The 72,089-nt window shown below is 37.2% G+C and overlaps 3 protein-coding genes and 1 long non-coding RNA gene across 4 annotated transcripts in view; 2 read left to right on the plus strand and 2 right to left on the minus strand.

Moving 5' to 3' along the window:
• Positions 1-6,329, plus strand: part of LOC582507 — a 10,328-nt gene extending 3,999 nt beyond the window's left edge. The window contains exons 2-4 of the mRNA XM_030985511.1: positions 3,086-3,276; positions 3,833-3,904; positions 4,844-6,329. Of these exons, the coding sequence (XP_030841371.1) occupies positions 3,086-3,276; positions 3,833-3,904; positions 4,844-5,070 (490 nt within the window). The 3' untranslated portion in view covers positions 5,071-6,329. The remainder of the gene's footprint in view (positions 1-3,085; positions 3,277-3,832; positions 3,905-4,843) is intronic.
• Positions 6,330-12,036: 5,707 nt separating this feature from the next.
• LOC115924009 lies at positions 12,037-19,811 on the minus strand. Its single transcript, XM_030985512.1, has 6 exons — positions 19,691-19,811; positions 17,574-17,700; positions 16,610-16,778; positions 15,039-15,264; positions 14,112-14,479; positions 12,037-12,240 (listed from the first exon to the last, which is right to left on the minus strand). Exons 1-6 carry the CDS (start codon positions 19,707-19,709, stop codon positions 12,190-12,192), a joined length of 960 nt encoding a protein of 319 aa, XP_030841372.1. The 5' UTR covers positions 19,710-19,811; the 3' UTR covers positions 12,037-12,189.
• Positions 19,812-20,354: 543 nt separating this feature from the next.
• LOC100891153 lies at positions 20,355-29,720 on the plus strand. Its single transcript, XR_004064122.1, has 7 exons — positions 20,355-20,590; positions 22,453-22,561; positions 23,313-23,400; positions 24,144-24,207; positions 27,299-27,423; positions 27,770-27,940; positions 28,463-29,720. It is a non-coding gene; the product is annotated as a phospholipid phosphatase 5 (long non-coding RNA).
• Positions 29,721-34,235: 4,515 nt separating this feature from the next.
• LOC762658 (major facilitator superfamily domain-containing protein 10) lies at positions 34,236-57,180 on the minus strand. Its single transcript, XM_030985513.1, has 14 exons — positions 57,122-57,180; positions 55,642-55,900; positions 54,629-54,725; positions 53,824-53,927; positions 51,217-51,375; positions 45,570-45,764; positions 40,797-40,893; positions 39,883-39,994; positions 38,420-38,475; positions 37,476-37,528; positions 36,510-36,600; positions 36,132-36,179; positions 35,451-35,540; positions 34,236-35,052 (listed from the first exon to the last, which is right to left on the minus strand). Exons 2-14 carry the CDS (start codon positions 55,840-55,842, stop codon positions 34,949-34,951), a joined length of 1,407 nt encoding a protein of 468 aa, XP_030841373.1. The 5' UTR covers positions 55,843-55,900; positions 57,122-57,180; the 3' UTR covers positions 34,236-34,948.
• Positions 57,181-72,089: the final 14,909 nt, after the last annotated feature.

A 72,089-nucleotide genomic window follows, 5' to 3' on the forward strand; every position in this document is an offset into this window, starting at 1 on the left:
TTAACTATGAACTGCATGTAAATGGATCTATGCTTCTTCCGAACTGTTTAATTGACCTGGGGTCGATGGTTTCATTTCCGGCATTCAAGTTCATAGTAATTACAACCATCTGTGGGCGTCATGACAAACCCCGTTTTTATATTCTTTGTACTGTAGTAAACGTCAGCTTCTGACAAGTTCCCTTTAGTTCCCTTGTTGTAGAATTTCCTGTTCCTTGTTTAAGTTCGCGGAAGAAATTAAAGGCTTCACATTCAGAGTCATTCGCACAAAATACACGTAAATTTTACCTTTTTTTGGAGATGCCCCCCCCCCCCCTGGCGCACGATATTCAAATTTCAGCACACTAAATTTCAAATTGATTTCAAATTTGGCCCCCCTCCCTAAGACATCCTGGATCCGCACCAGGCGCGGATCCACGTGGCGATTTTCCCTACCTGCCCCCCATCTAGCCCCAAAAACTGTTTTTAAAAAATAGGATAATAACGTAAATTTAACCTTTTTTTTTAAACAAAAACAAAAGCGGCCCCCCCCCCCAAGAAGAACAACTAATTTTGTTTTCGCCCACACCAAAAAAAATATTAGTCGTTCTTCTTTCCATCACCCCCCCCCCCACCTCCAGTGTATTCACCTGCTGGATGAATCGCTGCTAAATGGGGGGGGGGGGGGGGGGGGGGGGGGGGGGGGGGGGGGGTAAGAGGACACTTTTTTTTTTTTTTTTTTGGTCTCGAAATTTGAAAATTTGACATTTTGCTCCGTTGGGGGGGGGGGGGTAAGGTCAGCTTTTTTAGGTCAGCCATGGGAATTTTTTTTTTTTTTTTTTTTTTTTTTTTAAATAAAAAAAAAAAAAAAATGCAAAGGGGGGGGGGGTTTACACACAGAAAAATACCAAAGGGGGAGGTTTAACCCCCCAACCCCCCCCCCCCCCTGTGTACGCGCCTGGGTACAACACAGTGTGGTACTTGAGACGAAGATGACTAATTGGAGGGTACAAAACAGTGTGGTACTTGTGACGAAGATTACTAATTTGAGGGTACAAAACAGTGTGGTACTTGAGACGAAGATGACTAATTGGAGGGTACAACACAATGAGGTACTTGTGACGAAGATGATTAATTGGAGGGTACAACACAGTGTTGTACTTGTGACGAAGATGACTAATAGGAGGGTACAAAACAGTGTGGTACTTGAGACGAAGATGACTAATTGGAGGGTACAAAACAGTGTGGTACTTGTGACGAAGATGACTAATTGGAGGGTAGAACACAGTGTGGTACTTGTGACGAAGATGACTAATTGGAGGGGACAAAACAGTGTGGTACTTGTGACGAAGATGACTAATTGGAGGGTACAACACAGTGTGGTACTTGTGACGAAGATGACTAATTGGAGGGTACAAAACAGTGTGGTACTTGAGACGAAGATGACTAATTGGAGGGTACAACACAGTGAGGTACTTGTGACGAAGATGATTAATTGGAGGGTACAACACAGTGTTGTACTTGTGACGAAGATGACTAATAGGAGGGTACAAAACAGTGTGGTACTTGAGACGAAGATGACTAATTGGAGGGTACAAAACAGTGTGGTACTTGTGACGAAGATGACTAATTGGAGGGTAGAACACAGTGTGGTACTTGTGACGAAGATGACTAATTGGAGGGGACAAAACAGTGTGGTACTTGTGACGAAGATGACTAATTGGAGGGTACAACACAGTGTGGTACTTGTGACGAAGATGACTAATTGGAGGGTACAAAACAGTGTGGTACTTGAGACGAAGATGACTAATTGGAGGGTACAACACAATGAGGTACTTGTGACGAAGATGATTAATTGGAGGGTACAACACAGTGTTGTACTTGTGACGAAGATGACTAATAGGAGGGTACAAAACAGTGTGGTACTTGAGACGAAGATGACTAATTGGAGGGTACAAAACAGTGTGGTACTTGTGACGAAGATGACTAATTGGAGGGTAGAACACAGTGTGGTACTTGTGACGAAGATGACTAATTGGAGGGGACAAAACAGTGTGGTACTTGTGACGAAGATGACTAATTGGAGGGTACAACACAGTGTGGTACTTGTGACGAAGATGACTAATTGGAGGGTACAAAACAGTGTGGTACTTGAGACGAAGATGACTAATTGGAGGGTACAACACAATGAGGTACTTGTGACGAAGATGATTAATTGGAGGGTACAACACAGTGTTGTACTTGTGACGAAGATGACTAATAGGAGGGTACAAAACAGTGTGGTACTTGAGACGAAGATGACTAATTGGAGGGTACAAAACAGTGTGGTACTTGTGACGAAGATGACTAATTGGAGGGTAGAACACAGTGTGGTACTTGTGACGAAGATGACTAATTGGAGGGGACAAAACAGTGTGGTACTTGTGACGAAGATGACTAATTGGAGGGTACAACACAGTGTGGTACTTGTGACGAAGATGACTAATTGGAGGGTACAAAACAGTGTGGTACTTGAGACGAAGATGACTAATTGGAGGGTACAACACAATGAGGTACTTGAGACGAAGATGACTAATGACTCACTTAGGTGGACAAACGCGCTGTAAAAACGTGATAACAGAGATATTAGTTTCTTCATTTGACACATATTCACATGTACAAAACTATGTGCGAAGTGTGACTATACAATTGGCGTCTTTTTAAAACCATTTAATTATAGGGTTTACAGAGAAGACATTCTCAAAGGTTATGACAGTTTTAAAAGCAATGACGTTCATGTATGGTGAGCTACGGAGATATAAACTCAACCAGAGTAAAAATAGTTGAACCAGAATTTTTTTTAAATGGTATTAATTGTCGTTTAAAAAACTAATTTATAATGACAATGATGACTAGATTGCGAGAGTGTTATTAGGTAGTATATAACTTTATTTCAAGAGCGTAAAACTTAATACACTGAAAAGAAAACTGCATGTACTACATTACTTCAAGAATTTCCTTTCTGATCATTCATGCAACAACAGAAGCATCCAATTTGCATTTATTGTGAACTCCCTTCGAATGGTCTATCTTATCTTTTTCATTTTTCTTTCTTTATCTTAATACAGCTACTACCACTGCCTGTTCTGTAGCCAGTGCCTCGATGGCGTTCGCACCCTGTCTAATTGTTCTAGAATGATAGATACTCAATGCACAACATCTTGTATTAAAGCAACCGATATCTTTGACAAGGGTAGAAAGGCCTGTGTCCCAGACCCGCGATTCAAGGAAGATACAACGAAATCGGCTGATCAAACAAGTAAGACACTTTCTTTTTCTTTTATATAAGTCGTAAGAAATCAATGAATAGATTAAAAGAGAATAAACGTAAGCGAAATGTTTTCCAGAAAGAACAAATCTAGCAAAACCATCCTCGTAACTCCCGATATTGGATTATTTGACAGCCACAAGGTAAATGAAGAAAAGTTGTAAGGAAACATAACCTCGTAGATCCTACCTTGCCTGATTTTATAGGCCTAGTTTTATCCTAATACTGCAAAGAAAGGTTACTTGATCTTGGATTTGTCACACACACACACACACACACACACACAAGTGACACAACAACAACAACAAAATCTTTGAAAAAATCCGGACCAAAATAAATAGTTTATTGTATTTCTTGTCATCCCAATTCATGAGGAAGAAAAAAAATCCACGTTGATGCCCGTTTTCAATTCCACTTTTTTAAAACCGTGGATGAATAATTAGCGGGGGCAATACAACCCAGTTTTACAGGTATACGAAAGGATATGATTAATTGACACTAATTTCAATGTGTTGTAATATGCGTTTTGCATTATTTCGTTTTCCAGATTTAGTGGATGAAGGTGGAGTACAGACAGAGGGAGAAAGGACGAATAAACCATCGTCGATGCAAAATTCAGGTAAGGATTACTATAAACACCAAGCTTGTGGATTTTTGGTTGATATGATCGTGTACTGGCCTACTTTAATACCAAATCCAATGAAAGATGAAGAAAACAGCTTTAAAAGTGGTAAAGAATTGGAGCAAGTATATGAAAATAGTTAAAGACAGAGAGAGAGAGAGAGAGAGAGAGAGAGTAGAGCGCCTGAACAACAAAATGGTCACCATTTCATGCAACTGTCACAAGTTTATGCCAACAAGTTCGCTTACATCCCGATGAAAGGAGTGATAATATTGAAAAATACGCTTTTTATTGAGATTTTGTCGAACTTCAGTTGGTTTCGTGAAAAAGTTTCCCATAAACAGTGTATTTATTTCAATGGTGTGGGTCCGTATCCCACTGCTGCCATCACGTCATTGGCAAATGATTGGAGCAGAAGCTGGGCATCGGATTTGGTTATCATTTTCACTGCTGTGTAATGACCAAAATTTAAACAAATTCCATCGTCTAAAGGTTGGCTTATTACATGTCAGGGCGGAAAAATGGCTAGGCAAAAAGAAGAAAAAGGGTAAAATGGAAAAGATAGAGGAGGGAGTTCGAATGTGGGAGGCGAGAGGAGAGTGAGAAGACAAAAAGGTAGAGCAAAATGGAGAAAGGGGATTTCAAAGGGGGTAGAAATAAAAGGAGAAGAGAGAAACAGAAACAAAAAGGACAGGAAGGTATAAAATTGGAAATACATAGAAAGGAAAAGTCGAAAAATGGAAGAAAAAGTGAAAGGATGGAGGGAGGGAAAATAACATGTACGTGTGTGATTAGACATTAGAGGTGTCTGTCTCGAGAGAAAAGTACTACATTCCATTGATTAATTATCATATCTGTATTTCAGACTACCCTGTGCATATAGACTGCAAAAACAATTGTATCTAAACCAAATAAACTTTTCCATTTTGTGCACAGACAATCACAATCCGAATGGTTCCTCCGGCAAATTGCTGTTCCTCGCTGACGACAAATACCTCCTGATCGTAGGCGGGGCCCTCGTCGTCGCCGTAGTCATTGTCCTGATTGTCAACATTTTCATCTGCAAGTACTTCTACCATAAAAAAAAGCGCGACCAGGAAAAAGATCAGGAAAAAGAGAAAATGCTGCCGTCGGCATCGAATAACCCTGTGATCGATGTGTGAAGGTAACGATGATCAGTCCTTGTTTTCACGAAGTGACGGTAGTGAGGAAAATCGTAACGCAAAGTGAATGCAATTTTTTTTCACTACCGTCACTTCGTGAAAACAGCGACGCTGTCGTCTTCACAAACCAACTTGATCTTGCCATTATCCTGCCTCTAGAGATGCTGCGATTGATAGGACCATTTCGGGACAGAATGAAACAGATACATGAAAAGGATGCTCCGACATCTGTTTTTTTTATATTTCGTAAAAAGTATAGTGTTAGGGTGACGGTTGCAACTAGGTTTTTAGTTTAGGATTAAGTTAGGGTTAGTTATAATCTTTGATTCAGGTTTAAAGTTAGAGTTGGGTTAGTGTTGGAAATCGCCGCGGGGCAATTGTTACAGGAGTCAGTGTCGTGGAAGCAGATAACCGAGAAGAGAGCGTTACACCATATAGTTTGGAGCGTACTTTTTAGTTTAGGATATAAAGATAATAAATGTATTTAACCTCTTGTTGGAGTCGATCTAGCAATGACACGGAAAGCAAGATAATTACAAAAGTAAGAGATGAAGACAAGGCCCAAATAGATATTTCTTAAAGGGTTGTCAAATTAAGGATTAATCTGTTTTCTACTTGATTTTCCCGTCTTAGAAATGTAAACAATAAAGACAATTTTATTCAAAACCCTCCTCATTAAATACCACAAAAATCTTTCTGATTTCTTATAGTAATCCTTATTGTATAGTTTAACTTACGCATGATTAGATTCATGCACCACTTCATTCAACACAAATCATTTGATCTAGAGATTTTAAGAGGTACCTTTAAACCAAATAGAAGTTGTCATTGAAAAGAAATGAAAGAACCCATTTATTGGGATGTGAGATATCATTCTCCATGTGGTTCACCCTGCTTGAACTATCGTCAAACTGACGTATTCAGTAACATGTTCGTTTTAAACCGTTTTTTTGTTGTTGTTATTGTTCCACATCCCACGTAACAAGATTGCATCATATTTAAGTTTCAACAAGAGAATGCAATAAGAAAACAACGATAGATATAAAACTTAGAGAAATAATAATGTGAATAATGTGAAATATGGGGAACATAATGGTTCCCGAATAAAATGCAAACAATATTGTAACTGAATTCGAAAGCAATAAAGAAAGACGTAAAGAACAAGTTTGAGTCACTGACACATAACAAGTAAACAAAAAAGTAATACATTTTTATAGGGTTTCATTAGGAATTATTTTCTTTTCCCGAACGAATTGATCTTTTTTTTGGACAAGCTGAAATATTTATGTTTTGCAAATTTATCCGAAATGATCAACAATGAGGTGTTTATTTCACATGTTGTGTTTTGGCTCGAAAACTATTTATCAAGACCGTCGCTAAGAGCCCTACAAAATATATCAGATGCATGGATATTAAGAGCAAAGAATTGGTGCACAATGCATTCACTTTTCTTGATGCCTGGAATTTTACAGAGGAAAATGTGCTTCAAATTCCCTAAAGCGGCAACACGTACATTTAGAGGTTCAAAATCATTATTTTCGATCAAAATGTGTTATTTTAACAACTTTTTTTTACTACGTTCCCACGCCTAGATATTGCGGCTTTGAGAGACATTGTATTTTATTAGACCAATGTAGTGAGAACTCAAAATTGTTATTGTTGCCAATTTGAAGAAAAACATGTGATCAATTCAGCCTTTAAAATAAATCCTGTCCTGAAATGGTTAAGGAAGGATGTAGATGGCGACTGTGTGCAATAAATATTTGTATCATAATACGAGTACTATATAGCTAATGATGAAATCATGAAAATGATGAAAATACTTCTAAAACTCATTTTATATATAAGTGGCTGGAATCCACCTACTTGATAATGCAATTTTCAATCTTTCAGCTCGGACTTTTGTCAATGCTACGTCGATCAGCAGCTAATCTGATTCTTGTACCCCAAACAATCAATCGGCATACAAAATTAAGATAATGAACAATTAAGTAGGTTTTATTTGCTTTAACAAATAATTTGATCTCATTTGTATAGGCCTGATTTTGTAAAACGCGACTAGAAACAGTAAAATATACTAACATGAATAAATCTTTATATCGTACTTGAATGCTCGACACAACAAATTGAGTCGCGGCGGATTATAAATGTAGCGGTTAATATTGTTAGGTCGTAAAGATACTATGCAAGGAAACCCGTTTACTTGCTAGACTTCACTGTCAGACACTATTGAGTGACTGACTGGCTTTTTTTCTTTTTTGGTAATAACATACATAAAATGAGCTGTAAAGCGTACATGAGCATTTGTACATCAATAACCCACTTCTTGTAATGGCCAAAATTAAACTTATTGAATATTTGCGCAGCATAAAACGTACGACCATTCGGTATAATATTCTGAAAATCAAGACTATTACTTATTGGCTCTATAGCTCCTAAGTCGATTCAACAACTAATAGTTATTATTTTCCCACTTAAAGACATTTTCAAGCCCCCCCCCCCTTTTTTTTTCAGGGAAGTCCTAATTTAAATGCCGTTGAAATTTAACCTTTTCATTTTTTTGGCCTGCAAATGGGACATAGTACCTTTAATGTAGCAAAATATAAAGAATTGCTAATACGCAAAGAGCTGGACTCAACGAATTTACATCATTAGTAGGCCTATTTAATAACTAGTAAAAGTCATACGAGTATTAATAACAAATATTGTAATATGGACATGCACAAAGGCATGTGTAATAGTTTCTACGTTATTTATAATTATTCTAAATACGATATTTATTGAATTAATTTTGCATCATAAAAATTCGTCATTCCACCATTGTGCTTCCAATATATTTAACTATGCGGTTACTATAACAGTAAGGTCGTTATTGTAAAGCGTATTCTGTTTTTGTTTAAATATTTTATATTACTTATATTTGATTTTTCTTCATGTCTGTATTTAAGGGCTGGCCCGATAAGCTTTTATTTATGTGAAGTGGATATGTATATTATATATATTAAATTGCTGGTCAGTTTTGCAATCTGGACAATAAGTGCGGCGTTGTATTTATATGTTTCATTGTGATTTCGTACATTTAGACTATAAATTCTCATTCATGATTTTGGTCCCAAATATGATAATAGATAGATGAATAAATTGGAACAATTTACCTCATGCATACTATCAATATGTTGTTGTTCTTTATAATGTCATTGGAAAGAACAAACAACCCTCCACCCCCCCCCCCCCCCACTTCCCTTTATTATACATTTCGATAAAAAAAAATCTTCAAGTTCTTTGCTCTCTCTCTCTTTCTCTCGCTCATTCCATCTCTCTCACCATGGATCTATACTATTTTCTCTCTTTCAACCCCCTCCTCTATCTTTCTCTCTCTCTCTCTCTCTCTCTCTCTCTCTCTACACCCCTTCATTCTCTAGATATATGTCAGTCTCTCCCCTTCATATTCTCCTACCTCCGAGTATGTGCTTATAAAAAGAGGCAAAAGGAAAGAGTGAAAGATAGAGAGAAGGGGGAGATGGGGAGCGACAGATATATATATCATAGAGAGAGAGAAAGAGAGAGAGAGAGAGAGAGAGGGGGGGAGACAGAGAGAGGTGGGGGCAATGTATATATATATATATACATAGAGAGAGAGAGAGAGAGAGAGAGAGAGAGAGAGAGAGAGAGAGAGATAAAGAGAGATTGAGATTTGGAGAAGAAAAAACAGAAAGACGGACATAACCCGAAATATGGTTCCCAACACAAGTTTATAAATATTATTAATACATACAAAACAAAGCATATTCAAACATCTATAATACTAATCAATTTATATTTCGACAATGTTGTAAAATTATATAGCACTACCCCTATTATTCTCTGCTACTATTGGAAGACCTTTGTAACTGAACCTGTTTTTATTGGCAGTTCCATATTTTTCAATAAACGTAATGACAATTTCATGTACTTGTCTTTACATTATTATTGCATTTTAAAGAATGATTGCACATAACTGTTGGATCGTCATTCAAGTAACTGAATGTACCCCATAACACTCTAAGGAATCTGTTTGGGGGGTACATGCTTGATCATTGGTAAATGAATTTATCAATATCCAACAGTAATCACTGATATAGTTGTATCCTCTTCAATAACTTATTCATTTGAAGTTGTCACAAAAGAGAATAACTCTACAGGATAGCCTTACTTTCGAAAAAGGGGGGGGGGGGGTAGATGGAAGTCCATTTGATATCACTGCTATCATTTCAACTTTGTTGTTTAACGAATAGCCTGATGCAAACAAATGTGGTTAATTTAGAGATAAACATCATTTAAATTATAATTACAGATACAGTTTAATTGGGTTTATATAATTACGGGAAAGGTGAAATAAATTGCCTAGACACATGTATAGGTACGTCTAATGATATGCTACATGAACATATACATTTGGTCAGCCAAGTAAATAATTCCTCTAAAATAAATTAGTACAATTACATGGAAAATGTACATGTATGAAAGTGCAAATATATTGTAAGTACATTACCAGATTATAAAAAATACAATGTTTTGAACACAAAACTAACCTGTTCAGATTCTAATATTATGTCATATTAGTTGCAAATCAATACAAAATTCCTATTTCTCATTTAAGTCACTTTTGGCACTTCTTTTATACATATTTGGGTTGACATATGATACATTAAGGCCATGAATAATATAAATATCAAAGATTCGAAATGACATGAATCATCATTCACTAAAAGTTTTGCAAGGATCAAACCAAGTAAACAAGCGATGGGATTATCTTCCATTGATGGAAATTATTAGATAATTATGGCATGTTTTATGCCATACTTTCTGAATGTAGTTCCCATACATTTTTTTTTAATTAAATGGTCTAAATACATAACTTCAACTCCTCTTTTGACATATCTCTTAATAATAACTTTGCCAGAAATCTTCCATCCAAAACCTTTTTTTTGTAATACCAATTCAAATATACTATTACTGTACAATGCAGAAAACATGCTCAACTAGATACATGGCTATATGCATCTTTGCTGACGACAAGAACATACCTGTAGGTCAAATCAAAGTTTTCAAGTATTGCAATGCTTTTTGTAAATTCTCCTGCATATACATTTTTAACTGAAGTCTCTATAGGATAATAATTTATAAGTGGGTGTGACATTTGACATCACTAACAAAATGATGTGACATCACTTTGATTACTGATAATAACGTCTCTATGCGCTTTCAAAGAGCTTTGGAAATTATTACCCAAGCTTTAGCTCCGGCAGCCGGAGTAATAATAATAATAATCCTACCAGGTACCTATTTATCTCACCTGGGTTGAATGTGGCAAAAGTAGATTAATGTCTTCCCAAAGGACATCAGTGCTGCGGCGGGACTCAAACCGCGGACCTCGTGATCAACAGTCCGGTGACATATCCATTCGACCATGACACCTCTACTGTTGCAATAAAAACCGGCCAAAGTCTATGAAGAAGATGTGATCGCCCATAAGGTCCCGGGTTCGAAACTAAGTCATTGCCTTAGTGCTCTTTGGCAAGGCATTAATCCACTTTACCACGGCAAGTCCCTCGGAGAGTACATAAAGCTGTCGGTCCCCTGGTTGCTTACTTACAAGCATACACATGCTTTCTCAACATTCAGGCAAAACTAACCATCAAACTACAGCAAAGTTTGAACACATTTTATGACTAGAAACATAAGAACAAAAAATACATTTTATCTAAGAATAAATAGCACCTTGTATGAAAATTCAAAAATGCATAAAATTACAGTAAAACAATATCCATTGGTCACTCAAAACACCTACACACTGTGCTAACCGTGCATTATGATAGGAGTATAAATAAATACATGTATACAAATGTTAAAGACCCTATCAGAAGTAAAAAATGAGACAGATGAATCATAGATAGATAAATATATCAACGGAAAGCGTATAAGCCATAGATTACAATAATATTGATTACAAATGTATATGCTAATTAGTTTTCTGTCAGAGGAGTTACTGCTCACTGAAAAATCGAAATCTAAAGCTTTGAAAATCGAGAGTTGTCAACCTAAAAGCTAGCAATCGACTTGATGACATCATCTTACGTGGAGTACGCATATTCACAATAACTTTGTATTAATTAAGCAAGGCTAATCGCTTCAGCTATATGGGTGAGCGGACCGGGTTCACATCTTATTCTAATTGGCTTTTGTGCAATACTGGAAGTGACAATATTTTTGATTGTTTTATATTGTATTTGTATTCTACGTTCATTCAGCTTTCCATTGATATAAAGTTGTATTTTCATTGGATAGGGTCCTAAGTGTAATGCTCTAAAATAAATATATATAATAGATTAAGCTAAGTAAGTGTCATTTACATACGGTATACCTCATCTGATTCTATTATGCATTATTACAATTTTAAAAGACAAAATGCTTCCTCTTGCCAAGACCTTTTATTAAGGTGTCAGCCTGCCCTCAAAAAAGATGTGCCTAAAATTACGTCCAAAAGGGGATACGATGAGCCCATCTAATGGAAAGATTCCAAAAGTGTAATGGTACTTGTAATTCCTTCTTTCTTTTTTCTCCATGACCAGTACATGTAAATCATTACAGCTTAAACAATCAAAATTCTATGAACAGTCCCAACTTCACATATATTTAATAACAAAGACATTGCCGTGCTCGGTATCAAAATAACCCGTTCATATAATAGGAACTAAAATTCACCGTACGTGACAAGGTAAAGTCAGTGAATAAGTATTGAGGCCTGCTCGGTCATTATAAAACCACTTTCAAGAAAATTGCTGACTTAGAAATATTTCAAACTCATGATGTTAGCATGCAAATGTAGATCTTTAAAAACTATTTGTAAGACTTAAAACATTATCCTGTAAGTACTGTGCTTGTTCTGATCATCCGTATGTATTTGGACCATAAAAATATAATATATTGCTTTTAATTCCTAAGATCTACATTCATATATAGTTGCCTAGACACCAAATTCAATAAACTAACAATTCTGAATTACAAATTGTTTTATTCTCCCCCGTATCTTTAATTTAAAAAGAATATTTCAAATAGGAAACACGAGTACAGTTAGCTCTAACTTTCCTTCGGTTCTGGTTTGAGATGTGCCGGAACATACCGCCAAATCTGTAGGAGGTACAAACAAAATGAAAAAGAAAACACAAAATATTGGATAATACATTCTTTTGTACTGTACATGGTCTTTTCAGTATACTTGGGTAGCAGTTTATAAATGTGGAATTTAATACATGTAGGTAGATTATACTCCAAACCTTTAAATTGCATATCTTTTACACTCCAGCTCTGATTAATTAATTGTTCCATGTGTAAACATCTTCAAACTTCAAAACATGTTTGATAAGAATGTTTTTTTTTATGATTCTTATAATACTGCAGTAGCAATATATAATAGGATACCGAAATGCTAACGTCATATTTGCTTGTCGTCTCGGCTACTGGTTCCAATAAACAGAGCCTGTGCATGAGGTTCACCTCGACATCATTCAAGCAACGGGCTGGGGCAGGGCAAAAACAATTTTTGGTGCTGATGTGATCACAACGCCATTAGGGACTTTTAGATTTGCACGACGAGAACGTGGACTGCGACGTGTGACATCCTTTTAAGGCAATGTGACGTCCTTTTAAGGCACTGGCAATGACGTCAAATTGCCTTAAAAGGATGTCACACGAGCAGTCCATGTTTTCGTCGTGCAAATCTAAAAGTCCCTATTGTTTCGCACCAGCTATCTATCACACTTCTGTACTCTATCCTGGACATGTATATCATTTTACTCATTATTGTTTTTAGTTTATGGTCAGTGAGTTGACATTCAATTCATTGCAAGGCATTATTTCATAATGTGGTTGGATTTGAATCTGATTCAACAGTAAGTCTGCCAATCAATCGCAAGTTTGCAGTCTCCTATCTCTTATGTACATAGCTGCATTTGATATCAATCAAAAATAAGTTGTGATTAATCGCAACTGTTTAAAAGACGGGGCCCAGATCTTCTACCCCAGTCTTGCCTTAATGGTTTGGGGCAAGCATTAAAAAAAAAAAAAATTTAAATTTAAAAAAATCAACAAAAAAATATCAAAAAACAAAAATCAAAAATCACAAATTTTCTTTACCTAGTAGCTTTTGTTTCTTAAAGGTATAGACCAGTTCTGGTCATGCGATTCCATTGTGAAAGAAACATTTTGGAATCGATCAGAAAAGGTTGATCATCTAGTATGGAAGTATTAGTGTGTACTGCAAGCTAGGTTCTGGAATCATCAAAATGATAACAAAATTTGGCCCAGTCTTGGTAAAGTTACAAGCACTGTACACAGACAGATGTATATGGGACTACCCTATATCTATCTAGTCCGGATAGATATAATAATTTACCAAATATATCAATTAGTAGGCGGTTTCCCTGCAAAATTTGTATCATCATGTATTAGTGAAAACATAGTCTTTCACATGATTGGTAATAACAGCTTCCATTTCATTTTTTGAGAGGGGGGGGGGGCGTTTCCAAAACTGGTCTTTACCTTTAAATCTCAATGACATATTGTGGCTCGTCTTCTGCCATCTGGTATTTTTGTCAGACCCATACAGAAAAAGGAATATTTGCTCCTCTATTTCTCATGCAGGGATCGAGTTCATATTCTTCTGGTAGGGTCATGCTTGCTTGTAGATCTACATGTAGCTGTATTTTGTCACTCAATGTTGTCTTGAGTGTATTCTTTAACATTCTTACATTGTGTGCTTCACAAATTGCTTGTTACATGTGTTTAAATATTTTTTTTTAAATAGATAAGTGAAACATAACATCTTCTGAGTAGCAGTGAACCAATTCGATCAGCCTATTTCAGATTTTTCTTGCAAGGAATGCTATAGTGTAACCACCTGAAGTAGGTATTGTTCACAATTTTTATCCCCCCCCCCCACTCAAAAAAAAAGGGAGATTCTACTCAATTCTCAATTATTCATCCCCTCCCCCTTAACTTACCTTTCCATCTTCCATCCATTTGTCATCCTCTTTCTTCCATCTCGTTTCCACCAGTCCCTTCTTCCGGAGGAGGGATGCGGCCACTTCCCTGAAGAAGAGGGAAGTGAGGGCCAGCTCATGGAGCGACTCCCGGTCCAGGTGGAGCCCAATCTCCTGGAGGATCCCGTAAGGCAGGAGACTGAGCTGCACAGACTCATCTAGGGATGGCAAGACGGGGGGAGGGGAGAGAGGAGGAGGGGAGAGGGGAGGGGCCGTTTCGTCTTCCCCGTCTTGCTCCCCTTCTCCTTCCATCCCCTGATCCCTCAGCTGCCAAGGCACGGTGTGGAGAGGATCCTGAGGCTTGGGCGTTGAGGAGGACTTTGCATCTTCTGAACATACACAATATAAGAAAAACATAAAAATGTAGATAGATTAGCAACACTTGGGACACTTTGCATAAAAATAGTGACTGTGTATGTCCACAATATGCCCCACCTATTAAATTAAGTCAATCGTGTTTGGCCACCACATAATATTTCCAATCATCATTAATAACTTGAAACTTTGATCTTTGACCTTTCGAATACAAAATTTAATCAGTCTAGCCTGACAAGATAAAAAGCAATTTGAGCCAAATTCGTACAAAATATCTTCAATTGGTCTTTACAGTAACATAATACTGTACTGAGATCTGTTACACTCTCTAAACCCTTTGATCTTTGGACTCTGGCCTCTTGACCCTAAAAGTTCTAAATCATAGTGCCATATTTCATGGTTAATATTCAAACAGAATCTGCTTCACAACATACAGGGTATAAAACCTAAAAACATCATGCAACCATGTTGAAATTCAAGAAGAATGCAGACTTTTCATAATTTGCATCATTCCAACCTTGCACTTACAGCAGGTAAAAAGTAAACTTAGGAAAACTAATTTACTTCACTCACCATCTTTCTTCCCTGCACTGTCTGTTTCATCCTTCTTCCCAGCCCCACCATCCCCTTCTTTCTTCTCTTTGCCCTTTGACCCGACCTCTGCTAACCCCGCTGTTCCCTCTTCTTCTGCAGGTAACATCAAGGCTCTACGTTGCTCCTTCCACACCCCAAGGACAGGCTCACACTCATGATCATGACCATCACAAAAGTGACTCTCATAGTCATCTCTTGCTATCGACTATTCAAGAGAAGATACAAAAAGAGAGATTGCAAGAGACAACCACAGTATACATGTATAACCACTACACGTGTAACCCTTACACTAAACCTGACCCTAACCATAATCATACTGTAATCCTGATCCTGACCCTAACCTTGACTAATCCCTAACCATAATCTTGACCATGACCCTAACCTAAACCTTGACTAATCCTGATCCTGACCCTAACTAACCAAAAACCATGATCCTAACCTGAACCTTGACTAATCTCTCACCATAATCCTGACCATGACCCTAACCTAAACCTTGACTAATCCTGATCATGACCCTAACCCTAACTAGCCAAAAACCCTGATCCTAACCCGAACCTTTACTTATCCCTAACCACAATACGAACCATGATCCTAACCTGAACCTTGATTAATCCCTAACCATAATCTGGTGGCCTAATGTCTGATCCCACTTTGTCTACATCTTTTTTGTCCTCTATCCATGCCATCTCAGCAATTTGTTTCATTTTTCACATAGTCTCTTGATGATTCTGTCTAATGACCAGTTTGATAGTTTGATTATAATGTACATGCACATGTACATGTAAATCAGGGGAGTGTTTCCTTAAAGACCTTATCTTATATTAAACTTCATAATGTTGGAACACATTTTTCAATGAATGTCATCTATTTTCATCTAACATATTTTTCTCAAGTATTGTTCAATTCGTGGCTTGGACTAGCCTAACAGTCATCTCTGTATCCACAAACCCAATTTAAATGAAATGATGACAATTAATGGTCATCTTCTTGGAGCCAACATCAAATTTTGTAGAAATTTGCAGGAATTATGAATATGTCATGTATGTCCTATCTGTGAAATTTAAACGATAGTAGTATCCTAATATTCAAGTTATGCAAGGAAACCCGTTTACTTGCTAGACTTCATTGTCAGACACTATTGAGTGACTGACTGGCCTTTTATCTTCTTTGGTAATAACATACATACAATGAGCTGTAAAGGGTACATGAGCATGTTTTCTACATCAATAACTCACTTCTTGTAATGGCCAAAATTAAACTGATTGAATCTTTGCGCAGCATAAAACGTATGACCATTGGGTACAATTACTTACTGGCTCTATAGCTCTTAAGTCGATTTGACAACTAATAGTCGTCATTTTCCCAATTAAAGACATTTTCAAGCTCCCTTTTTTGTAGGGAAGTTCTAAACTAGTATTATCTTTGAAATGCCATTGGAATTTAACCTTTTCATATTTTTGGCCTGCAAATGGGACATAAAAGTAGTAACTTTAAGAACAGAGTTCATCCTGACTTGGGCCCCTACATAAATTGAAATTACATTTCCATACCTGGCCACACATGATGACATGGGCAGGGCACTGCTGGAGATGGTTGATGCATAGAGCGCGTCTCATTATCGCCTGGCAACCAAGTTTAGAGTTCAGACACTCTGTCTTGACATTTTGACACAACTCGCTGTGGTCATCTGCCTTGCACTGATGAAAATAGGCACCACACCTGTTTTAAAAATTAAAAACATTGTATTATTTATGGTTGTCATTGCTGATAGGAATCAACTACCAGCCACTGTAGGTACTGCCCCCCAACAGTTGCTGCCTTCCAGGAGGCTAACCTTCCTGTCATCAGAGGGTTGGAACCTCCTGTAGGTTCAAGAATGCTGTAAACTATAAGAGCATCCGTTTTTACTGGCACATTGTCTGCACCATCACCTCCTGTCACAACACATCCCATCCAGGTTTAGCTTGGGAAAGCTGCTTCAGGGATTATCTCATCAAGCTTCAAGACCAATGAAACAATCAAGGAAGCAATCACAGTGGCAAATATGAATAAATTTGTACATATCACCGGACAGCATATGAAAGTGATACAAAATATTGAAGAAAAAAAATAATTAAATAACAAAATAAATAAAGAAAAACTGGAGATCCTTTTGTTATCATAGGGCTCCAAACAATACAATCTTTCCTAGTTGGCAGATTCAAACTCTTGTCAGTCGTAGTGCATAACAGTCTCTGAACTCAGACTATGCAGACTGCCAGGTCTAGTGGACCCCTGCATAGATGAATTAAGATAAAGGTATGGCAGGAAGAAATTCCATGGAAGCTTGAGCACGTTAATGACAGCTCAGATAAAGCTGGAGTATAAACAGTATTTAGTGCTTTGTATCCTGAGAAAAAAGCATGTTATTGTCAATATTATCATAGACGACACAGTAATGGGTTCAAGACATCATTATGAACTTGTCTCTCTCAACCCAGGTGAAGTACCCAGTGTGTTCGTTCATTGACTCACTTGAATGGGCAGTAGATATGTGCACATGATACCCCCGGTTGAACAGAGACGTTACAGCGTTTGGTGATGCAGTTCAGACAGTGGGGATGTAAACCAAGCTCTTCTAATGTCGGATCTCTCAACTCATCTGTGAAAAAAAGTAGATAGATACAAAGAATACAGAAGGCAATGAATGAATGTTTTGAGATCAATAAAACAAGGAACACTGCAAAATCAATATTGTTTAACCATGAATAAATTCAGAGAATAGTATCAATTAACTGCTAATTTTTAATGATTCAAGGAGATGACAAGGTATTTCAAAGTTTGTTTAAGCCAAAAGGTTAATAAAGGTGAGGCTTTTATGTTATGGTTTTTTAAAATGATTATCTGCCTGCCACTACACATTCAAAAAGTTTTTATGAAGACGCACTTGTTTTCAGGAGCTTTTGAATAGATTTTTTGTTGTTGTGTGTCTGACACTGTTAGAAGTTTTGTTTTCATCACAGCACAGTATATAGTAGCTGCACTATATTTGATCTAATTATTATTTATTATTATCTTAAATGTTTTCTTTCTCTCTCTCTCCAGGCATATGTGGATTTATGTACATGCATGGATCTCATCTTTCTCTCTCTCTCTCTCTCTCTCTCTCTCTCTCTCTCTCTCTCTCTCAACATCCCTTCTCTTCTAAATTTCATTGCAGAGCTTGTGCCTTTGCTGCTCTAACTCAATTTTCATTTCTTTTTCCTCGTGTTAATATTCCTTCAAATGTATTGTTGTTATGTACATTAATGTACATTTCAAAACTACATATGCAAGATAATATAACATCTTATTTACACAACTTAGGATTTTAGGATTAGGCTCTTCTGCTTATCTGTAACTAATTACACTCAGCTGTTCTATAAGAATCTGTTTTGGAATGTGCACCTGTTACTTTAAATACTACTCCAGATCATACGGATGGCAAAATCACAGCCCGCTGACTTACTTGCAAGCGCCTACATGTACACACAAAATATGACTTTCTTTTTTCATTGTAATTTTAAGCCGATACTGTGACTCTTCCTCCTCCTCCTCCTCCTCCTCCTCCTCCTCATCCTTCTTCTCCTCCTCCTCCTCCTCCTCCTCCTTCTTCTCCTCCTCCTCCTCCTTCTCCTCCTCTTCTTCCTCTTCCTCCTCCTCTTCCTCCTCCTCCTCCTTCTCCTCTTCCTCCTCCTCTTCCTCCTCCTCCTCCTTCTCCTCCTCCTCCTCTTCTTCCTCCTCCTCTTCCTCCTCCTCCTCCTCCTCTTCTCCTTCCTACTCTTCCTTCTTCTCTTCTTGTTTCCTTCCTCCTCTTCCTTCTCCTTCATGATCTCCTTTTTCCACCTAGTAATACAATCATCCATATATTTTGTTCACATTGTCACTGTGCAGCTAGCTAGCTATGCTCATTAAAATAAAAAATCTTGTTTTTGTTTGTACTTGATGTAGAAGGTTTCTTCTTCTTCTTCCAGTGCAGTGTAAGTGCTGCTTCAAAGTTCAAGGTGATGACTTTCACATATCCCGTTATTCCACATTTTAGTTTATGCTGATATTAGACTCTATTTTTTAATTAATAATTTTCTTTTTAGTTTGTCTTTAGAAAATGAATTTCTCCTTCCCACACTGCAACTTACAAACATGACAAAGTTCAACTTCTACTTGAGGTTCTATTGATAGTTGTTCTAACTTCTAGATCTAGAATCTAGACTAGAGTCGACTCAGTCGAGTAATTGACACCTAATTAGTTGTTAAATTCCTTTTTTTTAAAATTCTAGGCATAGATCGATCTAGTTCGACAAAAGTACTAGATCTACATGTAGTATAGAGGACAATATATCTAGCTTTCATTGTTTCATTAACTCTCCTCCAGTTCCATGACATTCTCATGAGTTTCCCTTCCCATAATCCCATTTCATCCTTCACTCTCGGCAGTCGAGGCCCGCCCGCCTCGCCTCGTCCGATCCGAGGCGAGGCGCCTCTTACTAGATCTATTTTCAGTATTCACTGGAATGCCGGATCATGATCATGCAGACTTTCAAGTTGCACAATCAAAATCGAAGATGTAAGTCGTACTCGTCGATAAACATTATACCCAGTACTGTAATTATTACCTTGTCCTTGGATTTCCATGATAACAAAGTTCTCTTCTGATCTGTATCTGTTTCAGAGATGAACAATATTAATCGCCATTCCAGGAAAATGTAAACAAGGATTCATAAAATGATTGCAGGTATTTCATAGCAGGATAATTGCTAGCTTGATTTCAGCCTTACATATTTATATCATAGCTATTTTGTACAAAAACTGTAGAGTTAAATAAACTAATGTGATATTTTTTTAATTTTTAAACAGTTTTAAAGTTTTATATGATATATATTATATTAATACATTATTTTCAAACAAACTTTTTAAGTTTACACATATCAAAGAAATAATAAAGTTTCTAAAATAAGAATATCAAAAAAGCCCCGCCCATGCAGCTGAGAGGAAAAGAATCTCGCCCAAATCTTGGCTAAAAATCGCCAATACGTTTTTAGCCTATTTCAATAATAAAAAACATTTTAATAGTAGTTTCCTATTAGTATAAAATTTGTCCAACCATTTCAATTTTTTTTAGATACGTGTTATGTATAATTTTGTTTTATTGTGTTATAAATATACTTTGGTTTAAAATATTGTGAAATAAATATTAACGTTATATTTTGTTTCCTTTATCGAAACTAGCATAAACAAGAGTCAGCTGTGTGTACTGTTTACATTATGCGGAAGCCGGTAATGTAATGTGTGTATTGTACACGTGGACAGTGTATGAAGTGACTGATAATGATGCCATTGTCACTGCCATGCAAGCAGCAGCATATGCACACAGCACAGAACAGAACCGATTTCAGCATATAATTTGAGCTTTAATAGTCAACAATTATGTTGTCCTGTCGATGTCACATCAATACTCATGCTGCTAACATGATCTTAGAATTGCTCGTCAGGATATTCCTCTTGATTGCCTTCTTGTAAGTTTATTTTCCATGAAGTTTTAATTTTCATTGTCACTGATCATCATGATTGTTAATCAAAACTTGAAAAAGACATAGGGGTCTAGATCTAGGCTAGATCTAATTAAACTTTAATAATTGTTTCGAATTCAATGTTAGATTTAACTTGGTAGTAATTTTATACATTTTGTGTAATTCATTCCTTTTTTTATTCTATTTGTTATTTATTTGATTTCCATGTAGGCCTAGTCTAGATCTACATGTAGATCTATAAATGAAACAGAAATGACAACACAGAGCATAACATGAAACTAAAAGAGTACAAGACAGTCACAGTGAAGTGCCACCAGCAGACGCCTGAGGATACCCTAAAAGAATTTCCATTCTGTCATGAGGTTCTCCATGTCCGCTGTTGTTACATGTGAATAGATTTAAGAAGTAACAGTAAAATAACATAACATAATTCAATTTAATGTAATTCGTAATACCTCAAGGGATCAGAGATCTGTGTGAAGAGACCTCCACACCACCCTGCCTGAACGCGCCAAGAAGCTTATACTCCCCGAACTGCCGGTCACTGAAAAGGCGCTACGACACAAGTGCCAGAATTCAATCCAATTCAATTCAACCAATTAATTAAATTTAAGCAAACTAGCGAAACCGAACCGAACCAAATTCCAACACCTACATCAGAATGCCCTCTCAATGGGAGACTGCTCAAAGAGCAAACCTCTCGGCTCTCTAAAATGAGGCAACATACAGTAGAGGTCCCCACACACAGATCCCTGATCCCTTCAGGTAAAGTATCCCAGAACCTAGGAAAGGCATAAAAGCATGAAAATTTCAGAGCATTTGATCTTGCAAGTTGATGGTTGAAGAAAAGACTATGGGAGCGTCTTGAACTGGGAATGGGAAGAACATAATCTGGTACATCATGACAACTACAGATGCATTTTACAACAAATGACATGTCAAATAAATGAGACAATTGGTGGTGAAGCTAGCTTCTCAAGACGTTGCTCGTATGTACATGTAAGAGTGTTAGAAATGTGGTATGGAAAACAAGAACGAGTAAATCATCTTTGAATAGCTCCAAGAGCTAAGATATGGTTTTTTGGTGTGGCAACCAAACTGGGATGTTGCATTCAATCAATGACAGGTCGATCTACATATGGTACAGTATAATCGTTGAAGGACGGTTGTATTTCTGGAGTTTGCAATCCGACGCACATCGGGAAATAACAGATTGGATATGTTTACTCCAAGAAAGATCACTTGAGAATATTAATCCAAGATGTTTGTGTGAGGTGACCGCATTAACAAAAGTTAATTGGCAGTTTGGCATGATTGCTGATTGCTCTGATGTAAGTTTGTTTCCAAAAATAGAACAGCTAGTATTAGTAATTAAGTGCAGAAGTTCTCTTTTTAATTTTATAAATTAAAATGTGCACTTTTCTATGACTGTCGGTGTACAACACTGCAACTTCTATTCTAAATTAATTTCCGCATTTGTCATTTTGTGTTTGGCTTTTGGTTTGCTTTTTTCACCTCGATCGTCATCGTCGTCCTACCGATTCCTACGAGTCATGACTATGACCCTTTGTGACCCTTTTGATTGGAATCTCTGCAATAGTCCACCAGCACAACCAGTAAAGAAGATTGTTTTGCAACGTTTGCTATATAATTGTTAACTCAAATGTCAGCAGTACCAATTTATCCTCTTGAATGCACCACAAAATAGCTATTTTTCTTGTGTCAAAATGGTGTCAAATAGATCTATCCATCTGATGTCAGAGGGGATAGATCTTTCAAACCAAGATGAGATACAGACTTATTAATATGCCTTTGGTTTACTTCTTTTTTGTCTTTCAATTAAACAGAATTACTGAGGAGCTTGACCCATTTCAACGAGTAATACAGCCAGAAGAGATGTGGTTATACAAGAACCCCCACTCTGTGCACAGCACTGTAACAACAAGGATGCTATTTGTAAGTACATGCAACCATGTAAAAGATATTTCTAAAGTTACCCTTAATGAGGTCAAAGGTCAGAGATAAGAAAAAGAAATAGAAGAGATGTGCATGGTTTAATATACAAGAACCCCCACTCTCTGCACAGTATTGTAACAATTAGGATATTATTTGTGACTAGGCCTGTAACCAATCATCGGATCGGGGGCCGTCTTGAGCCGATCAGGTGAGCATGCATGCCTACATTATAATCCAAGATGGCGGCCTGCATGTTTTGCCTCTTCTCTTAGACCAATATTATTAATTTCAAAGTCATGAAAAGGCACTAAATATCAACAAACATGGTCTACAACTCCAAATGACAAAATATTCCCAGCTATGCATTTTGTAAAGTATTTGATAGCCCAAGACTTAAAAATTTTCAGCATTAAAAAGAATAATAAAAAAAAAAAATGCCAGTAATTTTTGCCGATACCGATCACAGGTGCGAGGGTGTCGCTCTGATCTTCCTATCTGATCAAAGCCCCAACTTACAGGGTTATTTGTAACTATAAGTCTATGCCACAGTTTGTAACATCTTTCTAAATTTACTCTTTATGAGGTCAAAGGTCAGAGATTTTTTTAAAATGGAAGAGAAATGGTTATTATACAAGAACCTCCACTCTGCACAGTATTGTAACAACAAGTAGGATGTTATTTTGAAGTCTATGCCTTGGTGTGTAACATCTCTCTCTCTTTCTCTCTCTCTCTCTCTCTCTCTCCCCTGCAGGGCTCTGCTATCCTGGTGCCGCTTTGTGTTATAACAATCTTTAGTCTCATGAGGAAAGATAGACTCGATTTTCTACATGCTGTTTTAGGTAAACCTCATTGTTTTATGACCCTATGAATTTCACCTTTAAAGAGAAGGTTGCGTTCTGGGAAGAGGGGAGAAATAAGTTGTGAGCGTTATCAGTGTATTATGCAAGTGTGGAAGAACATCAGATAAAATGTTCTCTAAGAAGCATGGCTCTTCAAATTCCTTAATATTCTAAATATGGCATCTAACATCATAAAAATTGGGACAGATTTTTACGCCACATGTTCGTGTAGTTCCATATACATCTTTCTGTGTACAGTGCGTGTAACTTTACCCAGACTGGGCCAAATTTTTTATCATTTTGATGATTCCAAAACCTTGCAGTGCACACCAATTCTTATAAGCTCGATGATCAACCTTTTCTGATCGTTTCCACAAGGTTTCTTTCACAATGCAATCGCAATGACCAGAACTCAACTACATCTTAACATTTTTGTGTAGTGATATACTGTTTGTTGTTTGGATGGTGGTGGTATGTTCAATACTGATGTTTCATATTTCTTGGAGTTCAACTTCACTGTCCTATCATAGTCATATCATAGTCATATTAATTACTGAAAGATAAAATAATTATAATTTTGTAAATTTGTAAGAGGCGCTTTATGCATTGCTCAGAACACTCCATGAAAGCTTTTTGGTTGCATGCTGTATAAAAAAACTCATAAGATTGTTTGTATGCGTTCATTGCTTTGCTTGCAATATTGACTTAAGTGTTTTCATGTATTTTATCATTTCATCCTACAGCTTGCTCGCTTGCTGAGCTTTTAGATGGAGTACTTACAAATAGCATCAAGTTAATTATTGCAAGGTAAGGAACAGTATATTATTAATGACTGCTTTGAGAGAAATAGTTGTTTTTATACGCTCAAGGGAAGGTTAGAATTGTGCTATTGCCCCGAGGCGTGCCGAGGGCAATAGCCCGATTGTAACCTTCCCGAGAGCGTATAAAAACAACTATTTCTCGAATATTAAAGCAGTCATTAATACTTTTATATGCCAAAAAAAAAAAAAAAATTGTCGAAGATGGGATTCGATCTCTTGCGTACCAAAGGTGATGTAACGAAAACCGCCGCCTTAAACCGCTCGGCTATCGCGCTCTGTTCCCATACTTGGCAGTTTTTTCTTATATATACATTAAAATGAATTGAAAACGGCTTCGCGTGGTGGAAGCTTCGCGGCTGCTCCATTAAACAGGCCCTTCTTTTACTTTTGCAATGCATATTGGCACGAATTTAGATCAAGATCTATCGGCAGATGTTGTTTTTTTGTTTTTGGAAGTTTATTTTCGTCTTAATGTCAACAATGCAAGATAAAATTGTCGGTAAGATCGATCGAGATTCAATTGTATTGAAATTACCGACCAATTCTTCGCACACGTACGGTATCCTCGATCGCTCAGACCATTTTTTAACATGTAAACCTATGGGGTAACCATGGAGACTGACCTATTTTCCCAATAACCATGGTTATTGGGATTTTGAACTGTTTTTATGCCTCCGCCACCGAAGGTCGCCACCGAAGGTGGTGCCGGAGGCATCATGTTTTCGGGTTGTCCGTCCGTACGTCCGTCCCGTTTGACCGTTATCACAATATCTCAAGAACCATTTAAGATTTAAACTTAAGACTCGGGAATAGTATTTATCACCATAGGAAGATGATCTGATTAGATTTTGGAGTACGTAGGTCAAAAGTCACAGGTCACAGAGGTCAACTTATGAAATTCCTTGTATTGAGTTTGTTAGCGCGATATCTCAAGAACCATTTGAGATTTAAACTTCAAACTTAAGGATAGTATGTATCACCATAGGAAGACGATCTGATTAGATTTTGGAGCACGTATGTCAAAGGTCAAGGGTCACAGAGGTCAACTTATGAAATTCCATACATTGAGATCGTTATCGCGATATCTCAAGAACCACTGGAGAATTTTCACTTCAAACTTAATGATAGTATGTATCACCATATCATAATATCTCAAGAACCACTGGAGATTTAAACTTCAAACTTAATGATAGTGTGTATCACTATAGGAAAACAATCTGATTACATTTTGGAGCACGTAGGTCAAGGGTCACAGAGGTCAACTTATGAAATTCCATACATTGAGATTGTTATCATGATATCTCAAGAACCACTGGAGATTTAAACTTCAAACTTAGTGATAGTGTGTATCACTATAGGAAAACAATCTGATTACATTTTGGAGCACGTAGGTCAAAGGTCAAGGGTCATAGAGGTCAACTTATGAAATTCCATACATTGAGATTGTTATCATGATATCTCAAGAACCACTGGAGATGTAAAAACTTCAAACTTAAGGATCGTATGTATCACCATAGGAAGACGATCTGATTAGATTTTGGAGCACGTAGGTCAAAGGTCAAGGGTCACAGAGGTCAACTTATGAAATTCCATACATTGAGATTGTTATCATAATATCTCAAGAACCACTGGAGATTTAAACTTCAAACTTAATGATAGTGTGTATCACCATAGGAAGACAATCTGATTAGATTTTGGAGCACGTAGGTCAAAGGTCAAGGGTCACAGAGGTCAACTTATGAAATTCCATACATTGAGATCGTTATCCGATATCTCAAGAACCACTGGAGAATTTTCACTTCAAACTTAATGATAGTATGTATCACCATATCATAATATCTCAAGAACCACTGGAGATTTAAACTTCAAACTTAATGATAGTGTGTATCACCATAGGAAGACAATCTGATTAGATTTTGGAGCACGTAGGTCAAAGGTCAAGGGTCACAGAGGTCAACTTATGAAATTCCATACATTGAGATTGTTATCATGATATCTCAAGAACCACTGGAGATTTAAACTCCAAACTTGTTTAAATTGCTCTATGGCGGAGGCATCATTTTCGACTGCGCGCAGTCAAAATTCCATCTAGTTTAACCATGGTTACCGGGAATTTTCGGGAACAGTTAAAGTTTATGAATGCAATTTCGACTAATCAGATTGCTGGATTACTTAAGTGAGGTATATAATACAAATTATTCAGAGTGAGAGAGGGCTTTTGATTTGAGTTTAGGTAATAGTTACCATGATATAGCAATGAATGCTAATGCTTCTTCCAGAGTTATTACCCTGGCTCTTGCTGTAGTCCTCAAGCATTGAAGCCTTGAAAGTATTCCTTTCTGCCAGTCCTTTACCTGGATTTTTCCACAGTCTTGGAAAAACCTGGAAATTCTTGGAAATTGAAAAAAAGTCTCCCAACATCATGGAAAAGTCATAGAAATTGATCCTGCGTGTGGACAATGTATGGCTATTGCACCCTCCCAGTTTAAAATGACATTGCATGTGGTATTCCGTATTCGTACGTTGCTTGGCAACATGGGTCATGGAAAGTCATGGGATTTGGTTCTCAAATTTCTGTGGAAACCCTTTGTAGTAAACTGTTTACTATCTTGCTAAAGAACATTAGTGCTGTGCCACTTATTATGAGTTAAAGGTTGTTATTAGCTGTGAGTCTCTGAAGCAGGGAAATAGTCATTATACTGGCATCATTGGAGACCTGTGTTAGGCTTAGTGGTAGAGCAGTGGTTGTAAACAGGGACTGGGAGGGCCCAGGTTCAATCCAAGTTAATGCAGAAGGGTCCTTTGGTATCTGTAGGGCAGTGATCATTAACTACCAAGTCCATTGTACAGGACTTAAAGCCCTTGATTCCCTGGTTTTTATATTTGTAAGGAAGGGTTAAAAATTAAATGAACATCGTATTGTCTGAAAATATGAATTGTGTTCATAGAAAAATCAAAAATTTCCTGTTCCTTCTTTGAAATTCTGATTGGGTTGGATATTAGATGTAGTCCATGATCAGCTCATGTTCACGAATAACACATGTCCTACAGTTCTCATTGTTTTCTTCATATCGCAGACCACGGCCAGACTTCTTTTATCGCTGTTTTCCTGATGGCGTGATGACAACAGATCTCAAATGTACAGGAGATTTAGATACGATCAATGAAGGCAGAAAGAGCTTTCCTAGTGGACATTCCTCGTGTGAGTAGGATTTTTTTGGTTAGCATATTTATGGCCCCCTTCCTGTAGCTGTTCTATATGGAGGGAGAATCAGAATGTGTCTGAATTTCAGTAAATCCATCGAAAACCAATCTGGAACCATGCTCGAAATTGCATTATCAGTGTGTAATATACCAACTCATTGCCATCAGTTTTGATGGATATAGGTAACCCGTACAATAGAGGTCAAACACACAAACTCTCTCTTTTTGTGTTTTTGATTCTCTTCTGTCAAATTGACATGAAAATACAGATACTTTGCCAGCAATGTAGGGCTTTGGTGATGGTTACTGTATGTCTTTTCTTTTGACTTTTTGTTTTCGTGCAGTTTCATTTTGTGCCTTTGGCTTTACTGCCTTTTACCTGGCCGGAAAACTACACACATTTGAGAGTCGAGGACGAGGCGTAGGCTGGAGGATACTGGTAACATTAGCTCCCCTCTATGTTGCCCTCATGGTTGCGTTATCAAGAACAGCTGACTACAGGCATCACTATGAAGGTAAATTAATATAGATGATATACATAGCATAATACTGAAGATCATTTGAGAGCAACAGTGATGGTTGTGGAGCCAATAAGTACTGAAGCTTTCTTGCGAGATAAATATTATCAGTGACGGATGGGGAGGGGGGGGGGGGTGAGGCGGGGCGTAGGCCAACACATGCCCCACTCAAGTAAAAATCTAGTTACATTTAATTAACACATGTAACCCCCACCCACAATGGCACCAAATTGAGATTTTTTTAAAAAAATTTGGGGGGGGGGGGGTCAGAGATGTACAAGGATCATATAAAAAAATCAGTTTTTTATCTCAAGATTGGCAACATTAATATACATTTATGTATTTCTTACGCTATTATTTCTCTGACAAAGTCTTGTGCATCTTAAATCAAACTTTACCAATATTGTGGTAAAATATTGCCAATTTATCACTGAAAACATATGGCTAATTTTGAAATGTACTATAAATAGAATTTGTAGTTATTTCAATTTAAAGGTCTGTAACTGTGTTCTCTCATAGATGTTATAGCTGGGTCTCTACTTGGTCTTGCCGTTGCCTATGCCATCTATCGCCAGTACTTCCCAGCCCTCACCCACGCCACGTGTGACAAATCTTACGCAAGGCTTTACGCCCTCAGAGACGCAATGTCGTTGCAAGAGTACAACACAAACAATGCAATAAGTACACGTATACCACTGGACAGTGTTAAAACTGTTTGATGAATGGAGCATGCTGTAGACTACAGCATTACAGCAGATATTGATGAATTGATATTCAAAAGACATGTAACGATCAAAGATCATGTATGTCTGGAATCATGTAGTCCCTTTTGTTTACAAGAAATGGTCCACATCAAGAAGGGAATGCAGGCTTACTTCATTCCATCGTGTCTGTGTGTTGGGTCTAGGTGGCGGGTTACGTGAACTTTTGTTGATAATTGAGCCCTAATTCTGAAAGGGTCGGGTGCAACGTTTGTGAAATGATGTCCACCCTTCAATATCGCCAAAGTGTAGTGTCCAGTTTACCCAACACTTTCTCTACAGCAAATCTACAAAAAGTTGTGTCTTAACCCGACACTTTTTTAGTACAAGATAAATAATCAAAAGAGTTAATAAAAAAAGCTAGTGATCCACATGTACACTTCGTCATTGTATTGGCACATTTTCGCAGATGTAATTGGAAAAAAAAGATTAGCTTCATCTCAAGGACAATATTTGAAAAAAATGGGATCAATGCGAATGATCATCATTCACATTCAATATACCCGACCTTTCATGAACATGGGGGCATTTTTTTACAAAAGTTTGTATAACCCAACGTATTAAACACACCTGACAATTTGTGAATAAGGGGATGTGTAAACAATCGTTCTTGAAACCGGATATGGCAATTAGAGAGAGAGAATGCTGAATCTGCATAGTACAGATACAAGTATTGTACTATGTACAACGTACTGGGACCAAAAAGAAGGTCCATCTGTTAATTGATTTAATGTAGTTCTCTCTTTACAATCAGTGTTTTGGTATTAGCTTTTCACTTGCCGTGATGCAAGCCTCTTCAAACCTCTGTGGTATATATACCGTATTGTCGTACTGCTACAACAAATTGTGGTTGTGAAGAAAGAATTACTTTTCAAAGTGCTGGGACCAGTTTAATATTCCGCTTATATAGCTCTTAACACAAATGTCTCTAAGCGCTTTACAAATATACCCCGGTCATTGGATTCAGTGCTTCCTCGTACACACTGTGTGCACAATCTCCACTCCATGGGGAGCATTCCAGCCAGGCGTTACTTGACGCTCAAAAACTGTTTGACGCTCGCATCCTACCGGGTACCCTTTTTAACACCTGGGTGGAGAATAGCAAGTGTTGGTTAATATCTTGCCAAAGGATATTAGTGCTGTGTCGGGATTCGAACCCTCGACCTTCGCATCTCCAGTCAAGCGCCTTATACAGATATACATTGTACAACTCAATTCTTGACCAAAGTTTGTCACTTCACTTGGACTTTGCAGGAATTATGAATATGTCATGTATGTCCTATCTGTGAAATTTAAATGTAGGCAGTGTCCTAATAATCAAATTATGCAAGGAAACCTGTTTACTTGCTGGACTTCACTGTCAGACGCTATTGAGTGACCGACTGGTTTTTTCTTCTTTGGTAATAACATTGTATAAAATGAGCTGTAAAGGGTACATGAGCATTTGTCTACATCATTAACCCACTTCCTGTAATGGCCAAAATTAAACTGATTGAATCTTTGCGCAGCATAAAACCTACACCATTCGATACAAAGGTCTGAAAATCAAGACTATTACTTATTGGCTCTATAGCTCCCAAGTCGATTTGACAACTAATAGTCATTATTTTCCCATATAAAGACATTTTCAACCCCCCTTTTTTTAGGGAAGTTCTTAATTACCGTAGTATTATCTTTCAAATGCCGTTGGAATTTAACCTTTTCATTTTTTCTTGCCTGCAAATGGGACATACCGGTATTACCTTTAATGCATATTAGTTTGTACAATTTATTTATGCAATTTATACGTTTGCATTTTGTTTATAAATTTCTTTGATAGAAATGATAACATCAACATACATTAATGAAACAACATATGAAAAGTGTAACTTATTATTCATTTTTATTTTCCTTCATTCAGATATTGTCTGTATTTTTGTCATTTTTTAAAACCAGTTTATACAAACAAATATTTCACTATTTAATTAAGGTGATTTGCCTACCGGTATACAATGTATACTAAGTTGTATTTATGATTATCCTTCTGAACGCTTGTATTATTACATATTTATTTTTTTAAAGAGCAATGATTTCAGTTGTGTAACATGCTCTCAATACATGTAGTGTGCCCACAATCATTTTTTAAATGATAAAATAAATGAGGAAAAACAAAATAATATATTCTTGTTCATCTCTGCTTGTTCTAGAATTGATGAGACCTATACCAAAATACAAATGTACATGTGAAGTAATTCTGTTCAAAATATATGTATATTACTTCTGTTACATATGAACGTCCTATTCCAAGAAGTAAATAAGTTAGGGGAAAACAAAACATACCAATACCCTTTTTCATGCTACAACTTCATATACTACATGTACATGATGACTGAAGACGTTACAAAATTGCAAAACAAAGACACTGTAGCTTCAAACATTATGAGTAAAAGGAAACTTTAAAGGTAAACACCAGTTCTCGTCATGCGATTGCATTGTGAAAGAAATGTTGTGGAATCGATCAGAAAAGGTTGATCCTCTAGCGTATAAGTATTGGTGTGTACTGCAAGGTTCTGGAATCATCAAAATGATAAGAAACTTGGCCCATTCTTGGTAAAGTTACAAGCACTGTACACAGAAAGATATATATGGGACTACGCAACACGTGCGCGATATCTATCCGGTCCAGATAGATTTAATAATTTACCAAATATATCAATTAGTTCGCGGTTTCTCAGCAAAATTTGTATCATCAAGTAATAGTCCAAACACATTCTTTCACATGATTGGTATAAGAGCTTTCACTTCATTTTTTTGAGAGGGGGGCGTTTCCAAAACAGGTCTTTACCTTTAAAGCGTGTTAATGAAATAGAAAATAGCATCTCACAATATTCCATCGATATGTCATGAAGGCTGGATTGCAAACAAAGAACACCAATGCACATGTGAAAGAGCCCTGTTATAGTGGTTATAATACACAAATCTATAGGAGCCAGGGACGGTATTCAATTCAATACTTAAGATAAGTAAGAAATTTACTAAGTAAATGGCTAAGTTAAGTAATTGACTTATCACGTATTCAAATCGCATTTTAGACTTATACTTGCGTAAGACAAAATCTAAGTAAAATACTTACTAGTAAGCATTGTGACGCCATTCGGTCAATCAAAAGTAATGCGCAATTGATGCATTGCAATAAATGCGCGCTGATATAATTGTGCGCAGGATATAATACTGCGTAAGAAAACCATATGCCTGCCAATCAAGGCCTCCAAATAATTGGCTTAAGTCTGGTATGGAGTTGGCTTAGATTTAGAGTAAAATACTTGGCCAAAAGTATGAATTGAATACCATAATTGGTTAAGTATTTTATCTAAGCCAAATTCTAAGTAAAAAGCTAAAATTTTGTAATTAAGTATTGAATTGAATATGGGCCCTGGGGGGTGTTTCACAAAGATCTTAAGTTGAACTTATCTCTAAGTTGGACTTAAAAATTATGGAAAGCCATTAGCATCTTTGAAAATATTTTGTAAAAGTTATTTTGAAAGGCATAAAATGTTGATTCAAATCATTCATATCTTCTATCATCAAGGAGATTTAATATTCTGGATGTGGAATTTATAAAAAGTCTAAAATACTTGAATTTCTGCTTTTGAATATATTTCATTTTAAGGCTCCAATGGCTGTCCATAATTTTTAAGTCCAACTTAGTGTTAAGTTCTACTTAAGATCTTTGTGAAATACCCCCCTGGTTACAAATCATTTTATGGCTCACAATATGGCTTGTCCTACCTAACCACACGGAATGTATGCAAATTCGCATTCTGACTATTGAAATACAATTATTTGTAACGGGTGAATGAAATCATCTGTAACGAGGCACTTAACAAAGATCTGTGCATTAATTTTATTACGTTACAGAAATGGCCTGTTGATGAAATAAACAAACTTCTGCACTGACTCAATCCGTGAATTATGAAATCAGTGGTTTTCAACTGATAGTTACTTCTACCTTGCATAATATTGATTTTGATGTACATGTATGGAACCTCCAGGTTCGATAACGAAAAAAAACTCTAATTCATCTCAAGGTCATTTTGACAGTGCCATCTGTTCACATACCATTGTTGTTTAGCCCTGACATGACAAGTTTACAATATAACAAGTAATTTCCTTGGTCTAGAAAGAGATTTTCTATATTCTACACCTGTTTGTGTAGGTTAAACTTTATTGCCAATCCTGTTAAGAAAAATCGTTTTACAATATAGTTGGCAAATAATATTCTTGTCAGTGCATTTTATGCTCTTCCTAATGCTCCTTCTGTTTTCTCAGTCTTTGGAAAATTTATAGTCAAGCATATCATTTTAATCTTCAGCCTCCTAAATAAGGGGAATGATTCCCTGAAACCCGGCTATCAATATGCTGGAAAAATGATATTGAAGAACAAATTAATGTAACTCTGCCTGCAATTTGACATTCTGATAATAGTGATGTACATCATCACTGTGTGAAATTAGATTGTAGTTGATTTAGGGTCTTCTCTACCTTGGGTCAAAATTTGAAATATATACAAAAACAAACAAACAAACTCTTCATTACCACTATACTAATCCAATAATGTATTTGATATGCTTGCGGGTAATATCCTTAACCAGTTGACTGCTACCCACGTACATGTACGTGCTTAAGGCATTGCACTTTCAAGACCGTAGCACTGCATAATGCCAAGCCCTACTGTGTAATTAGCACTGCAATGATGTTATACGGGTCTTGAACAGTAGATGGCGCTCTTCCCAAAAAAGAAAATAAGTTTTCTTTCAAAATTTGATTCCCATACCAGAGCTCAAGATTAGCTTTAAGCATTCTTTATATTATACAAGAATATTATCTTAAGAACACTTAAGTATCTTATAAAATGTATGCCTCAATCTAATATTGCTATTACTATGACCTCACTATTATTTCTGCATCCATTATGCAGATTTCTAAAATAAAAATTGGTATACTACTGTATATTCAACATAATTTTATTTATCAATGTACTTCATAAAGGTAGGGTATTCTACTGAACTCCAGATTAACGTATACTATGATCTGCTGCTCACAATGTCCTGATGCGTTGACGGCCGTGTCCCAACATACATCACCAAATGATGACGCGCCCGAGACGATGCTTGGATACAGGAATTTGAAATTGCTCTATGTACGCCTTAACTAGAGGATGGCGCAATTGAAAATAGATCAGTGGTAGCGATGTCGGTAAAATACCCTGCCTTTATTACAAAACAATTATAGCATTATCAATTTGTATTCATCATAAATGTACAATTCTTTTCGTACGATTATGTACATGTACTATTTGTCAATTAAAGACATGATTTCTTTACTAAATATACAAAACAAATCATAACAATCATAATCTTTTTGATTATTGTTGGAAGACATTTTCAACACATACCAAAATTTAAAAGTACCGGTACAAACAATATTGTCAATATCTTACACGTCAGACAAGTACTCCAAAACAAAATCTTTCAAAATATACATGACAGAAGCAGTGTTTCACACACAATGCGCTGAAATTTAGTACTTTTTGCGACACACAAAAATATAACTCTAGTGCCGATTCTGCTGTTTTCATTGCACAGGAGTGAATTTGCAGAAAAGAACTGACACATGTACTTCCTAAATAAATAAGAAAAGACTGCTTTTGTGCAAATCTAAGAACAGCTATGATTTGTTTTTAAGACCCAGCTTAGAGTTTCCTACAGGTTTTGTAAAGCACACTGCACACCAAAGGATACAACTGCATGGACTTTAAGGTAGCTGACTATTACATGTAGGTGTTCCTTACATCACCAAGTTTCTCAAAATAAATTGACATCAATTTTTTTTTCTTCACTTCACATTTAGTCTGTTGAAAGCTCGAGTAGGGCTAACTTAATACCATGATCAGATACATTACAATATGATTGGAGGAAAGGATGTGGCTCTTGTAGAAGGGTAGATGGGCATGGCACATTGGCTGAGATCACTGGGTCTTTGCAGGGATGGGAGGAAAGGTGTGGCTCTTGTAGTGGGGTAGATGGGCGTGGCACATTGGCTGAGATCACTGGGTTTTTGCAGTGACGGGAGGAAAGGGCGTGGCTCTTGTAGAGGGGTAGATGGGCATGGCACATTGGCTGAGATGACTTGGTCTTTGGAGTGATGGGAGGAAAGGTGTGGCTCTTAAAGTGGGGTAGATGGGCGTGGCACATCTAGGGGAAGATCACTGTGTCTTTGCAGGGATAACTCTTGTGAGTATGTAGATGGGGAACACCATGAGGACAGCTCCCCAGATGTAGCAGACACCGGCTCCAGCTCCCCAGTACACTGCAAAGACAAAACACACAGGAAGATGATATCAAAAGATGTATAGGAACAATGAATGATTTGTATAAAGCTTTGCCTTTTCAGGATGAAATCATCAAAACACATTCATGCAGATTTTTAATATAATCTTGGAGCTCTAGTAATGTCATTTTTCAAGAGGAATCTATGGTAAATATATTCTAAATAAATATTATATCAATACAGTTGACTATTAGGTAAATAAGAATTCTGATACAGGGATGTATGTATCAGTAACCCTGCTATATACAGTATATATTTCATGTATATCAAGTTGAACAGGCATTCAAAGCTGCAAATATTAACATCAACATTGACTGAAAATGCAATACCTCAAACTAATGCTTATAAAGGATTAACGAGGAGGATATGGTAGTTACCTGCAGAAGCTGCTGCTGGTCCGAAGGCCCTGGAGAGCGCCCCCAGTGACCTGAAGATGCCCATGATTGTACCTTTCTGGTCCTCAGGGCCTACATTACAACAAAAAAAGGACAATAAGGAGTAATGTACATTAGCCATCAGTGCCTACAGGTCCTGTTTCATTAAACTTTTTATTATAAAAGGTAATACAAAGTTTTGGTATGGAGCCATGAATTTAGGTCAAATGAACATGTTGGAAGCAACAATAATTCATGTTCATTAAGCACAGAGTTAATGCATCATCTACACATCATCCAGATATTTTCAAAGTTTCAACGATTGCCTTTATAGCAATGTAGTCTTGAATAGAGAAGAAATAAAATAAGAAATTAGTCACTCAGAAATAATTATGAGTCACAAGACGATCCAAAATAAAAAATAAAAAGAAGAGTGGGTCAATGAAATGCATGACAGTCCCACTAATAATATATAGGAAACGGACAAAATAGGGCAAAATTTATTATCACAAACTTGCTCCCCCCCCCCCTCCTCCCTTTAACTTAACTTTTTTTTTAATGGAAAAGAAAGGATTGGTGATGCGTTTTTAAACCCACAATACTTTGTGATGTATGCAAAGTTTAAAACATTTGTTGTATGCATATACATTTAACTATATTTGTTAAATGTATCTTACTACTTACCATACATAGTGACAATGGTCGTCATACAAGGCACAACAGTTCCAGATGCTACACGATAAGAGAACAAACAAAAAGAGAAGGAATTTTACTGTCTCTTATTTCCTGCTGCGTTATCACTTTGCTTCTCCACATCAATCCGGCATCAAAACGGTACCAAAACGGTATCAAAGTGAGATTGATACTTCAAACCAAGAATACATTGAAAGTGGAAACACATGGGAAACACATACATTTAAAAAATTGAGAAACGAACTGACATCGAAATGAAAAAGTTTTGGTGTGACCTAGGCAACCTTTTTTTAAAATAGCAAATGCAGTAGATAAACTGAAGACATTGAGCTGTACGAATACAAATAGCACTCATCATTTCAGACATACCTATTGAAAACAGGGCAAGTCCCAGGTAATATAGGAACGACCCTGATGAAAAGGCAATGATGACAAAGGCTGGTATCAAAATCAGCATTCCCTGAAATGAGAAAAAAGGGAAGGAATGTTAGCCCATAGCTTATGGAACTGGTCAGTCCCTGTGTATTGAAGATAAAGACCAGTTATGGTCATGCGATTGCATTGTGAAAGAAACATGTGGAATCGATCAAAAAAGGTTGATCATCTAGCATCTAGCATCTGCAAGGTTCTGGAATCATCAAAATGATAAGAAATTTGGCCCATTCTTCGTAAAGTTACAAGCACTATACACAGAAAGATGTATATGGGACTACCCTATATCTCTCACAGACCATGAGAGAAACAAATTTACCAAATATATGAATTAGTAGGCGGTTTCCCGGCAAAATTTGTATGATCACATATTAGTCAAAACATTTTTTTCACATGATTGGTAATAAGAGCTTCCATTTCATTTTTTGAGAGGGGGGCGTTTCCAAAAACTGGTCTTTACCTTTAAGCCTACGGGAAGAAGATATTTCAGTAAGTCAGCGGGTTAAACACATTTTGTTTTTACTTACATTCTTGTACTTTCAGATACACAATTCTTATCAGATTTTATTTTCTGAACTGGAAGAACATTACTGTGTCAAAAGTAAGCATAAGGAAATATTCTCATATATAAAATACTGACATACAACTTGAAATAGTTAGTGACTTAAATTAAGTCATATTTATATTTCATGCTCGTTTGGCCCTCACACTGACGCAAATATCTGTCAACAGTGCTCTTCATTTTTTGATATTCAGTACAGTTTAGATACAATTTGGTGTCTTGAAAATATCAATGAAAAAACAAATATTGTCACTTACATAATCATGCTATTCATTTATTATGTAATAACTGAGAAATAGTAAACTTTCACCTTCAAGTAATTCATACAATGTTTTACTTACAGTTAGTGCAACTCGCTTTTCTTGTCCTGGTTTTATTCTACGTACATAGCCACCTAGAGAGGAAAAATATCAAAGGTCAAAGGTCATAGGCCAACTGTTATTAAGTACTGTGGAATATATTCAGGGGATATTAACTAGTTTCTGGAATTATTTGGAGCAAACCTACCCATGTCTTTGGGAAAGAGACAAATTATCATGTACATGTACACTTAGCTGCACTTCACAATTTTGATGAGAAGATGATTAATATTTGCTTTGTGTACTTGTTATCAAATGTTCATGAACTTTTTATTCTGAGTAAACTATTTTTCACGAAAGGTCTCGTATAATGTACCCTCCCTGCTATTCTTTTAAAAATTATCTTTCACTTACATTTATCATGTACAACAATAATCCTGTAATAATGAGGGTATACACTTCAAATACAAATGATGTATGCATTGCATACTTAAATATCAGTTGGATAGTACTGGAAATATTGCATGCTTTTTCATGAAAAAACGTGGTATAGTCTCAGTAAAACGTGGTAGGGTCTCAGTAAAATGTGGTACGGTCTCAGTAAAATGTGGTACGGTCTCAGTAAAATGTGGTACGGTCTCAGTAAAATGTGGTACGGTCTCAGTAAAACGTGGTATAGTCTCAGTAAAACGCGGTATGGTCTCAGTAAAACGAGGTATAGTCTAAGTAAAACGTGGTATAGTCTCAGTAAAACGTGGTAAAGTCTCAGTAAAATGTGGTATAGTCTCAGTAAAACGTGGTATAGTCTCAGGTATAGTCTCAGTAAAACGTGGTATGGTCTCAGTAAAACGTGGGATAGTCTCAGTAAATAAATCATACATAACCACTTTTGACAATTCATTTGAATAGGATCGAGAAGTAAGTTGTATACTATCAATTCTGTTGATCATTCATCAATATTGTTCAGACTATTTCAATATTATTACCTTGCAATGCAGCCATTATAAGCCCCATGAAGACAAACATTTTTCCCTGTTGCATACTGTGAATAAAAACACAGACATTACATCAAACAAATGAATAACAATGTGCATTCTACCTTAACAAAGGGTAGCTTAATGTTACCCCTTGTGTATAATATGAATAAAAAAAGACAGAATAAATCAAACAAATAAAATACCACAGTGCATGATTGATCAACTGGACCCTTATGTTGAAATGTTTCCTCTTATGGAAAACAAATATTTACTTTAAGAGAAAATACACCCTCGGCACATGAACAGCAAATAACAATATCAAAGGCAAATAATCCTAGATCACTTCCTCTTTCAATTTATATGTACATGTACGTTCAAACAAAGCATGATATTAACATGATATACATCTATTTACTTCAAGGAGGTCATTTTTTTTTACTGTCATTGAACCCTTTTCCCCCAAATATTTCTTCTTTTGTAGTTCCTAATTTGAGTGTTATTTGAAACGCATATTTTCTTCATGTATCTGTGTACAGGTACCATTCACAAAAGACATTAGAAACACGTATGCAATTTTTTCTCATACAATAGAAACAAAAATTTATTTTAATGACATCCTTTAGTGGTTGAGTAAAGCAATACAATTTTTCTTTTATATCCCTTTTAAAGCTCTCACAAACAGAGCAATATAAACTTTCCTGCACTGCACTATTTGCATCTGTCAGTCTTAAAGGTACTATGTCCCATTTGCAGATTTAAAAAAAAATGAAAAGGTTAAATTCCAATGGCATTTGAAAGATAATACTAATTTAGAACTTCCCCTCAAAAAGGAGGCTTGAAATTGTCTTTAAGTGGGAAAATAAAGACTATCACTTGTCGAATTGACTTAAGAGCTATAGAACCAGTAAGTAATAGTCTGATTTTCAGACCATTGTACCGAATGGTCATACATTTTATGCTGCGCAAAGATTCAATCAGTTTAATTTTGGCCGTTACAAGAAGTGGGTTATTGATTTAGACAAATGCTCATGTACCCATTACACTTACAGCTCATTTTATATGTTATTACCAAAGAAGAAAAAAGCCAGTCAGTCACTCAATACTGTCTGACAGTGAAGTCTAGCAGGTAAACAGGTTTCCTTGCATAATTTGAATATTAGGACACTGCCAACATTTAAATTTCACAGATAGAACATACATGACATATTCATAATTCCTGCAAAGTTCTACAGAATTTGATGTTGGCTGCAAAAGGGACATACAGTAGTATCTTTAAGAGACCATAGAATATTTTGCTTTCTAATAAATCTTTGTTTTAAACTTCACCACTCAATTTTTTGTTGTTCTTCTGATTCTTCTACTTTCGACTTGATGCAACTTGCCATCATGGTTGATTACCAGTAACTTGATACAAGAGAGAGAGAGAGAGAGAGAGAGAGAGACATGAAAGTCCAGAATAAAATAAAGCTCACCTAGTGTACTGGAATCGTATATGAACCAGGAATGTAAGCGTAAACTCCAGTCCAGAGAATAAGAAGAGATAGAGGAAATAACTCAGCCCAAGCTGTTGTAAAATCTGCATCTCTAAAGAGTAAAATAAAAGATATTTATATCACACAGATATTAGTCAATACCACTAATCTAATAGTTGTTTCCGTTATCAGTCTATATACATGTAATGTACTATTTTCCTATTTATTAAGCTGTCTATTGTTTCATGATGTATTTTGTAGTACAGTGCTCTCTTGCAAAGCAGCTTTTTTAGTAGTGAAGAGACTACCCTGTATAAAGAACACAGGAAATAAATAAGTAAACAGATAAATAATGGACATCCGTGTTACAGCTAGACCACCAATTGTTTTTTACACCTATGAACATTTGCTTCGGTGACATTTTCTCCAAGCTTTATTTCCTCAAAAGATTTAGGGCTAGGGTTAGGTTTGCATACGGGTTAGGTTTGCATATCTTGGGTTGGGTTTGAGGGTAGGTATAGGGTTAAAATTGCAAATAAGTTTGAGGAAAGTTTGAGGATTAAAGTTGCAAGTAGGTTTACCGGTAAGAATAGATTTAGTGTTAAGATAAGATTAAATTTATAAATTGATTTACCATAGAAAATGTCATAGAAGCCTTTCAATCGTATCTGGGGGGCGTTTCTTGAGATAAAATGATCACGAGAACGGGACGGACGGACGGACGGACGGACGGACAACCAGAAAACATAATGCCTCCGGCTACTTTGTAGCGGAGGCATAAAAATAGGATAATACAATTACAAGCACAAGAATACCATTAGCTGCAACAAACAATTTGATGTTTCTTCCTTCATTTACGTCAACATATTAATCCATGCCAGGCAGTTTTGATGGGGTCTTGCATGTATACTCACCTTTTGTGTTTGTGTTTTTGACAGCTGAAAATCTAAAGAGACTGAATGGGTTGATAAGGTTCTGTCTTTCTTGAAAGCTGTTTCCCATTGATGGGGCCTAAGTAAGAAATCAAACAAAAAATAGATAATAATAATAATAATAACATTTGCATTTAAATAGCACCTTTTCCACTAGCGCTATGATGTATACCTACATTGTACATGCAATGAAAAATCCTGAACAGTTTTAATTTGTTAATCCCGTCTAATCTAATCCAATCAGGATTTGATATATGGCAGCTCTCCTTAGCAGTAACAAAGCTTTATAAATACACAAACATCATCAGTCCACTTAAACATTTCTGCATTTCATCAAGTGAAATATAATATCGAAATTGTATTGATCAACTAGTGAGGAGAGCCTCCTACAGAAACTCTGTTTCTTTTGGTAATGCACTTGTCATTTGTAAGACGCACCTCTTGACCCCCGGGAATGGTGCGTCATTGTACCAATGTGAGTCGTACATTTTGATACCATGACGCACCTTCCGTCACAGAAAGTGACACACCATTACATTCCATCGACGCACATTTGAGTCAAACATATGACACACCATTTCATGAAAATGACTAGCCAATGACGCACATTTGAGAAACACTTCTGCTTGGAGAAGTGACGGTCCCATTGACACACCAAATGACGCAACGTGGTAAAGTGACTTACTATGACGCACATATGGGTCAGTATTGTGACGGACATTTTGCGGCCATGACGGTACTGTGCGTCGCGATTTTGGGGAACATGACGCAACCATGACGCACCATCCCCGGGGGTCAAAAGGTGCGTCTTACAAATGACACCTGTATAATCCTTAGGCATTAATAGTTGATGGCTTTTTTCTTGTTTATGTATTTATTATTGTATATTGTTTGCTTGTATTCTTTGGTATTGTTATACTCCTTTATGTTCCTGGAAATGAAATATAAAAAAATAATAATCTTAGAGATTGTTCGTGTATCTTAACACTTTCTAAAAATTCCATTAGATGATTGCCCCTGCATGTAATATTAATAATCATTTGATTAAATTACTGGATTCATACCAAGCCTCCATATACATGTATTGGTCTATATCTCATCCCTGCTCCTTATGGAGTATCTGTTATATACATATGGTCGCCAATAGGCCATACGGCAAACTCAATTGAAATCAGCTCTTTGTGATACTTGCATATCCCTATTTTGCTCCTGCTGGGTACAAATTGGCACTGTAGATTGTACATAAATGTTGTATCTCGTCAAAGGACATAGAGCTACGTATGCCTAGTCTGCAGGATCAGACTCTAACTTGACACTTTACCATAATTAGCTCATATGGTCACTAATAGGCCACATGGCAAACTCAATCATTCATGTACAGACTCTTTGTGGTCCTATTATATAGCATATCCCTATTTTGCTCCTACTGGGTACAAATTGGCAATAATTGCAGTATGTCGTCGAAGAACATAGAGCTATGCCTAGTCTGCAGGATCAGACTGTAACTTGACACTTTACCATAATTCCAATAAAAGCCTTGAGCAGAGCCTAGTTCTGTCTCTCTCTGTGGCTGTGTCAAATACAGATCATAGGGAGTATGTCATCAGCAAGGTACATATACATTAGGGTGCTTTAGAAAGGAGACGGAACGCAAAGAGGACGGGATAATTCACTCAACCGAGATCAAATAATGTACCGTAATTAACGGTGTATAAACCGCACCTTTTTGCCGCCGAAAAAAAATCAAAGTCGGGGGGTGCGGTTTATTCACGGTACACCAAAAATTATTTCATTCACCTGATAAGAATAATAGTATTTCAATACCGGTAGACAGAATCCGAACTGCATACATTATTTGATCTCGGTTGAGTGAATTCTCCTGTCCTCTTTGCCTTCCGTCTCGTTACTAAAGCGCCCTAGTATCACAGTGCAGACACTGTTACACACAATGACTGACTAGGGTGTGTGCCTATAAACTAAGCTATAGGTATGGTTTTCACCTGAAATGTTGGCCAACAGGCCAGTGACAAATACACTAACTGCACATACTGTACATTGTAATACAGGTACACATAGGACATTAAAGTTTGAATTACAGACTAATAGGTACATACAATGTACGTGTACAATGTAAATACATTGTTGAACTGGAAAATGTATGAGGTGTCATATGAGCATTGTTCAGAATCATGAAAGGAACTGAATGTTGAATGTTGAAGGGCAGGTCCAAGCTATTGTCCCCTCTGGGGGTCAAATTTCATCTTTATATATATTTAACAAACTATACCTCATTTTAAAGCTGAAACTATGAATTTTATGAATCTGATAAAAAAAATTAAAAATTATCAAAATACGAAGAGTGCCAAGGTCACGAACTTCGATTTGTATTAATTAGCGTGACGTACGGGACATTACATTTTTATTTTTGTATCTCATTTGAATTATTTGTTTAAAATTAAATATCTCAGGACTTGAAGACCATCATGCTAGAAAATAGGAAAAAAATACAAAAACTTTCAAAATTAATTAATTATGCAAATGAGGTAGGTTCCAAAGTGTGATGTCCCGTACGTCACAATTTGATCATAATTTGTTTAATTTTAATTATGAAAATAATTTTTTTTTTTAAAGATATTCTAGGAAGTTCTAATTTAGATGAATACCTAACAAAAAATAGGTTTAACAAAAATTTCGAAAATTCTGTGTTGATTACATAATCAAATTAAGAAATGTGACATATGGGACAAGTGTGTGACGTACGGGACAACCCCATATAAAACCAATGCGAGATGTGAAAAAGGAAATGACCAAAAGGAGAATATATACTGTGTTAGGAAACTTGTTGTATACAGGGATATATGAACATTACAACTGGATCCCTTCTAGGAATTTACTTGTTTGTACTTTTGTTGTTGTTTTATGTAATTGTTGTTAATGTAATTAGTCTTCAAGCCAGACCCCTGGTATTATCAACTTTGGTATTTTGCCAGTTGATGTCTCCAACATTGGCAGGATGCTAAATACGTAAATCATAATAGTGTACTAGTTCCTGGAATGAGTCTAATGAAATTATATGGTAGTGGATGCACCAGAAGCTGGCTTTTACAACTCATAGATGCTGCAGGTAAGAATAGCACATGTACATGTATGCTATCAAGCTCTCCATGTGAGGTTTTTTTTTTTAATGTCATATTTAAATTTAAATGTCATATATGATGGTAAAGGATTACAGCATGCACTGTACATGTTATGGAGCCAGCTCGGGAATTCTGATCTCCTAAAAACTAAATCATAACTTTTAAGGAAGGATAGCCTTTTTGAGTATTTCACACTCTCACCCACTTAAGATTTTTATCACTTTTACACTCATGCATTTTTGTTGATTTTGCTTTAATCTTTTGAATTGTGGAAAAGGTCACACAAACCTTTAGGGTTTTAATTTCTTATATCTGGTGGTGTTAATAAGATGTTTTAATCAATACGAAATACATTCAAGATTTATATTTTTGTATCCATCTTTCACAAACATGTAGGCTACATTAATGTACATCAAAATTCTTGAATATATGACAGCAACATATTCATGTTCTAATCTGTGATAAAAGGATATAAAAAAGACAATATGTCCAGCATTATCTTTGAATTCCTTCAAAATTCTATGATATGACTATCAAATAATTCAAACAAGCTATGAAGAAAAGACTTCATATTTTTAATGTATCTTTGTTCACAAATACTTAGAACAAAAGAAATGTTCTTTGACAAAATATGATGTGTCGAGTGTGCCCCTGTGTTTCAAACAAGTTTGAATAAAAAATTTCAAGTTCAAGTTCATCTTTTTCATTAATTATTGTTTAAAAACATTTTGCAATGTTGAATGTAATGGATAAAAGAAATGAGAAAAGAAGCATGACTGCACATGATCTAGGGTAAATGGAATAAAAATGGTAATATAGTGTGTATGAATATTAATTCAATTTGTTTTCTTTGTTAAAGTAATATTTGTATTGATTTACCTCACAGATGATATTAAATGATGGTCAGAGGATCTAATTGGGTTCTAAAACACTCTAATTGTCACTGATTTTAGTTAAAATTGTTCACATTTAACAAATTTTGACGAAAATTCTCCATTTCAATGCATTTTCCCATAGGGAAAAGTTGTCCCGTACGTCACGTGTCCCGTACGTCACATGCACACATTTATGTTTTGGTATATTACATAATAACGAAAGGTCAGAAAAATATGGTAATAGTTGTGATTAATGCTTGATTCCATAATGAATTAAGATATCATTACCATAAATCTCATAACTTAATAAATTCAGAGAACTTTTATGATAAACTTATTTTTGAAAAAGTCAGAAATTCTCTGGTCCCGTACGTCACGCAGCACATTAATTACATTAAAAATTAATTTATGAATTGGTCAGAACTAAAACTTTCCACAAATGAACTAGCCCATAATAGCCACAGACTCATACCAAAAGATAGTCATATAAATAATGTCATCCATTGTTATTTCTTGTTTAAAGTCTCTGAATGTCCCGTACGTCACAAAGCAAATAGCTTGGACCTGCCCTGAACTGGAAAATGTATGAGGTGTCATATGAGCATTGTTCAGAATCATGAAAGGAAGTGAATGTTCAATGTTGAACTGGAAAATGTTTGGGGTGTCATATGAGCATTGTTCAGAATCATGAAAGGAAGTGAAATGCTTAAAGAGGAGGAATAATAACAATGGCTTGTGCTTACCCTCTTTTCCTGTGGGAGTGTTTCCTTGAGGAAGGCGAAGACAAAGAGGAGATCGGCTATGGATAGGGTCAGGGCTAGCAGAGCGGGTGTGACTGCCCACGCCCCATCGGCGAAGAGCCCTCCTTTGGTGGCGAAGTAAGCCCCAATCATGGGACCGACGATGAAACCGACGGAGAATGCAAGACCAATCATAGCCTGTGTTCAAGAAAAATGATAAGACTTTTTGTTTGAGCCTTCATATTGAGGACGTACATTTACAGTACAAGAAATGTAAAGAAGTCATAACTGTTTTTGAGCATGCTGAGCAGAAGAATTGATAATTACTAATAACAGTCCCCAATATACACTATGAACATGACGGACAAAGAAAGAGGACAAAATATACAGTTCCTCATTCTACCCTCAACAATTGCTGTGGTAGACAAAGGAATATCCCTTCACTGCTATTATGTCCAAATGTGTAGAACAGGTGAATATGCATGTGACACCTATTCTATACATTTTTACATAATAGCAGTGAAGAGATGTTCCTTTGTCTACCACAGCAATTGTTGAGGGTAGAATGATGAGGAACTGTATATTCCTCTTTCTTTGTCCGTCATGTTCATAGTACATATTCAAATGTTTTGCACACCTTTTAAACAAAGGTTCTTCTTGACAACTGCAAGCTTGCCTGATGCTTGTCTGACATAGCAACAAGTCATGTAAGCAGTCTGGGTTCCAAGTACTGTAGTTCATTATTAATAACAGGTTAATGGACTAACTCATCACTACTGTAGGTCCCCAGGAAAGAAACATCCATAAATTTGAATGTACATTTACATGTACATGTATGTTAGTAAACCTGTCTATTATGGAACCAATGGTGAAACCTACAAAGAAAGCAATGGGTAAAATCAGTTCAAACCGTCATATAAAAAAACACAAGAGAGAGAAAGAGAGATGGAGAAGTCTGAACTGACCTGAGGGTGGTGAAAAGATATTAATTTCTAAATTAAAAAAAAAAAAAAAAAACACATCACAAATAGTTGGTCTTAATCATAGAACCAACAATAAAGCCCATAGCGAATGCAAGGCCAATTCGAGACGGTTTCAAGAGCGATGGGTAAAATAGGTTTAAAACTTAATACTACCGGTAGATTTTTCACTGTTTTTATACAATAGAAATGTAAGATCCAAGATATTGTTGTATTCATTGCTACCAAATGAATTGATCTCTGTTTATATCATACATGTGCGATGATACATGGCGTATCCAAAGTTCCTATGAACTTTGGTTGGACCCCTTAATTTGGATAATGTGCAACATAAGACAGTTTATATCAAATCTTCAGTTGGCAATGAGAGATTTGCAATCAACAGATCAAATAGTTGTATGCTCTAATCAGATTAAAAATTGATTGTTTCTCTCTTAAATGTAAAGACCAGTTATGGTGCAATCACATGACCGGTCATGCGATTGCATTAATTGTGAAAGAAACGTTGTGGAATCGATCAGAAAAGGTTGATCATCTAGCATCTAGCATCTGCAAGGTTCTGGAATCATCAAAATCAGGCCTTAAATTAATCGACGGCCATCGACGGCCAGGCCGTCGATGCCCCTATGACTGGCCGCGGTGCCCTCCCAAAAAAAGATAAATTCACGGCCAAAAAGGCCGTGCCCTTTTTTTCCAACTGGCCGACGTGCCTTTTTTTCCAACTGGACGTGCCCCTTTTTTTTTAATTTGCGCACATAAAACCACCAATTGCGCCCATAATCATCTAAAACTAGACGGCAAGGCGCAAGTGTTTTCCGTGAAAATGCGCCCATAAATTATTAGAACAGTAAAAATACACGAATCACGAACAGTTTGCCGCGCCCACGAGCTCTCTTCTAGCTTCGTATTTAGTGCAAGTGCCGTGAAAATGCGCCCTTTGTTATTATATAGGCAATGCGCTAGCGCACGTGCGATCGCATGATATGCATATGGTGCATGCTGTTGACGCACGCACGTACAAATTGAAGGCCAGGATCAAGAAAACAAATCGTCAAATGGAGAAATAAACAAGCATTCAAATAGTCATTAGAGATCTGTCGAGGTTTGTTTGTAGGTCTAGTTTATTATTTTATCTCAAATAGAATTTAGAATTATCTTATTAATAAGTTAAGAACACCTACGATGTTCTCGATCGCAGTTACTCTCATTTTGCCACCAGCCGACCTCGCTTCAAAAAGCTACCCCGCCAGCTTCCCAAGACGAACGTTTCGAGTCCCGGTAAAATTCCGAGGGTGCATCGGTTTCGCTGGCAAACTTCCAGCCCGACAGCTTCCCACCAAAAGTGGCGAGAGTGTGTGTGCGAGGAACGATTTTGGTTTCGTGAATGCACGTTACGCAACTGAGCTGAGCGTGTCACTTTCAGCTGTCGAATGTCTATAAGGACATTTTTACATCTTATTTCATTAGTTAGGCCTATCTAGACCTTTCTATACAACGGTTAAAAAGATAATTTCTTCAAATTTGCTCCTACTACTAGTACCGAGAGAGTGGCGGAAGGTTTGTGTGTGAGGTGCGATTTTGATTTGGGATACCCGGCCCGGTAAACTTGCCAAGTCCTTCTGACTTTCGATGTTTGTGAAATTGACAATTTATTTATTCATTTGCTCATCAATATTTTTAGTTACTTTAAAATACTGTTTAATGTGCAAGTTTGATGTTCTTAATCAATCTTTCCTGTTCATATTGTTAAGATTAAAAAGTTATTAAATTGATCGTTCGATCTATTCACATTATGAAATTAACATTTGTAGACTCTCTTTGAACTTATGATTAGATAAGGGGCCTATCTGTTTTTGGAAAATTGCCCCTTGCTCTGGTAAATTCCCGTAGCAAAGGGCAACTTAAAAAAAAATTGCCCCTTGCTCCTGGCTGCTAAATCTAAGGCTTGCGGGCCGCTGCCTTGTTTGTATGTACCGTAGACCTCTATACATTCTGTGAAGAAGCTGGTGCTAAAAGTCATGGGAAATTGATCCCGCACAAGTTTCATAAAATACACATGACATCTAACAAAAATAGAATCAATTTTTTTGGCCTCATACTCGATGCCCTTTTTGTAAAATATTTTGGCCTCGATGCCCTTTTTGTAAAAATATTTTGGCCTTGGTGCCCTTAAAAATATGAGGTACTCAAGGCCAAACTGGCCTTGCCCTAAAAATGACGAAATTTAAGGCCTGCAAAATGATAAGAAATTTGGCCCATTCTTCCTAAAGTTACAAGCACTATACACAGAAAGATGTATATGGGACTACCCTATATCTCTCACAGACCATGAGAGAAACAAATTTACCAAATATATGAATTAGTAGGCAGTTTCCCAGCAAATTTTTTATCATCATGTATTAGTCAAAACATATTCTTTCACATGATTGGTAATGAGAGCTTCCATTTCATTTTTTGAAATTGGGGCGTTTCCAATACTGGTCTTTACCTTTAAAAGGCCTATACAATGTACATGTAGATGAAAATCTTATTGATTCATCAGATAATCTAGGCATTATACGGGTAAAAGATAATCAGAGCCACAATTCCCAAATCTTTGCTTACAGGAGATTCATAGAATGGAAGTGGTATACAATGTTCACACATTCATATCGAAATTCAAAAGCATTAAAATTTCTAAATCTGGGTTACTTCCTCCATAATTCCCAAATAAATCTTGTGATTACATGTATTTCATAAAACTTTGTCAAAACGTACCAATAAGTATATTCAGGTGATCATTTCATCCAATTTTCAATAGGATTAAACTATGAAGTATATGTAGATAAGAGTACAGCTTGGATAAGACAAAACTTGATGAAAAATAAAACTTTGGATGACCAATACCTGGACCAATATACGGTAGATGATGAATATTCACAGCATGGACATGCATATATGGTACCATACATGTACCTCATTTCTGTTAAAAAAAAATTAATTAAATGGTGCAATATTTCTCACTTCTTGGCAATATACTCTAGAGCATGGTGGCTCAGTGGTTAGAGCACCCGCCTCATGAACGGGAGGTCGTGGGTTCGAACCCCAGCCGAGTCATACCAAAGACTTATAACAATCCCATAGGAAAGTGAAAAGTATGCCGCAGACCTGCCGCAGACCTGCCGCAGACTTTTAGTCTGCGGCAAAGAGTATGCCGAAGTATGCGGCAGAAAGAAATTTTGCTGCAGACTTGCCGCATACCAGTATGCCACAGGAACAGTCTGCAGCAGATCTGCGGCAGGATGAAATTTTGCTGCAGACTTGCCGCATACTAGTATGCCACAGGAACAGTCTGCGGCAGATCTGCGGCAGAATGAAACTTTGCTCCAGACTTGCCGCATACTAGTATACCACAGGAACAGTCTGCAGCAGATCTGCGGCAGGATGAAATTTTGCTGCAGACTTGCCGCATACTAGTATGCCACAGGAACAGTCTGCGGCAGATCTGCGGCAGGATGAAACTTTGCTCCAGACTTGCCGCATACTAGTATGCCACAGGAACAGTCTGCGGCAGATCTGCGGCAGGGCGAAACTTTGCTCCAGACTTGCCGCATACCAGTACGCCACAGGAACAGTCTGCGGCAGGTCTGCCACAGGAAATCCCATTAAAGTCTAATAGGGCCAATTGAATACAATCATCTCATGCATATTCATTATTACTTTACACGTGTGACAGAAAAATACATTTATCATGATTTGTTAAGCAAATTAAGACAAAGCACATCATTTTTGTGATTTCTATTTTCCTTTTGTCATTATTAACCAATAGATTATTTTGTCTGATCATGTTACAATTACATTCATGTTTAAGCAATAGATATATTGATTACTAACCAAGAAACTATGATTACTAACCAAGAAACAATATACATATTTAGTATATATATGTGTACGAGCCTGTGTCACTTTAAATATTACTCTTGAATACACTTCAAATGATCAATGTGATGAAGTTAATACAATTGAGAATAGAATATACCTAATTGGTAATATCGATATATATTGGTATTACCTAATTGGTAATATCGATATTGCCAATATCGATTATGAAGTATCAATCAGTTTATCACTGGTTCTTCTACATGCATACTTTATTGCCACGTACTGGATATGAAAGAGTATGCGGCAGGTCTGCAGCAGGTCTATATGAGATATGAATATTCATGACGAAGAGTCTGCGGCAGGTCTGCAGCAAGTCTGCGGCAGACCTGCCGCAGACTCTACATCATACTGAAAGAGTATGCGGCAAGTCTGCAGCAAGTCTGCGGCAGACCTGCTGCAGACTCTTCATCATACTGAAAGAATATGCGGCAAGTCTGCGGGAAGTCTGCGGCAAAACTAATTTGCATGTGAAAAAGATGACTGTCTGCGGCAGGTCTGCTGCAGATCTGCGGCAAGTCTGCCGCAGGAGTATGCGGCAGGCTCATTTCTTTCCTATGGGATGGGACCTTCTGCCTTCTAGCTAGGCGCTCAGCATATTAGATTGGAGAAGGGTAGTAATAACAGTTTATGTTATGCAGGGCCCGCTGGAAGAGCAATTTCAAAACTGAAGTGGCTACCCTGGGTAAATAAAACGTTATTATTATTATTATTATTAATCAAATATAAAGTTAGACTTGAATTTTGCTTACCATGCCTTTCCCTCTGTTCTTGGTTGTGGAGATGTCAGTCACTATGGTCGTACTTAGACTGACGTTACCCTTGAAGATTCCACCTACAATCCTCGCTAACACAAAGATTCCAAAGTTGTACGACATCGCCCATAGAACGTAGGATAAAGCAATGCCAACCTGTTAGATCAATATTGTAAAGGGACTATTATTAAAACACAAATTTAGACAAATGAAGACTGTCAAAGATATTTCTTATAAAGACCATTTAAAAGTAGTGCGTAGACTTACGTAACCCTTTCTGAGTGTACATGTATCTACAATCCTTGCTATTAAACATGAAGCTGCTAATGTTATATGACAACACCCACAGACAGTTACTATTTATTTCATACATTAGAATTGTATTCAACAATGTATCCTTATACTAAGCAAAATTAATCCTCAAAATAGTTTTTCCCATGAAAGATCAAACAATTTCAGTGTCAAAATGTACTTGAAAGACCAATATTTGTTGACAACTGTGTTGCCACAAAAGAAAGAAACATTGGAATCAAATTTGATGAATGAAAAACATGCCATTGTTCCTATCATTAAAAAAAAAAACATATTGTACTTTGCCATGGCCTTCTATCCATAATATTACATCTATACATGTAAATATTATAAATTCTCTAGATCAACATCATGACACATCTACTTCTACTGGTACATGTAAATCTGAATTCTTGCTAATATCTGTCATAAATATAAACACCTAAAAAAAAGTTCTGCTCTTCAAGTTTTAGGATTGATATCTCTGGTTAGTACAACCTGTATATTATCATACATACATGTACAGTATATACTTGACATTGGTTTCATTAAAAAGACTATTCCCATGTGTATTGATTATGTAATCATGGAATGTGCAGTATTAAACCTGAACATGGGGCCACATCAAAAGTGAAATGTTGCCAAATCCTTTGGAATTATCAATAGTGAAATCTTCATTGGTATGGAGGATGGATTGTGTTTTGAAGGAATAACAATGCATTTTGCAACATTTCACTTTTGTCTTGGCCACATATTCAGGGGTATATATATTCCATGATTACATAATCATTCCAAATGGGGCATTATTGTAAAGGGGAATAAACAGGCTTTTCAATGATACCAGCACCAAATATGATAAACAAGAGAAATATCGAAGCACAAATTTAAATTGCAGAACATTTTTGAGGAGATTATATTTCCATGATACACAATGAATCAGATTGGATCTTTATGCATGTAACTGGCATTACACAACAAACCAAACTGTCAGAAATCATAAATTTTGTTAGGGTTTAGCCAATATCAACTACATTATAGTAAATCATTATAATAGCTTGTCAGTGCAGCTAACAAACTTAGAATGCATTCAGTTATGATACAAACAAAAAGCTACCAGTACAATGCATTTTACGGTATATCATCCAAATACAGAATACTATATCGATGTTTGTGTGAAGGTTTTCGTTTTAAACTGTACATGTACATATGATGTAATTTATTGAAGGTAAAAAACACATGTCATTCAAGGGTTTAGAAGTAGCTGTTCATCTTGTGAAAAAAGTATTCCTACCATATGTAATCAAACAATTTGCATCCTTGTATAATGTAGAAAAACAAATTGATTACAGTGTTATGAATGAATATTAAAGTAAATATTGTTTTAAGTGATTGACTGAGAGTGAGAGGAGTATAAAACAAATAACTAGGAGTGAAGATTGTCAAATATTCTTTTATCTTCAATGAACACAATGCAGAGGTCAATCACGCTATGTACTGTATGCTTTAATCTCACACTGTAGATATACCGTACACTGTGTATAGTATCATTGCAGCAATCCATTGTCATGGTTTTGGAGAATTAAATCAGAGCAATTGTGACCTTCGGAGCTTCAAACAAATGAATAATAGATCAAAAAGAATCAATGGCCATGGTGCCAATCATAATAACATGTGTTCAGCTGCATATATATTGGGATTGATAAAGAGATCTTTCTCCATATACACTGTAGTCTGGACGATTCATTCTGCAAAAAATCCATACATAACACGAATGGTATCATGAATTGAAATACCGGTACACAAAAAATATAATGCAAAAGAACTGCTCTGTACAAATACATGTAGATCAGCTCTTGCATTAAGTTTTCAAACAATAAAGTTGTGATCAGGCATAATCTTTGGGCTATAGTTTGTCACAGATGCAACGTTGATAGCTAAGTTATCACAGTTGAATGCACAATCCGTTTTTAGATTTTGAACAAGACTATTTAGTATTTCTTAATTTGTTATAGTTTGGATGTTTGTCGACGTTGGCTTTTTTTATGGGATGTCAACTCGAAGTAAATGTACATTATGTAGCGAGACATTGATTTCATGGCTTTTAACTTGGAGGAGTAAGCTACAAGTACATGTAGGGATACAGACTTTGGCAAAATACCTGGGAAGACATGGACACGGATAGAACTTATCTCTGAAAACTCCAGCTGATAAATTATCAATATAAAACAGTATCAAACAAGAACTAACCAACTTACACTGTACATGTACATGTACATGTACATATTAACAGAGCCTGTAAAGTCATTTACTCACCATGGTAACGAGCATGACTGACCGCCTCCCATAGACATCGGATGCAGCTCCGATCACAGGACTCGTAACAAATTGTAAAAGTGAGAAGAGGGACCCAAGTACTCCTGATGAAAATGAAACAAAATATAAGACGGTGAATTTATCATTACAGATATTGTGATTCACACGTTTCACTGACCTGAAAATTATCTACATATATGTTATTATTGAAGCTTGGTATAAATACATTAAATCTGCATGCATTGGCCATGTGTTTTAGTGTATTTACAAACATAAAAATATGAGGGTCTGAAGTTACCATTGTTGGGTCTATGTGTGCCACAGCCTTGACTTTTTAATATCGGGAAAACAAACACTGCAATTTTCAAACATGTAAGACATTGTCAAATTAAAAATCTTTCTTGTCGAAACATTTCTATTATAGCGGTATGTACATGTATAAGGTTAACAAGAGACCCCCCCCCCCCCCCCCCCCCGAAGGAAAACAAAAATAGGACAAAAGGTACATCTTTCAAGTAAAATTAAAAGTCTCTTCAGCCCTCCAGACTGAGAGGTTTATTACATATTTCTTCCTATTAACTGAAATTTCACATTGACAACAAATACGGCTGTAACTTTTCACCACTAACATGTTTCCTATTATTTGTCAAATTAGCAATTTACCATTTGCCAATTTCTTAATCACAGATAAATAAACAATTGTTTTGTTTATAGCTGAAGACACAAAGTCCAAATACAGCTTAATATTTCTTTTTTTACATTTAAAATATGAAAGTATAGTGTATAAGTATTAGATGAGCCTTACCTCCAAAAAGAACTGAATTGTATTTTTTGGTGTCAGGAATTTGTAGAACCTCCCTAAACTGATCTACACTGTGATGTAATGATGCGTACAATCCACTCTGTACAAATAAATCATATGAAAAAATTTGATTAGATAGTTTCTTGGTAAATCAATAAAAATCATAAACATTTGGAATAAATGGAAAATACAAGATAGTTTATCGATGGTGACTAATGTAGGAGATAAATGGTATTAAAATCTTTGAATCTGAATCGTTTTCAATTTATTAATCATACAAAAGATAGGACTTTGAACAATTTAAACAAATACTACAGCTGTATAGCAAAAGGTATTACACATTTCTAATTTTCTATGACATACCAAAAGCAAACTTTTGGTTTATCACAGACATCCTAGTGATCCCACTTCCTTGTGCTTCTGTGTTATCATCATGTAACACGATGAGATAGCAATCAACTGAGTGCAAATACAGTCAATTCATATCCTGTTTGACAAATATGTAGAGAAATAGCTTCTGTGCCTGGCTGCAGATGTAATTTGAGCTTTTTTCCATCTTGTTTTCTTCATTCATCTTCATCTAAATTATTCTTCTCCTCATTCTCCTTGTTTTTTTCTTCCTCTTCTCCGCTTCCTCTTTTCCTTTCTTCTTTTATTTTTTCTTCAATGACAGATGAGGACACATGACCCCAGTTAACAAGATCTCATTATTCTCCTGATTTTTATTGTTTTCCTTTTCTTCATCTCCCAATCCTCCTCCTCACCCTACTTCTTCTTGTACTACGTCTTCTTTTATTCTTCATCCTCTTCTTCCTCTTCTTCTCTTTCTTCTTCTTCTGCAAAGGTAGGGCAATACAGGATCACAGGTCCTAAGCCGAAAACCACAATATGCTATTTTTACAATGCCCACCCCACCCCAGCAAAGTTTAGAGACCTTCTTTTTTTTAGTACGTTGGAGGCCCGACTCTGCCCCCCCCCCCCCCCTCCTTCCATTCAATGTGCAAATAAGCAAGTACCTCATCATGTCGTCCATAATAATCAAGCAAGGTTGGGAAGAGTGGTAGGATCATTGTGAAAGCCAAAAGATCCAGGACCAACGAGATGAAGATAATGCGAACCATGCCATGAGTTTTCGAGTTCTTGGTCTCTGACCCTCCCTCCGGCTGGTCGCCGACTTCAGCCGGTTCAGGATATGATGTTCTTCTGGTGGACACCATAATGAAGTCTGGGTTACTGTCCTTTTGTTCTTGCAAATTATGGGAAATCTGCTGTGGGCTGGATGAAGAAAGAAAGAGAGTGGATAAAGCATATTATTCTTGACAATATTCTTCTAGGCTACATCTGGATACATCTGGATTCATCAGAGCTTGGTGGAGAGCCTTGTACATGATAATAGAAGTTTATGGCGGTGTGACCAAAGTTCGCGCGTGACCAAAGTTTGCTTTCTCAAAAAATCGGTAAGATTTCGAAAATCTGATATCACCAATGGAAAGAGGGTCATAAAATTACCCAGAAACGAAATTTTCTTTAGAATTGGGTGCGAAATTGTGAAAATATTGACAAAAGATCGGCAAATTTTGCAGTTATTTGCGTCCGTTCCGAAAAATTATCAACTTACCGATAAGGGTCTGGAAATCTTCATTTTGAGATCAGAAATCCTCAAAATTGTAAGTAAAGAGTGGTACTAACTGATTGTACGATATCTTGTCTTGCAAATTATGATATTACCTTATTTTTGATGGATCGCATTTTTTGATAAATCAACTGTAAACCACCGTGCGTGAAGTTAGGTCTCATTGTTTTTATGACTTTTTTAGATGCAGCGCGCACGCACGATCGGACATCGAATTTTTAGATCGCGTTATCTCCGAAATCCTTCGACGGTAAATTTTTCTATTTGAACCAATCTGTAGTAAAAAAACTTTGCCGTCCATTTGGTAATAATTGAAATAAATAAAGTTGTGTAGAATGTGAGAAATCATAGATCGAATATCACATTTTGTAATATGTTCTATAATGTGCGCGAACTTTGGTCACCCCTTCATACATGTAGCTCGATCAGCTCACAAGTCAAAACATTATTACTTAGGGTCTAACTTAGTCTTAGACGTCTAGATAGACCTGTTAATTATTACTACGACTAGACCAAGATAACATATTATTCCATAAAATTTCGCGAAAATGGAGCCGACGTCAAGCTAAAAATTTGATTAAGCTCAAGGTCAGTAACCTCACTGGATTAAAACTAAATAAATCAAGCAGCGCAGCTATAGATAACTCAACTGTTGCAATTCAGCGAGAAGCACGAGAGTTGCGGACGGAACCACTCACTTAGCTTTGGGCCGGAACCAGCGGCCTAGAATACAATACACAACCGTCGCAAGATTTCCTCGTCGTAGACTTTTTATTTGAGCAAAATATATTGTATTATACGAAAACAAGACAAGAATTACATAAAAATGCCAGAAATAAATGTTAAAGAGCAAAAAAAATTACCTTTTCCAACTGTCAAGTTTGTGTTTATATCGTGAAGAAGCTGTCCAAAAGTTTCTCCTCGCCTCAATCTCGTCTCGCTTGTGTCAGGCAGTTCCGTGTTTTTCATGCAGTGCTAGCTAGATAAACCGGTACCAGGTACCGTACGTACGATGAGACTGCAATATGCATGCATGATTTATGAAGATGATTGTTTGTGTATAAATTCCGCTCGCGTTATACAATGCGTCCCAAAAAAAACGAAACCGAGAATTATCAATGTTTTATCCCAAGTTTTATCATAACTTAATCACAATCAGACGTGGCGCTCCCTGGGGGGGGGGGGGGGTACCCCAAAAGTGCCCCTTTTTACATAGGAAAAGTGCCCCTTTAACTTTGTAAGAAGCGCCCCTTTTTACAGAGGAAAAGTGCCCCTTTTACTTTGAAAAGTGCCCCTATTAATTTGTAAAAGTGCCCCTTCCCCTTTCAAACTCTGATAAATCCCCCTTTTTTTTTGACACGTACCCCTTTTCCTTCGACAAGTTCTCATTTTCCTTTGCAATAAGTGTCCATTTTTCATTCTCATAAGTGCCTTTTTTAATCTCTAGTAAGTGCCATTTTTCAGGTACGAGAAGCGCCCCTTTTCACTTTTGATAAGCGCCCCCTTCACCTCTGATAACTGCACTATTCACATCTTAGAGGTGCCCCTTTTGCTTTGACAAGTGCCCCTTTTCCTTTCTAGGAGTGCCCCTTCCCCTTTTAATAACTACTCCTTTGTTAACTCGGATAAGCGCATCTTATATTTTTACAAGATTGTGCCCCCTTTCCTTTCTAATGAGTGCCTCTTTTCCTTATGATAATTGCCCCCATTAAAAAATCCCTTTCCCCTTCTCATAAATGCGCCTTTTCATTCTCATAAGTGCCCCTTTTTTCCCTCTTGTAAATGAACCCTATTCAATTCTGAGAGAAACTCGTTTTACTATGACAAGTGCCCCTTCCCCTCCTGATAAGTGCTCTTATATGATACAATATCTTATATATGATGTGTAAATAGAATTATAGAAACAAATATTGAAATAATCCCTGATAATGTAATCACAATATAGGGGTTACGGGTATATACCAATGTCTAAAAAATTGTATATTTTCGCTTTGAGATTTCCCTTTGAAGGTGCCCTTTCCCCCCAGAAAGTGCCCTTTTTTGTTGGTGCCCCCCCACTTTTAAAGTCACTCCGCCGCCTCTGATCACAATTATAATTAATAAATGACACATATTTGTAAAGCTTAGATCCTCTTCTTTCATTTGATGCAACTCATATGATGCATATTTTACGCATGAGTGATTAAAATCAATTTCAGTTTCTGCCCTTTCATAAATTATGACACCTCAATCAGGAAAAACGAGCAAGGAATAACAAAGGCATGCATTTCCATAATTTTATTAAACGATTTAGCGTTTTCACTGGCTGCCTGCCGTAGCAACAAACGGAATTGACAAAATGACGATCAGCCATAGGCATATGCGAAAGACTTCATGCATGGCTGAATGTCAACGAAACGGAGTAAATTAAGCTTGTTGCTACGGCGGGCAGCCAGTAAAAACGAATTCGTTTAATAAAATTATGGAAATGCAAGCCTTACTTTAAACAAACAGAACTTTGTAATTCCTGGCTTATTTTTCCTGGTTGAGGTGTCATCATCAGTGAAAGGGCAGAAACTGAACTTTTTAGAAATGTGATTTTCTCTTTGAAATTCAGATACCTTCCGCCAATTGACTTTTTGCAGGCCCGTACAAACTATGGGGTTCGGGGGGGGGGGTGTCCCGCGACCCCCCCCCCCCTTCATTTTTTTAAACATTAATTATTTGCTGAAGTTTAGGGGGTGTGTTGATTTTTAAAAATTGTACTCAATACCCCCCCCCCCCCCCCCCCCGCTTATTCGCCGCTAAATATTCCTCGGGCTCGCTCCCTCGCAATGTCTCACTCTCACCTCTGACTCAAAATTGCAACCCTAAGAACCCCCACTTAAAAAAAGTTGTACGGGCTAGATTTGATTCCTCTCTTCAAATAGATTTTAATCACTCATGCGTGAAATATGCATCAAATGAAAGAGGAGGATCTAAGCTTTGAAATATGTGTCATTTATGATAAAACATCGATATTTCTCGGTTTCGATTTTTCTGGGACGCAATGTAAAGGCCTATGGCAATCAGTTTCTGTGTCATATTGTTTTCTTTCCTACATGTATTATGAACTTTGATTTAAGAAAATTATTTGACCTCTCTCTTTTAACATTATTATATTTATTAGTATCCCTGTATTTTTAGTGTGTGACTATACAAAAGAAAGAAAAAAATTAAAAAGATCTGCCTAAATTTGGATAATTATGTGAGCCCCCTCCCGCAAAAGCTGATTCTCAAGTATTGCTTCAGATATTGATTTTCTATGGTCTAGCTAGTGCCCCCTAAAATAATAAAAAACTTTATGCTTGCTTGTCACTTTAATTTGTATGTAGATGATTGCCCCTACGAGCTCCCCTTCTAACAGAGACATTAGCAAATGCTTCCTAGTTTGGGAGGGGGTCAGAACTCCCTCTCAGACCCTTCCCTCGCTTGGTCGCTCCGCTCCCTCGCCGCTAAAGCCTCGCTCTGTCGCTTCATCGTTTTACATATTATATTTCACCCCATGCCATTTTGTGCCCCCCCCCCTGTAAGAAATGCCTGGATCTGCCACTGATGACCATACCCCTTGAGCTCCGGGGGCTCCGGCCCTTGACCCCCGGAGTTATACATTTAATTAAATATAACCAATGAAAAAGCACAATAAATAGAGTGGTTCTCTGACTGCTAAAAAACAGTAGGAGGAGCCTAGAGCCCCGCAAGAATGTTCGATCCCTGGAAAAACAGTCTAACATGTTTATCAGAAATAAACACCTGTAGGCCCTAAATATAATGGAGAAATTCAAGTCCAGGGGTTGTTTACCCTTACCTGGCATGCTATCAAGGACTTAAGATGTATACAAAGTCAAATTAATAACCATACAAATGATCAACCTAATTAATCCGACTCCTCTATTGCTATAGCGCCCCCTTTAGGTCAATCAACGTACCACTATACAACGTTTTCTGAATTGTAGCGACAATCGTTCGCCTTTGCTGCAGTATCAATTATTTTTTTCAGGGCTCATGATAAATTCGTTTAACAGTTGATTCCCCTCTGTTGATTATTTTGTTCGGATTATTTGGCGGGGAGAGATAAAAGTGAACAGTCTCACGCTAAACGACGTTGTATTCTTAGTTTATTTGTTCATCGTCTCTACAATTATGCTCTTTGAATAAAACAAAAACAGCTTTTATTGTTAGGCTTCGTAGATAAATGATCATCATGCAGCTAGTACCGGGTCTAATAAATTAAAGAAAACTGAATTTGAACCGGACCATAGGCTACACCCCCTCCCCCTCTCTCTCTCTCTTTCTCTCTCTCTCTCTCTCTCTTGTCATCAATTGCCCTTCTTTTCTCTCGGTTATTTCCTTCTTGCCATGTAATGTGCATGCATGTGTAGGCTATGCCTCGATCATAGAGAAAATAATTACTGATATCGCTGAAATGATTCTTCTCCTTCCCCTTCTTCTTCATCTTCTTCTTCCTAATAGTTTTTTGCTTAATTTCAAATGATTACTCTCTGTTTGCTATAAGGTATATCGGGTATAATAATCTGTCTGGGTGCCATTATAGAAACGCTGGGCCGTTATAATGAAAACGAATCAAGAAATATTGGAAGTTTAGGGAATATTATGATTTTTCAACAATATGAAACAAAATAGTAAGCCCCCCCCCCCCCTTCCCCACTCCGGGGTCGGAATGACCGCATGCGTGTTACCAAAATATACGGGAAAGGGGTACTTTTCGTTCGACAAAGTCCGGCCCGAGAATTGTAAAAAAGGGGGTGTATTTGACTTTCCACCCGGAGATTTATTTAAAAAGGGGGTGTTTTTTCTTTTTTTCTCTAATCTCTTTATTCCGAATTTAGGGGGGTACATTGAGCATTTTTTTTGGATTTAGGGGGGTCTCCAAGGCAGGAAAAGCCCGCTAAAAGCCCGCGAAAGGGGGGGGGGGGGTTCGGAAATGTTGGCCGTCCTCAGATAGGGGGTGCTTTCAAAAAGAGGGAACAAGCATACACGTACCCTAAATAACACTGTGTGGGGTGGGGCGGGCAGTAAGCATCTACCACTTTCAGATGTCTGTTTTATTATGATTAAAATTTGAGTCATTTCAATTAACAAAAATATTTCTAAGTATTTTTACATTCCCTCAAAAATGCCGTCAAAGGTAACAAAAGATCGACGGTCTTGGCTGGTCTGTTACTGGTTGCCACTTGCCACACAGTACGTATTGGCTATGACGTCATTTTTCAGAACGCCATTCGTGTCACAACGATATGCATGCAATGACGCCCGTGATTCTACGTGTCAAACGAGCTTCTCTCGGACTATCCAGAGCAATTTGTAATAAGTCTGTTGCTTCTATGAAAGTGGAGAAAGGTAGGGCGACAGGAAGGCCTTAAAGCCACACTGTCCTACTTGTAGCTAACAATGCCTAATCGGTGACCATTGGTCCCCCATGATCCTCAATTTGTTATGTTAATTGAGAGCTGAGTTGATGAGATAACCACCTGTCCAGTGACCTTGCAGGGTAGTCTAATCGCTCCTACAAACTAGTACAGATAAGCATTAACAAAACGGTCCTTCACGGACAAATTGGCGCCTGGACGGTCACGCATAAGTGATTCCGGAGAACGAAGACTAGAGAAGGGACCTAGAAAGGGCTCGCAAGCTCTGCGTGCAAAACCAATGGGATATGTGGTGCATGCTAAACATGTGGTGACGCGTGCTGTGCCACACACAACTGTCTATCATAACATAATCATGCAGAATATAAAATTACGTCTGAAATGGCCCCCGTTGACAGTTTCGAAAAATCTGGCTTCGATGTGCACTGCGTATTGCACCACCACCCCCCCCCCCCCCCCCCCCCCCGCTCAGTGTTATTTAGGGTACGCATATGCGTGTTCTCTCCTTTTGAAAACACCCCCCTAAGTCCGGTGTGTATAAAGTCAATACGGGCCGGATTTTTGTGTACTACGAGCCGGACTTTGGTGCGTGAAAAGTTTACCGGACATTTTGGGAACACGCATGCGGTCATTCCGACCCCGGAGTGGGGGGCCGGGGTATTGCATCTCGGAATGTCACTGCAAGATATCAAGTAAAAAGGGACGAAAAGGATCGAGGCGAAAAAGCAAGTAAAAAATAACGTCATAGCCAATACGTGTTAATACCGGGCTGAAACTCGGTGGAATTCGTATAGTGACCCGTGTTCAAATGCGAGTTTAAAACTCAAATGTTTCTGCGATAACATATAACGTATTTGTATTATTCGAAAGGGCACTTCATTTTAATCAGTTTGACACCATTGGCATTTGTGCGCAATGTACTACAATCATTCAACGTTACCAAACTTTGCAGACAGTGGTCATGTGCTTGGAGTGTCTGCCAAGTTCCATTGACGTAGGTATAAGGATCGTCATTTGAGGGCAACTTGAAGGTTTTTTGCAATTTTCTTGAAATCTGCATAAATTTGGATGGAAATTTTCTCAAATTTGGTCAGCATAAGGGTATTTATTTTCTAATTGGCTGGAAAGGGCATACCTTCAAAACTCTTAGACCCTTGTAAGGCATCCCGTACTCAAATTTACATAGACAATAAGTTGTAGGTGTTAATATTCCTCCTGGTGAGAAAAGCTTGTACGTCACAAAAGGGTTTTACTTGTAATGTTTGGTCATTTTCATATTACACGTTTGCCTTGCGGTGTATTCATAAGCTTCGAGAGCTCCTTTGTAAAAGAAAAGGGTCAAGTGCGGTCGGGCAGAAGAAAAGTAGCGCACTATTTCTGGACACTTTTTGAAATACATGAATATTTGATATGTTGAATCAGAGTTAATAGAAACGAAAGCATCCTGTTTAATGACGGTAATATATGATGACTAGTGTAATGTTATGATCTTTAGTGCCAATGGTGTTTGATAATGAAGAGTTTCGATCAAACATGTTATGATATAGTTTTATTGATTATGTGGCATTGCATTTACTAATGAAGTTTTTGCCATTTCTAAAATTTATATTTTTTCTTATTAGCTTGTACAGGTAAACAAGGTGATGTACACTGTAATTGTATATTGTAGTAGCCAGTGGCGTAGCTATAGGGGACAATATGCATGTACCACCCCCCCCCCCCACACACACACACACACATACACACACACAGGTGCGGATCCAGGATTTCTTAGGGGTGGGGGCCAAAATTTGAAATTTAGTGTGCTGAAATATGACAATCGTGCCAGCCAATATTTCGCTCAGTGGGGGGTAGTGAGCACTTTTTTTTTGGCCCTCGAAAATTTGAAAAAGTGCACCCCCCCCCCTTGAGCGCTAGGGGGGGGGGTCCATCTCCCAAAAAAGGTAAAATTAACGTTAAAAAATGTACAAATACACCTTTTTTCCCCAGGGGGAGGCGCCCCGGCCCCCCTCCCCCCGTTCTGGATCCGCCAATGCACACACACACCATCGAGTGTGGAAGAAACATGAAAAGAAAGAAAATGCGATAAGTAAAAAAAGAGAGAGAGAATAAGGGAATATGATGTTCTCTCCCCCCCCCCCAACCCAATCATTCGAGTGCACGCCCAAGGGGCGTCACTAAAGGGGGTGTGGGGTGCGACACCACCCACCCCCCCCCCTCCACACCTATCAGGATTTTGTCTGTAAAATTGCGCTGCGGTCGGAAAAATGAGAAAAGGGGGAGGGGAAATGCGAGGGAAAGAAAAGAACAAAATAAAGGAAAAGAAAGACAAGAAAGGAACAGAAAGGAAAGGAAAGAGACGAAAGAAAGAGAAAAAAGAAAAAGAGAAAGGAGAGGGAAAAAAGGAAAAGAAAAGAAAAGGAAGGAAAAGAAAGAAAAGAAACAGAAGAAAGAAAAGGAGAATTGGAAAAAAGGGGGAAAAAGGGGGGAATGAAACAAAAGAAACGGGGATGAACAAGAGGAGAGAGAGGGGCAAGAGCATGAGAGGGAGTTGTTGGGTGGAGTCGTCTCCCGTCGAGGGAGCAAGAAAGATACACATAGATATGTTGCTGTGTCGGGTCAGCTGTGTCGGGTTGTTTTTTTTGGGGGGGGGGGGGGTCCCGGAAATTTGAAAATTTGGCTGACCGATATTTCGTTCAGTTAGGGGGAGGGGGTAAGGTTTTATTTATTTTTTTAAATTATTACAAAAAAATTGAGGGTTTTTTTCCCCTCCAAATCATACACATAAAAAACTTAAGGGGGGTTCGACCCCTCCCCCCCCCCCCCTGCGTACGCGCCTGATCCACAGTCTCCCTCTGACTCGGGGGGGGGGGGTAATCAGATTTGGTTTGGACGGGGGTGTGCCGCTGAGAGCCTCGAAACCCCATCCATTTTCAAGGGTCATTTGGGGGGGGATTTTTCTCGAAGTAAAGCCCATTTTTCGCAATTCCCTCCCCCCCCCCCCCCCCAAAAAAAAAAATGAAAAAAAAAATGAAAAACGGGCCCATGTTTAGGGATATTTTTGTTAAAAATGGGACCCATGTCGAAGGATTTTGTGTGAAAAAGTGACCCATTAGACCCATTATGTCTTAATATGTGAGTGCCACATTCAATGATTTTTGACAGTCAAAGAATTGGAAGATAAACTTATTTATCATGATGATAAATGGTTGAGTGGATATGCCAAAATACGAACCGCTATACAACAAAGGAGGAGGCAAATTATAAAATATGGCAAACAAGTTGATGATTTTTAAAGACTACAAACGCAAATAAATAATATATTCTAATTTGAATTTGACTACTTTTGAATTATCAATACACTGTATTACTGTAAAACAAATTTATACGGAACTCGTAAAATGAATTCAAAAACCATCTAGGGCGGTAGATTTCTGGAACAAAACCTTACAGACAAATCGAGGTACCCGTAGGTACTGAGACAGAAAGTATAAGAAGGCTTAGAATAGTGGACCAAATAAAGATGTGCGAGAAGATTTTCATTAAAATAGATGTAGCATTTAAGTTCCAGCTAGGGTGGAGTTCAAGGAACTTCCACGTATTCCCCTTATCAAGAGCTCATTGCTGGCTTTAGTTTCTGCAACGAAATAAGTCGTAAATAGGCATGATGCAGATAAGGTAGGAGTAGGCTGTTTTAAAGTAGTTTAGTATCAGAGATCATCATGTTGCGGTAAGTCTAAAAGAAAGATAATGTTGCGCATGGATGAGTTTTTTTTTTTAAATAGTTTTGTTAGCATTTTCTCGAGGAAAATATTGAGATGCTACCTTTGTAGGAGCGTCCAGTCCTATATTTTTTTTTATGTGTAGTTGAAAGTCTGATCGGATGTTTTAAAGTGGTCCACTTTTGCTTTGCCTTTTGTGCTTAAATTTCTAGCCTGCTAGTTGCTGATATCACACATTTAATTCAATGGGATATAGAACATTTTCTTTCCAGGAATTATATCTTTTGAGAGTAAAACTAAAAGCATTCTTGTTGTGAAAATTTGTATATCAAAACTGATATCACACATTTAATTCAATGGGATATAGAACATTTTCTTTCCAGGAATTATATCTTTTGAGAGTAAAACTAAAAGCATTCTTGTTGTGAAAAATTGTATATCAAAACTGATATCACACATTTCATTCAATGGGATATAGAACATTTTCTTTCCAGGAATTATATCTTTTGAGAGTAAAACTAAAAGTATTCTTGTTGTGAAAAATTGTATATCAAAACTGATATCACACATTTAATTCAATTGGATATAGAACATTTTCTTTCCAGGAATTATATCTTTTGAGAGTAAAACTAAAAGTATTCTTGTTGTGAAAAATTGTTAGTTATGAATTTTGGTAGAAAATGTTGGATAAGGGAAAATTTGATAGAGAATATATTTAATTTGCCATTTTTTTACTTCAGCATATACAACTTTTAAATGTGAGAAAATGTTTGGATTTAGATTTAAAAAAAAAAAATTTGTTAAAAAGTTGGAAATAACTAACCCAGGCCCCATCATAGATTATGAAGTAATTGCAAGGACTGTCCCATGGCAAAATGATAAGGGAGATGACTTGATCCCGAGTTTAGGTATTATTTAGCAACCTGAACTAAATAATGAAGACTGTGTGGTGATATATTTGTTGATGTTGTTTTTGTTGATGATGTTGAAAACAGTGATAATGATGATGAAGTGAAAGGTAGTGTTACTCCGTCCCCTACCCGTCCATGTGAGCAGCAAGAGGCCGCCTCAATTGAAGACGATGACTGTCCTCCGAGGCGGTCACAAAGGTGCTAGCGCCCACCGGATAGGCTTATCTTTCAGAGTCAAGTGTACTGGACAATAGTGCTGATTTTGAATTTTAATTAGGCCAGTCAATTCCACATTGCACAGGTTCTGAAATTCGAGATGATGATTCTGTTACTTCTGTAAATACAGATGATATTGCGACTGAGGATAATGTAAGAAATAATGCCCCTATAGAAGATGACCCCTCTCCTGTCCCTTCAGGTGACGAGCAAGAGACCGCCTCTGTTGAAGAGGAGGACTGTCCACCGAGGCAGTCAAAAGATGTTCTCGTCAACCTGATCGGTTAACATATTATCAAAGTCAAATTGTCCAACCAATTGTTGGGAATAAATACAATTGTATGATTTTCTACTGATTGGGATTCTCTGTGGTAACTTAAATTGAAATATGCTCGTGACAATTCAACTTCAAATTTATGTATACTATTTTACCATCATTTTTTAATTTATTTAAATGGAAAATCAAAGAAAACGATTTGTGTAAATCTGATGCCATAATACATGTATTTTTTTAATGCGAAAATATTTATCCATTTTGGAATTTTATTGAAATATTATTATGTAACTCCTTCTGTAGAAATTTTGAATTCTCAACCATTTTTGTTGTATATGGTTTCATGACGCAAATGAAAATGGTACAAATATTAATTTACTACTTCATTATGATTTATTTGCAATTTATAAAGCGAGTGTTGTAAATAAATTTAGTAAAAATGTAGTAACAAAAATAATAAGCAAATATTTGTTGTTTATGTTAAAATACAGACTAGAAGTTGAAGGAAATAAAACTAAGACAACAGATGTGAACATACTAAGTGGATGAAGATAATTAATGATTACTTTTCAAGTAAATGCAGATATGTAATTTGATCTCATCTAAACATGTGATGAAGTGCTTGTTATTAATATTTATGTATGATGTTATCCGTGATTTTGTATCTGAATAAAGATTTATTTCAACAACAAAAACAAAAAAATCAAGTTAAGTAAATTCGAATAACTTTATTTCCATGACTCAATCAAAACATATCACTTTCGTGAAGACCCGTGCAGAAATAATATAATCTTGATGTGTTCATGGGGCTGCCTTCGTAAATTGCGATCCCCTTCGCCTTCATGGAAGGATTCCGCCCCTCTTTGTCAATTTTCGGATACGCCACTGCATAAACTTTTAATATTCATTGAACGTCTCTGTAACATAATATGATGAAGTTGCACTCTTTTTTAAAGGGTGGTACATGACTCCTCCTCAAACACTGATAAAGATAACTGAATAAACAAGCAAACTAGTGCAATATTGAGAAAAATGTATTCGTATACTATTCTACTTTGAATGGGTGATAAACATAAAAGGAGATAACGATGAAAATTCGGCAGAGAAAATAAAGTCTGCAATTCAACTCAAAAGGAAGACGGTGAATAGATAACCAAGGGGCTTCGAGGGCACCACTCTCCACCCGCCGGAAGAAGGGGAGAAGAGGGGGGGGGGGGGGGGATACATGTGTAAAAATTATCATGAGCTAATGACTTTCTGTCTTTCACACCCCAAAACAAAAGATTTTTTCTGTTTGCTTGTCAAAGAAATTAAGGAGTTGAGCCCCCCACACCCCCCCCCCCCCGCCCCTGGCAGAGAGTCCTTGATCCGCCACTGGCATGAGAGGATGGCATCACCGGCGTGTAAAGCTGTGTTTATTCTTGAAAGGTACCGAGAGGTGTCACTTCCAACCTTCTCTTCTTCTCCTCCTCCTTCTCCCCTTCATACGCCTTAAAATCAGCTGTTGGAAGCTCTCGAGAGGGATTCCGTCCAATTTATATCACGAATGATAATTAGCAACCAACTCTCATAATATAAGCTTGAAGAAAGTCCACGCCCACTTTCCATCCAAAGTGGCTGGTGTGGTTGCAATCTCTCTCTCTCTCTCTCTCTCTGTCTCTGTCTCTCTCCCTCTCTCTTTCTCTTTCTCTTTCTCTTCGTAATATGCCTTGGAGCATTCATATTGGTCTAGTTTTTGGTCGTGATTTTGGCTTGTCTTTTTCTTTCCAAAGCACTCATCGCATATTAGAAATATAATTATCCCGATTCGCGCTTTTCATTAATAATGAGTAAACCCGGCGGACATTGTAGTCCTCTTCAGAGAAAAATATATCGGTTAGTCTTCCCTTTTTCCTTTGAATTACGTTCCCTCAGAACTGATTCTCGACCTATTTCGAAAGGAGCTTCGTTTGCTTTTAGCTCAGGTAACTGTTTCAGGATGAGCATGTCTTATTTACTCAGGGGCAAAATATAGATCACCGAACATTTCTAGAACGATGCGAATGTTTTCCCAATCCCTTGGCACGACAAATTTATCCGATTTTCTTTACCTCTTTAAACTCGTAAACACGCGCGCCCACTTTGCCCGTGCGCCTGATTCTTTGCGATGTCGTCTGCTCCAAATGCTTTCGTCCCTTCCTTGTTGATTCGCTGCTCCATCGCGTCACAATGCACTTTAGCTTACTGGCAGGACGGGTTCGTTGCTACAACCTCTTCGGCTCGGGGGCGTCGCGAAAAAACAGGCCTTTGGAATAGAAAGCTACTTCGTAACATGCAAATCAGTTTAACCGCCGGTCATGATCCATTGTTTTTTGCTGTTCGGGCTTACCGTCTGATGTTTCACGGGACAAAAATAGTTGCTGTATTGCTGCCACTTGCAAACGGGATTCACTTTAGTTTTTCCCTCAGTGCCGCAAGTTTCTTCGATCTCCGCCTGGAGATGATGGTGTATAATACCAGAAAGGAGAACAACTGCTCTGATAAAGGGGATCTATTTACACCTTCGAGATTGTTTTGGTCTGCCTGAACCATTTTATATCGGTGAGTGACAGTTTGATATACAAAGAACAAATTGATTATTGAGACACTGAAATAGAAAATGTTTAAGAAATCATTCACTTGCCACTCTGTGTGTTTAGTTTCGTATTTCATAACTTTTTCCAAACTTTCTTTTTCTTCATTAACGAATATTGTATTGAAGATTCGCAACCAACACGTTCGCAAACAAAAATCAACCTGTCCATCACCTGTTGAAAATATGTGAGAACATAACAATGACGTATTCTTAAAGTGTCATTTGGATGAGTTTCAACCGAATTTAATTCTGATGCTGAGAAAAGCAGCGAGGAGGTTCAGCGCATCATGAACTCCATTTTAATGGAAATGTCATTTTACTGTTCAAAATATTGACCCATATTTGGACTTGATAATCACTGAGTAAGAAAGAAAAACAACAGAGGAATCCGATACGACATAGTCATTGGCATAATACCCTGTCTCATCCTGGCGATTCGGTCTAAATCCGCGATAGACGAATTTCCTTTCGCCCGATTTATGGGCAGATTCGAGTTAATCGTTGACTTTGATTCAATACCATAAAAAATTATAACCCAAGTTAACATGTCTCTCACCAACTCACCATTGCGTAATCAGACACTCTTGGTAATTAAAAGAGGTTCATTTGAAAACGCTTCTGTAATAAAAGTAAATCAGGGTCGCCCTAAAATAAACAAGTACGTGTGTATAGGGTTGGAAGATATAGGTGAATGATATAACAAAACAAATCAAAAATATCACATGGAATTAGCGGAAATAAAATAAAACTTATTTATATGAATCACGCAATGTTTGTGTATTGCAGTCAATGAAAAACTTAAATGTTAGATGTTTAAAGTTTTGATACATAAACGGTTTTCATCTTTCGAGCGTCATGAACCATTTTAATATCGGAGATTGAGGGTGGAAACTGCAATGGATTTGCATCCATTTGTGCTCTACAAAATGAAAGAGTGGGAGACGACGGGACAAAGAGGGGAAGGGAGGGAGGCAAGGGGGTAAAGAGAGACACCAAGAGAGAGGGGGGTGATATAGATCGTTGCGAGAATGAGGAGACAGTAGTGACAGAGAGAGACAGAGAGACAGGTAAAGAGAAAATTAACTGATGCTACTTTGAAAGGGAACTTCTGCGTGAGTGTGTGTGTGTGTGATTGGAAGTACGTATGAGTATGGGTGAGTACATAGACTGTGTGTGTATGTGTGTGTGAGGGGGAGGGGGGGGGGGCAAGAATCACTTTTCATAAATTATATAGATGAAAAGGGAAAAGGGGCTGTGTTGTCGTTGATGAAAAAGTAGCAGACAACTTTAACTCATACCAGGGACGTTCCATGTTCATAGAATCCATTCCATTTGATAACACAAGCAAATAAAGTAAGAATTCGAACTAAGAAGTCAAATGATAGATACGAGTCAGACCAATCATAGGTTATAACCAAATTATTCATTCATAACGCCATCCTATTTCTTCCGTCTTACAGAATGTGTCTAAAATGGCATTTGTTCCAAACTTAGTCCCCAAAAAATCAAACTTAACCAAAATCCGGTCATCCGGTATTTCCGACCTTCATCATTATAGCCAAATAACTATGGTCGCCATGGAAACCCATTTAGGTAACTGCCAGATTAGAATATGAGGGATGTCATGCAAGGAATCAACCCTCGTTATGAAAGAAATATCATGCGGGCATTGTCGTGGTTATAACGTATGTTACAGATGGTTTACTCGTAACCCGGGTCATTGCGCCTATTAAAAAAGAAAGAGTGAAAAATCTTGGCGCGGAAAAAAAAGGATGGAAATCGTCAGAGACCGTCACAGGAATATAGTAATCATCCGCCGTGGGCGCCAACACGTGAATACTCGTTATTAATGTGGTCTTCATACCGGAGGTAATAGCTGTTCCATTTTTAGATGTTATGAATATTATGTCTTACAATACAGGATGTTTATCTTGTACATAATAAGTTGGAAGGGGCGGGTGATTTTTGACGCTGCGAACTGCGAAGACGGGGAGGGGAGGAGGAGGGAATAAGTGATTCTTTTGGGGAGTTCATAAGCAACAATGATCATCTTGAGAATTTAATGGGCCTATATACGGACCCTTCGGGTTTGGGGGGAAGGGGGTTCTCCAGGAGTGGGGATGAAGGTGGAAGGTGTTATTTCTTGCCCAAATCCTACCCTTTTTATGCCTGCATTTAATTAGTGACAGTATTTAATTCTCAGTCAAATGCTGCGTTTTATGAATCATACCTGTACTTGACATTTTGTCTTTGTTGTTTTGATTGTGTTTCAGTCTAAATTAGTTATTGCCTAGTTGTATTATACCCACCCTAATTAAAAGAAGCTTAAAAAACTCATTTGTTGAGACCAAACTATTTATTGGGTAACTTTGTCTCAGATCCTGAAACAAAATCCTGGATTTAGCTCATGCTGCAATGATAATCATAAACCTTTAGGTCAGTCAGGAACCACATGACTTGTACAAGCCGATCACCTGTCTGATTATCAAGATATTCATGATTGGAAATCGAAATTCAAAAATTCGTTTTCCTAAGGGTTTTAATAACACTACAGTCTACTGGGAAAAATGAGTATGGTAAAACCGGTCACTCAAAGATTTCTGCTTCATGGTCATTTTGAAGCGCATTTTTTTCTCTTCTCCTAGGGCTTCAATATTACACCATTTCACAGACACTGATGACACGT

This window comes from Strongylocentrotus purpuratus, unplaced genomic scaffold (assembly GCF_000002235.5).
Source record: "Strongylocentrotus purpuratus isolate Spur 01 unplaced genomic scaffold, Spur_5.0 spur5_scaffold_15, whole genome shotgun sequence".
Lineage (NCBI taxonomy): Eukaryota > Metazoa > Echinodermata > Echinoidea > Camarodonta > Strongylocentrotidae > Strongylocentrotus > Strongylocentrotus purpuratus.

Coding starts and splice junctions, on each gene's coding strand:
- LOC115924009 (XM_030985512.1), bottom strand. Junction 15,265..16,609: donor ATGTCATCATGTGTGGCCAG/GTATGGAAATGT, acceptor TCTCTTGAATAG/TCGATAGCAAGAGATGACTA. Junction 12,241..14,111: donor AATGGATGGAAGATGGAAAG/GTAAGTTAAGGG, acceptor TACCTCCTACAG/ATTTGGCGGTATGTTCCGGC.
- LOC762658 (XM_030985513.1), bottom strand. CDS start 55,842: ATGGTGTCCACCAGAAGAACATCATATCCTGAACCGGCTGAAGTCGGC. Junction 37,529..38,419: donor TATAATGGCTGCATTGCAAG/GTAATAATATTG, acceptor TTTCCTCTCTAG/GTGGCTATGTACGTAGAATA. Junction 35,541..36,131: donor GACCATTGTCACTATGTATG/GTAAGTAGTAAG, acceptor GTTGTAATGTAG/GCCCTGAGGACCAGAAAGGT.